This window comes from Varroa jacobsoni, unplaced genomic scaffold (genome assembly GCF_002532875.2).
Source record: "Varroa jacobsoni isolate VJ856 unplaced genomic scaffold, vjacob_1.0 scaffold_990, whole genome shotgun sequence".
Classification (NCBI taxonomy): domain Eukaryota; kingdom Metazoa; phylum Arthropoda; class Arachnida; order Mesostigmata; family Varroidae; genus Varroa; species Varroa jacobsoni.
Window position 1 is genome coordinate 57,274 of NW_019213892.1, and position 53,738 is coordinate 111,011.

At 39.8% G+C, this 53,738-nt stretch overlaps 1 protein-coding gene across 3 annotated transcripts; it reads right to left on the reverse strand.

Moving 5' to 3' along the window:
- Positions 1 to 18,475: 18,475 nt before the first annotated feature.
- LOC111265589 (inactive tyrosine-protein kinase RYK) lies at positions 18,476 to 47,786 on the reverse strand. Of its 3 annotated transcripts, XM_022842399.2 has the most exons (7): positions 47,065 to 47,786; positions 41,246 to 41,455; positions 40,083 to 40,271; positions 39,707 to 39,901; positions 37,849 to 39,217; positions 36,774 to 37,008; positions 18,476 to 18,795 (listed from the first exon to the last, which is right to left on the reverse strand). In XM_022842399.2, exons 1-7 carry the CDS (start codon positions 47,336 to 47,338, stop codon positions 18,772 to 18,774), a joined length of 2,496 nt encoding a protein of 831 aa, XP_022698134.1. In that variant the 5' UTR covers positions 47,339 to 47,786; the 3' UTR covers positions 18,476 to 18,771. The 3 variants fall into 3 exon arrangements, with proteins under 3 accessions (XP_022698134.1, XP_022698135.1, XP_022698131.1); XM_022842400.2 differs by lacking the exon at positions 36,774 to 37,008; XM_022842396.2 differs by lacking the exon at positions 18,476 to 18,795 and having other exon boundaries at positions 35,378 to 37,008.
- Between the last annotated feature and the right edge of the window lie 5,952 nt (positions 47,787 to 53,738).

Below are 53,738 nucleotides of genomic sequence, written 5' to 3' on the forward strand. Positions count from 1 at the left end.
GACAAGCGTGATTATATATATATATATATATGTAGAAAATTATTTCTTTATTTAATCACGCTTGTCCCTGTATATAAAAAAATAGGTAGACTGTGCTTTCTTTACCGCCTATGTGCTAGCAGCTAAACGTTCAATGTGGGTGGTTGAAAAGCTCCATGCAAACTAACATATTTCACCGAATCGTTATTATAGGCAACAATATTTCTGGACTAATTTCTGTCTATCTAAAATTAATCCGTCCTTTTGGTAGAACTATTAATCGTAATCAGTCGTATGGTTTTGGTGGATTTCTTTTTTCCATTCTGAATCTATATAACTATACCACAATGTATACCACAATGAGAATCAAGAAAGCCGTTCAACTGCGTAACTATGCCTCTCAAAGCCACTGAAAAATGAAATTCACTTACCCCAGGAGCACCTCGTCATTGCTTGTCTAAGACAGTTGCATCTTTCCACATACCAAGTTGAGTTTGTTAGCCACTACATAACAAGCCACTACATAAACATAAAATCAATATAGCTTAAACCGACATATACACAATCCTTTGAAGAGTTTTTAAAGATCGATTAACGTACAATGCATTGAAAGGCGGATTTGAAAACCCTTTTATTGATTGACTCATGGAGGTACAAAAGACGACCAATTGTGTTAGATGTTAATATATTATTTTGCAATGCTTGAATAATTGAAATCATCAGAGAATTTAGAATCAAATATCAACAAACGAGAACTTGATGATGACTCATGTTTTTTACTGAAATTTTACTAAACTACAAAACAGACAGTGAATTGGATGGGCAGCGTTGTGCTTGCGTTTTATTGTGATTAAATATATTCTATTGTATTTTAACCCCTCGGTCTGTTTCTATCGTGTACAGCCTATTTTAAATAAATAATCCAGCGTTCTCAAGGAACAAATCCCGGCGGATGAACACTCTTCCTACGTAATGTAATCAGTCAAGTTTTCGTAATTTTAGGAGATAATGTTAGAAAACAATCTTCGAATAAAAGTTAAACTTATTCCGTACCAAGTCCAACTCAACTTTACTTAAGACCGGTATCTTTATAAACAACAATTTTCTTTCACTGCCTATTGTTAGTGCTTTTGGATTATGGATTCATCCTGAACATTTGCAGATGAACGCTTTAATTATTTTTTAATTATTTTTAGAATATTAGATATATTTTCTTTTTTCACAAGCACTTTGTAATCGTCATGAGCAGGTAAAATTCGTTTGTCTCTCACAAGAATGAAACGCACAGTAATTTACAAAGACAGATGTTTTAATACATTTGTCAACATACTTCTGATCTGATGCTTAGGTAAATTTCTACACAACGTGTGTTTATCTTTTAGCATTATAATTTTATTATTGTCATTATTATTATTATAAAATTATTTACAGTAAAATTTAAGATTTCAAAAAATGTGTCACATTTTAGTAATATAATGACAACAAGTTTTTGCGTGCTGCTGCAGGCTCTCTGCTGTCTTGATGTTAAAAACGACACGAACGATAGTCGACATACCTGCCAGTATCTTTATTATGAAGGTAATTAATTTATCATACTTTTTGAACACACATATACACCAGGTAGAAACATTTTTTTACATCTAATTAAAGCTTTTTGTCACTTGCAATAAGTGGCCCATGGTGAATTTATGGGTCTTACTACTTGTATTTCACCAGTTGTTTAGTAGAAGACTATCAACCTGTCAATTACATTAATAGGAGCGTAGCCTATTTACCATCTAATAATAACTGTTTTAGGACTCATAATAGTCTTTAATAAAAAAATGAAAGGCTTTTCGCTGTGAACGCCATATTAAGAAGAAGTTTGCTGTCAGTGAGGGTAACCCGTTGGCACCCCGTTACTTACCCTGTGGGCCATCTCATATGTTCGCTATTTCAGTAGTTTCTTCGTTGAAAATTGAATAAAAAAGCTGGCATAACATACCTGAAGAACAACCAGTGAAAATAAATCCTCACGACTTGATAAGAATATTGTTTATGAAAATGTGATAAGTAGCGTAGACATTTCCTCATATTTAGAGAGACTTTCTGACCGTTTCTGTATATACTACGTTTTGAGAAAAGATTTTTTTTATTGTGCTTTGTCGCCTCTGTATTTTGACACGGACAGAAATTGGAACACAAATCTCACTTAGGTAATAACCACTATAGCATCGTTGTATGAATTATGAAGGTTATCTCGACGACTATGAAAGATGGAGGACAAGACAGCTATTGATGAAAAATTATTCCCTACTCCATAGGTCGACTAATAAGTTTAGTGTCTTATCATTAAAAACTATAGAAATAAATATTTAGGAAGCGAAAAGCATTAAAAGATATATGGAAAAGCTGTGAGGTTTTTTCAATTAAATTGATCCAAAAAAAATAGCATACACTTGACTCTGACACAAAAACCTATATTTTAAGTACCGCCGGTCGTTTCTGCCTAGATGCCTGTTACGATAATCTCATACTCGTTTTTTTATAATTTTATTAAATGTATGTATATGTATAAATACTGCACATAGATTTTAGCTTGGGCTTCGACTAAAACGTCTAAACTGTAGCCATCCTGCACGACGCTGTTGTATATGCTATGAGACTGATCTCCAAGTGTCGGTCGAGATGTCGCGAGTGGGTTGTGTCAACGGAGGCAATGTGTGAAAATGTTACCAAGAAAAGGAAGGCAAGCAGAAAAGGACCCTGGCTTTCCTGGGGTTCTGAACGGTGCAAGAACCTTGAAATAAAGAATCGCTATTTGGTTCTTGTACATCGCTTTCATCGACTGTAGTGCGCCGATCCGGCGCCGGCCGTGAACGCTGTTCGAATTCCAAACAACATGCAAGCGGGCTTCTCTCTCTGGACCGATAGCGAAAGCCACTGAAGTTGTACAGACTCATATTGCAATTGGTCCTCTTGAGACGAAGATTTGTACTTAATATCACTGACATTTCGCCGAAGTTGGTGTCACATCTTCCCACTCTGTTACCGACATCATTGCGTCGCAGCAATGTGGAACACTTTAGTCACGAATACTACCGATCTGTGGGCGCTGACCTTTCTCTAGTGGCCGAAACTGCGGCAGAAGCCTAAAAATTAGTCCATCTTAGTTTTTGGAGGTAGTATAGTCCGGGTGGTGCGTAAGCGTCCGACACTGGTCTGTATCCGGTAATGCACAAAATAAAAGAGAGATAAGAAACAAAATAACTTGACTTTTCTAAACAGCGAAATGCCTTGTTTAAGCAGCCTCATGTCAATACATGTGAAAATAGAAGAAAACGCTTATGCATTTATATGAGCTTTCCTAATATGTGTGAAGCACAGGTGAGATATACTATTTACCTGTTATCCATCATAGAAGAACCCTTGCATGGCGAAGGGTTCTACGAGAACAGCAGCTAATCGCGGGTCAGTCTTAAGCTTTAATGAAAAAGAAACAAATACACCTATTGGAACTCAATCTAGTTTATACTTTTTTGCCGAATTTGTATGAATAATATATACTTTTTTAATTCAGTTCTCCCATAATAAGTTGCCCATTAATAAATTTAAGTCCTATTAATACATCATTATTATAAGTCCTACTTATTCACACAGCAACACATAACAGTAACTTTACACACTGTTCGTTAAGGTTCTAAATTTTATAAGCGATGATAACATCTGAGTATTATCACACTTCACTTTCTTTAGAGACCCCTTATTGGAAGGAGAAAGAAAACAATTTAGTCCAGTTGTTCAGTCAATGGTACTCTTGAACACCCCCGTCACAACAAAACAACATAGAACAAAAGCCGTACGTACTATACTCCGGTGATCCTGAACCATTCAATGCATATAGTTAACTATTGACTCCGAAGTTCGATGCAGTTGTAAGGAAGCAACGCAATGGAAGTTTGGTGAGTCGTTTGAACGAAATCAGTCAGCCGACAATGCCCCGGGGCATTCTGCTGATACTCGTGAGATAGTTTGAGAGCGTGGAGGCGTGCATTTGAAGGATAATGCAAAATCAACTACGTCTCCATAAGCCTTATAGAACTTTGTGCCGTGTGCTGCTAACTAACTTCAGCACTTGCATAGATATGTTTAGTTTGTGTTCGCTAAATGACTGCCGGGCTCGCTTGTCGTACGATTGCTTCTAGTTAATACTGTTGATGGTGAAACGTTTGACTAAAATGCTTGAAAAGACTGTTGCTATACAATGTCGTAGCGCATTGAATCACCTAAATAGTTGAGCTACACATTTGGCAAAAGCAATTCAGCGCTCAAGCAAAATAGTATAACACAAATGTTATTTATATCCTAAAAGGAGTTTAACAGCTTTAATAGAATTCCAGCACTAGAAGACCAGATAGGTTAAGCGTCAGGCAAAAATATCATTAATTATGTTAGATTACTTCTGGAACTTCTATACATACAGTCTACCTTCGAAGGCAACTGGATAGTCACTGCTTCATTCGTCTGGATCGTTAAGATCAATCTTTTCGGTTGCGGTAGAATTTCGAATGCGTATAAATTCATTGTACCACATACCCATATAGCTAACGTTGTCAAGTTTACTGATCTTCATTACGATACGAGGAATCAGGGGTACATAGATCCGATTCTATTTGCAGAGCCTGTATCATACGGTCATCTGTCTTTCTAACCTACTATTAAAACATAAAAGCTCAAGCGATAATCTCCTGATAGTTCGAACACAAGTCACTTGACAGTTGAAAAATCTTCATCGAGTAAATTTGTTCTTGATAAGAATGCGTCTCTTTTGCTATATATAAGACGGAACTGTCTTATCCTGTGTAGTTGCATAGCAAGTTAGATGTAAGTGATGCTATATAATGATGATTCTCATTCATCACGTCATAGACTCGCGCTCCATAAGCCATGCATCATTGATCGAATAAAGAGAAACAAGATATAAGCAGTCCCCAGCAAGTACAACATCTCATGCGGTATGGGAACTGATTTTGGGAATTTGGCGCCAGATTACGTTACCAAATAAATAATGAAAGCGGTCGCCGTGGTGGTTTAACCAAGAAAAAATCTCCCCGTGACTTAAGGGCGTTCTATCACTTACTACTGAGTGGAGTGTTGCTATTGGTCGCAGGGCCCCGTGAGGCCTAGCCAGCATTCGGAACGAAGAGGCAGAAGTCGTTTTTAACAGATTTACATCTGCTTACTCCATTGGCTATAAGAGAATAGGTAGGCGTACACTATTATCGATCCTAATATCTTCGATTGTATTAGTTAGAGCACGTCTTGAAGTAAATAAAATACGTAATTTTTTTTTTTCTGATTTTTCAGTTTTACGATCATTTAGTTTGATTATTTTATTTCCGTTGCAATGTTCGGAGGTCGATATCGATTTAATACATGCAACACACGGATAGTAGTAACGTTAATTCATGCTAATAGTAAGGTGCCAGAGCGTCGGTTCTGCAAAGACGAGATTGACTTATAAATGCATTCAAGTGTCAGCACGACGTTATAAAATTACGATAACTTCAGAAATGCCCTTTGCCTCTACGAATGTACCTATAAGTACTATTCATCCGGCATGTAAACACAAGTTAGCATAGAAGTGTCAAAACGTATGTTTGTTCAGTGTGAGTAACATGGAATTGGTACGTGCCTTTATAATAGCTATTTCCGCACCTATTGTACGTATATATTTATAAATATACAATTTTCGATATGTGAGTAGTGAGACATTTACTAAATGCTATACATCTTCTTTTGTTTACCTAGATCCTTTGAAAAATTAATGATGTCCACTTAGGTGCACCGTAAACAGGTTCCAGCCTACTCGCTGCTATGGACACACAAGCGGTAATAATAGACACTTTCTAAATGTTTATTATATCCTTATTATGTGTTATACATGACGACTATTGTACGCCGAGTTATACGTATGAATAGGTTACAGTAAATATTCTATAACTATCGTCCCAAAAAGTATTTACCCAAAGAGTAAATGCTACTTTACTAGATCCTTCGCATGTCGGTACGCATTAAGGTTGACGCTGGCAGTATCCTTTATTCCTAGTGACAACAACTCCTCGGTCATAACTGTCTCTTGTTAGACGTACATATATCTACTTCTAATCCAGGCGTTGCGTAACAGCGGCAGAGAGCGTACCCCCCAAATGCCATGAAAGTTATGAGGACGGGTTGCGTCGGAACGATGAAGTAGACACCGCCTCGATACAGAGCTCTGTTCCGCCAAGCTTGATCATCCTGATTTCCTTAAATCTACACTGCTACCCAGGTGGTCGACAATCAGGCCGGTTGGTGTCCTTTCCGCTAAGAAACTCCTTCTTGATGAGCTTCTCGTCGCCGGGTTAACTCCAATAATAGTTATGACTAAGGCAATATTGCAACGGTGTGATCATCCGTGTCTAATGCTATAATTGCACGATTCTTAGGATTCCGGACAAAGTTGCCCAATCTCTCGCTTTGCCAGCATGGTTCTAGCCCTGCATCCTACACTGCTGCCTCTCAGCCTTCTGTGCAGTTCCTCTGCGCTGGTTCACGCATCGCTACAGCCATATAGCGTTCAGCCGTACCATCATCGCTAAGAGCCATCGAGGGAACAATTGCCACCTTTCGTAGTTAGTGTCGCCTCGGACTTTACATTGCGTAATGGATACTAGCTCATAAGCGAAGATAGTTTCAATGTTATAGAGATCACTCGTAGATGAAATTGAAAATAAAAAAATGCCACATGTTCATTAGCAAATAGTTAAGGTCACTAAAAACACTTCATTCGACTACAGATCTTGCTTTTATTATCCTTGGCGCTGCTTTAAACTGCTGAAAAAAGAAAGTCGAGACGCGTCACTGGGGCACTGTGGACTTACGAAATGACGTCCGTATGTACTTCATGCACTGGAAAAAATGATTTTATTTACAAAATAGTAACCATAGTTAGCGACTTATTTTTTACCCGTTTCTTACTATATACAATGATATATCAAAAAGACGCTTATTTAACAATGATCGCTATGCATGTATCACCAACACTGTAGCAGTAAGATAGACGTAAGATTCGATGCGGTGAGAGAAATTGTTACTAAGTAAAGAATAAATACGGATCTTATCGTCAGAAAATCTATGACTGACGAAAAATCTTGTGTCGTTTTTTGTATCTTAATAAAAAAGCTTTGATAACAAGACCTAGTTCGCATTAAACGATCTATCTATTAAATCGAAGCCTTCTACTACTTTTGTTATTTTACGTTGAGACCGTTGAACACACAAAATGATGATGGTTATACATTTAATTTCAACATATACGCAAGGTTGACAAAGAAGCATAATCAATGCACTTAAAACCGTGGACGATGATTTAATAAGTGAGGTTTCTACTTAGTATATGGCACTTTAAGGGGGACTTCACAGTATATTTTATAAATATTGCCGCTGCTTAGATACTTAAAAGGCAGATAAATAGATAGATATATAGATAAATGGCTTTCTTTTTTTGATTTTAATTTGTGAATTTGCTTTACCGTGAAGCAGCCTTCGTTCACTGAGCACCACACATCCCGTAGGAATACCTTTGTTTTATTATCTTAAGCTGTCAACGCGTTTTACTTATTTTTATCCGTCGTCGTTTTGGCTTTGTGCACTTTACCGAAGTAGCATCTCACGGGTCCGTTACAAGGTTTCGTTCGGGTCGTATGAACAGATATTCAATTCGAGCAGCTTCCGTTGCTTTCTCGTCGCGACACGCCTTTCCCCAAATTGAATTTTGCACATCTTCCTTGTTTTTTTTTTTATCTTTTTTTCGTTTTGTTTCTCACTTTAAGTCGGTTCTTTTGCCGTTTGCTCGCTTTCGATGTTGAAAATGAGAACGGAACAGACGACCCAAAAAGGGGCAAACGAGGTGGAAGCTCGGCTCTCGCGATAAGACGTACAGTTATTCAGAAACCAGCTGCTTTGTTGCATTGTGCTGGCACTACGCCAGTGGAGGGGCAAAAGACGGGGTGCTTCGCGCCTTTGACTACCTACATCCGTTCGACCGCCCCCACTCCCATCGCTTGGTTGGCTGGCGCGCGGTCTTTGCTTGCTCCAGTCATGCTTCGTACGTCGGGGGATATCGGCACAAGGAGGCGCTTTATTTCATTCGGAAGTTGCGCATACCGCGAAATTCTTCGACTACCCCATTCCATTTTCAGCCCGTTTTGCTGCTTCCCTCTCTCCAGAAATTCCTTCTTTTTCTGTTAGCTCCATCGTTCTAAACTTGATGTCACAAAGTAACGAAGTTGTTGGTGATTATAGTGTTACAAATGCAACTTCTTAGTCTCAAGATTAGCTGGACTGTGCATGTTATTTTCCTCTTCTTTATTACTTTAATAAAAACAACAACAACATTTCTCGGCAGCAGGAATTGTGTCATCTGGCACACCAGCCACCTCCTCATTAGCCGCAAAATAAAATATAGATCCATATCCTGATATCACTTTAAACTTGATAAACTACGTTCTACTCAATTCATGAGTAAAAAACCAAGCTACTAAAGGTACTTACGATTTTCATTCATTTTGGTCCGCTAATCAATATATACATTTTTCGTTTTCTTATTGATAGTTTCGAATCGTATGTGTGCCAAGGGAGACTTTACGTTCAGGTGTAATAGTCCCACTGGATTCTTAAGCCAACTTCGTCTCTAGTAAACCTCTCTTCTAATGATGCTGATACCATTCTTAAAAAATGCGTGCAAAGGACATCGTGCGTGGGTCGTCAGTGTAAAAGCAGACAAAAAGCAAATTTTAATCATCCTCCTATGCTAGTAGTAGTAAAAAAAAACTTTATAAATACTGGTCAACAACACAAGATCCCGGCATCAGACTAGATATATAAAACCATATAAAACACTTTGCGTCATATATTATACGATATAGATTATATGAACCTTGTTGAGTTTGTGAAACTACGTTTAGAAATTAGCCCATTGTTATTGTAATAACAAGAACGTATATGCTATTATGCTGTTATGTTGACCCGAGCGACCATAAGTAATCAGCTCTAGTTCGATGATTCGGCGGTTACGCCAAAAATTGTTGCGGAGCTTCACCTATCTGCCCGCCAAGTCACCTAGATAGGAGGATTGTGTAACATCTCTATAAGATTTAAAGGGTAAATTTGTCCCAAAGCCAAAAATAACTTCTGGAACGGAGTGCTTGTTTAAGATAAGCATATAACACATCCCTAAAACCTTTGAAATAAGCAGTGGTAAGTAACATGTTTAAGCAAGAAGAAGTCATTGCTTCATTAGGATACTGTACGACCTCACCAGTCGTACGTCTACGGTACCAAAAATCATTGGATTTTCCCACTCGCATCAAAAACTTAGCATCTGTTTATACATTTCTGAGTCTGAGAAACGAAAATTATTAGGAACCGTGAACATTTCATGAAGGCAGTAACTATTGTTGAATTTTTCACCTTAATAGAACATTCGAATGACCAAAACTTTAGCTGGTGACCATGTCGACGGCACATCTGTACAACAAATGATGTGGCATAAATTATTGTTAGGTTCGGACTTTTCGGAACATAGCTCGAGTAACATGCGGTGTGCTCTCAAATGCAATGAAAAGTGCATTCGAGCAACTTTCCCTTAAACAATCGTTAACGAAAGCAATATTTATTGACAGGCCAGGGCTCTAGACCTATTTCCCTTAACTAGCTGTGCCGAATTAAAAGCCGAAAAGGAAAACATTTGCCATCGCTCAGGCCTTTTTATGGCTTGAAAAACGGATATGAAGGGATTTGGTCTTGATGGAGCGACCAAATTAATCGTTCGATGCTTGAACAACAGTTATCACACACATCTAATAGTGTGCCATCCTTTCAACAATGAGGCTAAAGTTAACAGGTAATTAATTTCTACTGCGCTGCATCCCAATAACAAATTTATCTTTGAAAACGTGTCAGGAATCTGGCTTTCTCCTCTTCCCAGGAGAACAGTGCATCTACAAATGGATGTTCGCTTATTCATGTATCCTAGAGTTGTGAGCCGAAAATTCCGAGCAAGTAAATCGGTGTATACGTCAAATACTCCAAAAACCGTCTGATGCAGGATTGGACAAACACAGCAACTTTTCCTAACAACTTCTGTCTAGTGTAACTTTACGAGCCACAAACGACGGAGGGTTGTTTGTTTGTTACCTTCTGAACTATCTTCTTTTCGTTTTGGCCTTCCGCCTCGAACGCTCTCTATCCGACCTCTAGTTTCTCGCTCCTTTTGTCTCCTTCTCGCTGTCAGCTGAGACTCAACAATGCTCAATGCTTTCGCTAACTCTCATCCATGTCTTCGCAGGAATTGTCAGAAGAGTTTAATCTAATTTCAACTTTCAACTTGACTTCCTAGCATGCGTTCTACATTGTATCTACGTTTCGTTCCGCCCTCACTGGCGTCACTGTGCCTCGTTGAAGCCCCGAGAACAAGCTAAGAACCAGCCTCTTTTCACCGGCTCGCTACGGACCGCAGCCCCACGAGGGGCTGTTTTGTCCCATTCCCGCGTTGTGTGTAAGACCCTCTTCTGAACCCTATTTGTCGTCTTTCCTTGCTTCATCTCTTCGCCTCCGATCGTGGCATAGTAGCTCTTTCGCCACTGGTTCCGTCCTTCAGTTGCGTTCCGCTAGTTGCGCCATCGTCCGTTACAGTTCGTTTGCACTTACTGTCGTTGTTGTCATTGTTGTTGCTCAGCTATCACTAGCAAGTTGTTCGGTCATCTCTTCTTTCAACGCTAAGCCACGCTGCGGAAAGGATGCCGACGCCTCGTTTGTCTTCAAAGCCCCTTTGAACCCCTGGTGAACACACCCCTTAACTCATTCCCTTGCTGCTTCAAAGTCCGGTGCAGCAACAGCAACGGTCGCCCTCGTTGTTGTCGTTGTTGTTGTTCGCTGCTTCCTATACCCCTTTCAGAATAACCATACTGCTGCTGCTCTTCGACGTTCTACTATTTCATTATCCCCTGACTCCGCCATTTTAAATATTGCAATACTTTGATATACACGCCGAAAAAACTAGAAGTTATCAACTTTGTCCAAAAAAGGGTTGTGGTTCTCTTTGTTGGCATTAGTCAAAATGGTTAACAGACCGCAAATGTGGTATGTGTTATTTTTCGAGACGAACGTGGAAGGGAAATGGGGCTGAAGACGCAATCTCGTCAAATGAAAAGGATTTTTGTAACAAGCAAAATAGCTCAAATAATGAAGTCTAATAGAACAATGTACAGTGGACTTTATTGAAACTGATTTTTAGACAGATGATGTCGAATTCAAGGTGTTTAAAAATAATACTTTGAATTTTCTGCAGTACACTGGCTTGAATAACTGAAATGATACGTTGTCGTTAAGTGCTCCAATTGCATCGCCAATACTGCACAGACTCAGAGACAAATTAAAATTCCCCAAGTCTGAAATATCCGAGTTTCTTAAAATTACAAGACGCCAAACACAGAAATATTTAATTTTCACTTCGCTGCTTTAGACAACATGGTCTTACCTAAGCATATTACAAACTGAAGTTTACGTGACGATACGCGATTTTGCGTGAGACTTGCGAACACGGCAAAGCCCCCCTTATGCATTTTCTTTTCGTTGAAAGAACCGATAACGAGCGAATCTTATGAATAACGTCCTCTTTTCGTATGCTTGATCCGAGCAGTTTAGATACTTGAAGCAACACTGCTTTCATAGTCTTACGATATTGACAAGCTCCTTTCATTGAGAACCGCGAAGTGATTTATTTCGTATTGGTGATCGTCTGCGTGGCGACTGGTCGTTACGACAAGGACATACATGGATGACCTAAATTCTTACAGACGAGCCGCTAGTTGTCCTTGTCACGACGTCAGTAATGATCTGTCATACACAGATCGCCTCATTTGGTCCCTGGTCGTTTCTCTTCCGTCTCCCTTAAATAATTGTGGTTAAATAGATAACGTTTAAATATGACTGGTCCGTATGAAACCTAACCGACTCGATCGGATAATTTTACCCTCTTACTTAGTGACGCCGCCTAGAGTTGCAACTTGTGACAAGCATTTTTGGAAAATATAAAACCTAGGGCTTCTGTTTTATCAAAATTGAAGGAAATAAATGGTGATACGTGTTGCTGGAAACCTGTAACTGGCAGTTTAGCATTTCTATATAAGCCAAAGTATTTATTTCTTTTGCAAATATAGCGTTTATCCGAACTATTAACAGATTTCAGTGATGCTCAACACAGCATGCGATATTTGGATGGATCCGAATTCTTGAAAAGCTTGTTGCTTTTAAATTTGAAAGTGAACGGTTTCTAGAATTGGCGAAACAGCTGGAATCTACTAATATGAACGTATGATTTATTTCACCCCACGAGAGCTTCCACTTCTCTATTTCTGCCTACCACTATTTACATAGACAATGGTTGCATCTGCGAAATTAGCAAATGGCAAGATAAAGTCTGTAAGAACCCTATATAATCATTGTTTCTCAAGTAGTACGACATAATGGTAAGGTAAACATAAGAAAAATTCCTTATGAAGGTTCAAGGGGACTCCTTAAAACTCTTTTTTTTTTTTTTTTTTCGTATTCATCGCAAACTCGCTAGATGTATAAATTGAGCGCCCATACGATCCGAATACTATTCTGTAGTAAACACTTTAATTGCAAACTATATTTAGACAGATTGAAAGGTTCAACTAGAAGCGAGATTCTTAAGAGACGTGTTTAGGCTCTCTTATCTGCTATATATATATATATATATATATATAAGGTAATGGGCATTCATCCATTTTGAAAGAGTGATGATTTGTGAAATAGATTTTGAAAGGAGAATCAGAAAGAAGATGATATTAGAAAGAAGCGTAACGTCACCACCTTCAACAAAGAACTGTCACCGAGTAGCGGTGGCAATAGGGTCTCCTGCGGTAGGCCTTCAGGAGAGGGACAGGAATCGCTCCAACTGACTGATAAGCAAGGTTCACTACTAACAATAATTCTGCTCTCAGTATAATAATGTTCATAACAACGGTAGCGAAAACTTAATAAGCTATTAATTCAAATGCTAATGAATCTGCAATATTCCGATACTAGACAAATGCTCTAACTATTACTTCCGTACAGAGAATGTATAATTAGACTTGTTTAGGCCAAGACTTGTTTAGACAACATTAGCATAGTAGAGAGAGAGACACTTTCAGTTATTATCATACTTTGCCCATCCGACCTCTAGCGATGCTGATAGTATATCGTACTTTTAAAAGAGTAGTTTTTCTACACAATAATTGCTTGTAGGCTGTACCATATACGACACACATATAACTTCCATTATTCATATAAATGGTACAATAACAGAAAAAAGTGATACCCTTTTCCATCAATTTATGGACATATTTTCCAATAGATCAATAGTTTTTAGGTATTATTTTCCTTAAATTATTGCAACATATCATTTCAAAAAAATCATTTGTTTCACTTCATAGGCTTCTGGAAATTTGTACAAGAATGAACCGTGGAACGATGTTGTCAGTCCTGTGCTTTCTTGCTATTAAACCGACAAATACAATGACAGCATCAGTGTGCTTACTAAGTTCATTTCGAAAATCCAAATATTGGGAGATTCATACTTAGTAACAAGCAGAGCAGTTTTTTTTTTTCATTGCGTATGTATACATTATGTAGCACATACCTATCACATCCCAAAGCATTACAAATATATTATTTAACAAAATTAGCTAACCGATGAGATAGAACATGGCCTGTTCTAGCGCAAAAATATCACATCCTTCTTTGTCCGCCTAAACCTTATTCTCTTGGTATTAGAAGGCCGTTCAGTAATTTTATAGCTGCACTGCATGGGATTAAATCCTTGAAGTATATTCAGTTCGATGTGGCCTTGTACTGTCACAAGCAGCCATACCGATTGTTCCTCTAATTATTCATGAGCTTCTTCGAAAGGTGTGCGTATAACGAAACATCAGTATCAGTTAGTATTTTGTAGTTAGGATATCGTCCGATATGGGTGCCAGTTACTAAACTTCTTTTAAATCGTCCGCTACATGAATGTGGAAGGTTTGGCTTGTGAAAGCCCCAAGCGTAACTTTTCCGTGAAACGTATATATTGACTAACCGATGACTGATTTGAGAACAACGAAATACACTAGATCATTATCTCGTTGACCGTAATTTGGTAGACTCAATATCTAAATCACAGAGTTCATTGGCGTGTGGTTCAACCTTATTCAACTATAACAGTGCTACAGTGAAAGGGCCTAAACTAAAAATAGAGAATTCCCAACCATTATTATTATTGCGAAAACCGAATGGTAGCAAAAAATAGCTAGGAAAGACTGGGCTAGCGTTTAATTAAGTACGATTTATGTATATGTTACCTGTATTTTATTATAACCGTGGGTGGCGTACAACACTTTCTTTGTTAGAGAAATTACACGAATCTGAGCCACGTCGTAGTTTTTCCGCGCTTCGTCAGTTGACTTCCTTGGAGCAATCAGCCTGGACCTAGCGTAGAGAGTTTTCCTTCTAGGCAATTCCTGAACCCCTATGTCTGTGGAATATGCGTTCCCATATTCTGCTAAAAATCTAGGGTTCTCGGCAGGCGAGTATGTCGCCCAGTGATTTATTATTCAGCGCAGAGGTTATTGTGTCGACTGGTTCTGGCTTGCGGAATTATAGGTGAGTTGCGTGGAGAACCGTCAACTAAAAACTTCGTATGATTTCAAAAGATTTAGGATTAAATATACGTTCGTTACGTATTCCATATGGTTACATCGGAAAATTCTTAATGAAATTGGCATTTGCTAAGAAGATTGTATGACGATGCGTTTATTACTTGATTGACTTGGATTATGACGAAAATATGAATACATTCGGAGTTCCTGGTTTTCTTTTATTTAGGGTATAATAGAGGCTTCTTAAAATACTTGACTCGTATGTTTGGCTGAACCGACAAGTAGACCGCGTTCTGCATTGAAGCGAGCCTAGGCGCCCTTAATCTTTCGTTAAAAAAATTGTGCTTTCAGTCTACTGAAGGGTAATTACCTACACAGTGCGCAATAACTTGCGTAGTTCGTCCATGAGGTATTTCTCACCTTGACTTTATATACCGTTCTACCCATTTTCACGAAAAACATCGTGAGCATCCAAACAAGGGCTGCAGATTATTTTTTTTAGTTCTTGGCACAAACTCGACCCCGTGCTCCTTATGGAAATAGCTCTTGTATGTCCGAGAGTCTACGTAATTCTGTTCCTGTTGTGCCGGCCTTAGATTATGTCGGATATGCAGTCTGGCAGCATGAAAAGTTTGCTCGGAGTTGTTCTACTTTTCCTCGACATACTATAGCACCTTGATAACGGCGGGGGGGGGGGGGGGGTAACCAGTAGCGTCCATTGGAATTTTATATCACATTTTTTTAATCAGAGTTTGAAGAAGTCGATTAGGATACTGTGGAGCTCTGATGAGGTGTTGGCTTCTTTTCGACTTCATAAACAACATGAAGTCGTCTGTTTTAAATTAGCCTCTATTATTTGACTCGAAAGTGTTATAAAGTAAAGGTTATAGCCTATTTGCGGATTGTTGTGGTCATGCGTTCTAACACCCGAAATTTTCACCGAGGTTCCTCATACGTAGTTTTTAGTGATAATCGTAATCCCGCAATCCAGGGAATACAAATATATATCGTATATTTTTGATTTCATTAAAGGCTTTCTCAGACGTCGATTCTTCAGTTGCCGAACGTGACATGCCGTTTTCTCGATTCTTTTGCTATCGATATTTATCTGGTTACGTGTTTACCATGCGTCTATTTAAAGTTGATGGGCTTAATAGTTCTAGGAACTTTCAGCGACGTTCAACAATAGACTGCCTGAACGAAACAAAACTTGATGATTAGGTACGCATTTTGGGCACTTGATCCTACATACGGTTGATTCTACGTACCGATTAACCTAAATAAATGCTTGTGTTGTTTTAAACCGCTAGGCTATGTGCCTGTCACTGTGGTTGTCTACAACAGTAATCACGTCACCTCAGCGTTGTCGTGGACATGCGTTGAGGCTGCCGCTAGAAATTTCTTGTTGCACAACTTGCGTTAAAATAAAGACCGAAAAATACGTCGTTTCGGACATAAATTATGTTAGTCAAAGCTTTACAAAGTTATTACTCTCAAGGTAGAAGAAGAGACATTTTGAACTTTCTTTGTTCCAGGCTCGTTTGACTTGTTCTCAGCTTCATGGCCCATTTCAGGGCTGTAAGCCTATCTTCTCGGCCATGCAAGCACGACCAGCATCATTTTAAAAGTCCACATTAACCAGGTCATGAAACGGCAAGTACTCAAAGTTGCCATTTTTTCTAGAGAGGTGTGCCTCTGCCCATGTCCGGAAGTTATTTTTTTTTTGCAATGGCTACAAGTTAAGCGTCATCAAATCCAAACAGTTTCTCCTTTTGCCAAAATAGAATATTTAGCAGAAGTAAAAAGTGTTTCCAGCTCATTTAAATACATTGCTTATTCTGCATAAATAACTTTCGCTTAGAATGACGAAATCACACAGTTTGCGGAAACAAATTTTCTTAAGAAATATATCATTATAAAATGTGTCATAAATTAGGTCGACTTCTTCAAGCATTGAAGCAATCGGTACATATATATATATATATATATATATATATATATATATATATATATATCTTTTGTGTGTTAGCCTTTGTGCATTATAACATTGTAATAATGAGTGAACTGCAAATGTGAAATTAAGTGACTTAGGTGAGTTAAAGCTTCAGTAGTTTATGGTGTAAGAAGAATACAAAAATCATAATTAGAAATTAAGAGGCAAAAGATAAACCTTTACGACCAACACATCTACACCCGCAGCACCAAAATGCTACCGTCGCAAAAAAGCTGCACGGACCCTTTCCTGAATTTTAAAGTAGCTGTTAGATTTCATGCATCTGACGGAGTTCATTCAGTCTGTCAGCAGCTGTTTAGATCGTTTTCAAATTGGCTTACTAAAGATAAACGCAGCCACATTTGGTGGCGATGGTGCTGGTCGGTCGGTAATTAGCACCAAGTCCATTGTTGACCCTTTATAAATACCTAAACACCCGCACGTACCTACAAGCAGAACCGGATGTTTGCCAAAACCCCCAAAGAACTAAGCCTGGTACCTGAGTGAGGGCGGACTGGTATATCCAGCATCGAATACAACCATTTTTGTTTAGAGATCACAATATGTCACATGGAAGTTAAGGACAGTAACGATAAAGGTTAGATCACAGTGAATCGGCGAATTGTCGATTGGAGGTTTTTGAAAGACTTAACTCTATGAGTTGGAGTCACCATTTTACTCAAAAGGGCAAGGAAGCTTCGTTAAACAGGGAGCGTCATCAATGTGGTTTCATTGATATTAAACTACGTGGCCTAACGAACACTCCACTTTTAGCTGTTCCATTAGGTACTGGGTTAGCAGCTTGAAGCGGATGCAAGCGGTGAATCATTGTATGCGTTAACGAATTTCTTGTGGTGGTAGCCGTGTTCACTACTAATAGCAAATTTGTAACCGGAAACGATAACGGTAATGGTGAAAATGACGATTACGGTTGATGATAGGGTAGAACGATGTCGTGGTTAGAAAACGAGAAAGCGGTGACGCGCAGAGCAACAAAACTCATAGCATCCATTAGGCGTCAGTGACTTCTCCATGGCTGACGCAGTGACCACAGCGGCTCCAGCAGCCCTCAGAGTATCTTTTCGATCACAAGCGACTTCACTCGCAACCATAAGTAAGGACGAACTAGCGGGCCTTCTTAACAACGTTTCCATTAGATTCTTTCTGGCCAATCTACTCCGTAAAACTTCACTTTGCTTTGAAAAATCTGTTCAGATAAGTATAACGTCAGCGGCCAGTGGAAGACAGTGGAGATGTATCTGAAAGGAAAATGGAACTTAAATGATACATTCAACTCAAAATGCCAAGGTAGGATTTAATATCTCCATGAAAACCAATTGAAACTTTGAAATTATTTCTAGATACACTATTCTAACAGACTTATAAGTTGACAAACTTGCTTTTCCCTTCACATGAGACTGCACTGCTTTATTTTTTCAGGAAGAAGTTATCTAGAATTTATTTTGCCATTAAAAGTACCCTATGCTAAAATGATTGTCAATAATGTTCTAGTAAAATCCGAGCCGGCACCTCTATTTTCGGAGGAGCAAATATGAGTGAAGGCGTGTAATGACCGTACTGCAATAATAAACGTCCGAACACTAAAAGAAAGTTATGAAAATAAGCAAGTGGTCATTGTATTTCCATTAATGCGCCGTGAATTATTTCAAAATATATAATTCAAAGGACGAAAAAGAAACAACCCCTATAATACGCCGAGTAAAATTATTATACTCATATCACTATCCATTGAATTTGTGTGGGATCAGCATCATATTGCATTTGCTAATTCGTGTCTATCTCTAAACTGTGCGTTGGATAAGCTTACTAAAGGCCATTTATTTTCTAAGCCGCTTTTTCCTAATGTATTATGCATGCAGGATAGTCTAAGTATCTGACATATACAAAGAGAGGTTTGTGTTGACCCATGTTAAAAGGAGACTTTTATTGAGATACAATAGAGTCCCATCGGGTTCGAACGATCTACTTCTGCAGATGACAGTGGCTCATTGTTTCTTAGCGTGCTCAAAAACTTCCCATCTCCTTCGATTTGCAGTGTTTACCATAGCCTTAACGCGCCGTAGTCGACTGGTCCTGCAAAAGCGATTGACTTAGTCCAGCTTTTTACTCTCTGCTTATTTTCGACTATCAGAGTTTTTATTATATCATCCACTTAGATGCTATATTATGATTCTCTTGCATCTGCCCTTCGTGTACATCGTTATAGGTTCGTGTGTATCTATAAACAATAGGCTTATTGTTGTTTATATTCATTTCTCTTGATCTTTTTTTTATATTACAGTCTTGCATAGCAGTTGTATTAAGGTATCCTCATCGTTCTTAGATAGGATCCGATCGAAAACCTACATTCGTTCATTTTTTCACAAAATGGCTTTTCGAGATCGGCTTTACTCTTGGGTGCATACGATTAGTTCAGCCATGAGCTTTCTTTTATGAAGAAGCAGCAGAGAGGACGAAAATCCTCCACATTTCTTTTCTTCCTTCGACTTCTCCTTTAGCTCCGTGAAAAAAAACCGTTGAGAAGAATGAGGCGTGAACATTTGATTTATGCTGCAGCAAGTTCTTCATCATCGTACGCTGCTATAAGAGTGACTAAGCTCGCTTTAAATATTCGCCCGTCCCCTCCCGAAGACCCTGAAAATGCTATCTTTCATTCGAACGGAGATTTTGTATATAAGACAGCCACTCCCTGGCTTTTAGCAAAGCATTAGATTTTCTTTAACGTGATTCTCTTGAACCATTCACCAAGACGACAACGATTGAAACGTTCTAAACTAAATTATAATGGTCTGTATACAATGGTGGCAACAACCAGAGCAGAAAGCATGGTACGAAGCACATCTCCCATTACTAATACAAAATGTCTATCTGCACATCTTGGATTCAAACCAGTGGCTCCTTGATTTGGACATCTTTGTGTTAAGCCTACACTAACGGAATCACAGTTTCCCAAAAAGTTACATGGTGTCAGCACTAAGCAGGTTGCTACAATAATGAAGATATAAATTATTTTCACAAATATTCATTGGCACAATGGCACAGTCTAATAGACGCTGATTTGAATGTGGGTTCTACAGGATTCAACGTATTTCGTATTACGTAAAAGTCGAAATAATCTACAATGGCCATTGCAATTCGCCCTATTCTGTTGAATTGTTACCCTAGAAATTCTGGTTGGAATAATCGTGTGCACGGAAGCCGCATCTTTCCCTGTGTCATTTTCCTTGACAGCAGACGGAAAAAATTTATTTCTCGATTTTTAAGCTTTTATGTTACATCTTCGCGGTTTAGCATGTTGCCACAATATGCGAAGACACACTGCCAGATTGTAACTTTTGCTCGCTTATTCGTATTGACTCGCATTTCCTTTACTCATCGAGATATTTTTCTGCTTAATGAAAAGGCGGTACACGGTATACAGAGGTTAGCATCAAAGAGTTGAGTATAGCACTCATGCATCTTTACCGTACATCTTTGTATGCACTCCAGTATGTCTCTGCCCGTTCCCGCCTTTGTATATTCTGCTGTCGTTATCAGTGAATGCATGCATGAGTACGGCACGAAGCGTAAAAAGGTCGACAAGCAAAGAGCTCGTTGCCCATCAGTGGGCCAGGCATCATTTTCTTCTTCACGTACACTGGCCGTCGCCCTTTCACCGTCAGTTAGTAAAGGACGATCCGCATCTGGAATCAAGCTACCGGGAGCCTTGGGCAATGCTGCATCACAGACAACATCGAGAGCCGAGTCGGCCCGTCAAGACTCGGACAGAATGATCACTAACCTAACAAAATCACTGAACAGCAAAACTCGGTTTTCGACTAATAATCTAGTGCCGTTGGAAACGAATATTCACTGTATCTAGAGCAGCAGCAGCAAATAGCCAAATCGGTTCAGGCAGAGCCTATATCGGTTGTAATTCAATCAACACTTATTGACCACCATCAGTGAATGAAGGTCATATAGAAAAGGTTAATGTTAGAGTAAGTCAATGCTTTTTGCAAATAATTTCTTGTAATATGTCTTCTAGATCGAGTTCCTTTCCTATTATGAGTTATGTGTCCTGATTTTATCACTTAATTAATTGAGAATGTTATTAACTATATATAACCGCGCCGTAGGGTTGACTGATGTCGAAAAAATACGCAAACAATTAACGAGTATGATTTCTGTATCAGTAATAATAATGTTTAACAGATGGCTTCTATTCTAAACTAAAATTTTAGTCTGTTTTACACAGCCCTTCAAGTTTCCAGAACAAGTTCTCTGCGTCGCACTTTTTAAACTTTGGCTAAATAAACATTTGAAATCTCTCAGCTGTTGAGGACGACCGTTGCTAATTGCACTCACGCTCAATGATATAAATTAGAGTGCCTGTCCACTGAAGAGGCGTACATTTTTTGCTAAAATATAAGTAGAGAACAACGTACCAGTTCTTGGTTGGAAACATGGAGACAAATTACTCTCTGTTTCAACTTTTTTATCACTTACAGTTTGCATTTTTATATTATCAAGGATCAATTTAAGCTTCGTTCTGTTGTGATAAGAAATGATTTCGTAATTGTCCTCCGCTCTTCGACTAGCTAAAAACGCATTTATGTCCATCGCTTTATACATGTACACATCATTTTTTATGTGGCCCTCGTCTCTCTATCACAGCCTATTTCCTCTAGCAGATCACTATGGAATCCCTAGCCATCGCTATAACGTCTAGCGACTCTAGCGGCTGAAGCTGGACAAGCCTCTTACGATACTGGAACGTTGTCGCTGTCCCGCCGTCGATGTGGACGACGGATTATTCTGGTGTTGCTAAGAAATTGACAATTTTCAAGGAAAATCGTTGAACAAAGAAAACAGGAAGCCAGCTTGAACGTATTAGTGCTCGCAGCGAAGATGGGGCTCGTACTCTGATCTATCGAAGGACGCAATTGTAGAAATGACTAAGTCAGCAAAGCTCGTTCGATGGCCGAGCCTCCTTTTTCCAACTAGCCAGCTTTCTAAGCCGCTTTCCTTCGTTAGCATCGCGAACGACGCAGGTAACTGTGACAGCGGCAGCCCGCCAATATAAACTGTATCCAAACCAAAAAAGAGTGATACAGACAATTTTGGAAAATCCATCTTGCTGTCCAGTAAAACTAAGAACTGGTTGTTAGTGAAACTAGGGCAGTATTACACTGTAATGTGCCTTTAGACAATTAGAGTATTAAGTCAAATTCAAGTTAATTCCCATGAACCTGCTATTTGCTCATGCTGTAAAGTTAGCTTTAGAACGAGCACAATTAAGCGGGCCTTTATCCTAATGGATTTGAAACTTAGAGTAACTAAAATGGCCACTGTTTGCCATAGAAACAAATATGATATGGTATCCCTTATTTGACATCTGTAATATAAAATTAGGAGATTTACTGTAAAAAACACTGTGTTCTAGCCGATTTTCACAGTAGGAGAGTAATCCCTTCAAGTATACTTCAGTCGCATCCCGACGCATACGCTGCATGGACGTTTTTATTGAGACGCGCGCTGAGATAAGGAGATAAATGTACAAGGTACAGCATTTAAAGTAGGAAAGAATTTGGCTGTTTATCGTAACAAACATACGTTCAAAGCCAGTTCCTTCCACAACAAAACAACAGTTAAAAAAGTTAAAAGTTAAACAGAAAAGCCTTGTTTTCAGAAATTAAGCGAAGATCAGTTATTATTCAATTCAATTACACGCTAAACAACACCTTTTTCAAATTTGGAACCTTTCTCGCTCGAATTCGACGGCCTGTGTTATTGCCAATTTGGGCGCGGTCTATGAAACAGCCCTAGGAGGTTTTTCATGACAAAAAATAAAAAATCCTTTATAAGATTTAGATTTAAAGTGGTAAAAAACCATTTTTAATACACTTCGATTTTTTTTATAGGGAAATAAACGGCTGCTTTTGAGAGACAAACATTTTGTTAACCAAGTCGATGGTGCATTGAGATATAGACATCGGGCAGGCAAATGGTTAAAATATCTATAACGATTGCGACGGATATTTACCGAAAATCTATACATATATAAGAAAAGATTTACTATCCTAATCATCTTATATACCTCTACCTAAGATTTTTCAACTCATATAAAGCGTGGTTTTATGTACTTCATTGCGGACAGTGAACGACTAAATTCTGGCTTTGCCAAATCACAGCAACTTAATCGTCTGAGCCATTGCGTCAAACAATTACATATATCGTTTTCAACGATGTATTGAAGTTTCTGGGTAGGGTCACCTGTGAATTTATATCGAATTATGTGCTTTTCCTCAGGGTTTCATATGTAGCCTGTTGTATACTGTACATTCGATATTGCAGAGTTTGCGTTCTGCCGATATACTGCTATCCTGCGGTCAATAGCAAACAGGATAAATTCCCGTTTTTCATATTTGAGAATGTGTGAACGGTAACCCGTTTCATGCATCAGCTAATATTTCCATGCGGATATTTCAAACCCAGTCTAAATCTCTAACACTGTTATTTAGGCCCTCTTTATTTTACAAGTGTCCATTATACCGTAACAAGTATTTTGAGTAAGCTAATTCAGCTATTGCTAATGGACGTCTTATCATAAAATTAACAATATATGCTAAAACGTTTCCAAAGTCTTTTTTATTTTTCTCTACACACACACACACACACTCACAAAACATATATTAACCTCTCTCTTTTCCAGCGACATACTGCTCAATTCCCATCTACTCTTTGATAGAACGTTCAGCTTTCGAAATGGCCTCTGCGCACCAGATGGAGTTTGCAAGACTTCCCGCTGTTGCAGAGTTATTCAATCGGCGCTTCCCGATACCCCTTAAACTACCCAAGCAGTTTTCTCGATGCTTTTCACTGTGCAGCTACCACCCGCCAGCTTTAGCTTCAAGCAGGAAAGCAACTTCTGCTACCAGGCCGAGGGCAGGCTTCACCAGGGTTACCATCACCTCACTTCATAATTCAAAAATCCGAGTGCCTTTTGAAAATGGCCGATAAGTGAAATTCGATATCCACTCTTGATCTACTTCAACGGAGGTCGGCCGAGTAAAATTTGTGTCCTGATGCTCAGGCATCACAAGAAGAAAGCTGCTTTCTTTCATTGGCAATGGGCACGGTCAAGCCACCTTCTACCAGGTCACGCCTATCACGATATCAACGATGAATGAATCAACGAATGAAGCCAGCCGCAAATCCCGGTTCTGAATAGCTGTTAGTGAAGTTGCTTCGCATGGCCTTTCAAGCTGAGCTGAGGCTCGAATAGAGGTTATGAGGAGACAGAGAAACTTTAATTTGTATCATCGGCTGGTTCCAAAGAAGCGTATCGTCATATTAACTTTTCATATTCACGTGACACTCATGGTACTTCAATTTTAAAAGATCCGTATTTGCACTAACAAGCAGCAGTCGACTTTGGTTGCTTGCCTTATTTCCGTGCTATATGCATTGAGACTTGTCCTTTGTTGAATTCGCGTCTATTAATATCAATCTATACAACACGAATACAAAAGGTAGAAAACTAGCTAATTATAATAAATATTTCCGATACTGCCCTTAATTATTGCTTTGGATGGCTCCTTTCCAGTACAAAGTTGTGTGCGTGTGGTGTCGAACCTAAGTCACCGTACAAGTCTATAATCTCGGTAAGCGTTATAATGTTACCAGTTTGCCATCGCAGAAGGTAACGCTTGGTATTGCCAGCAAGCTTTGGTGGCACTTATACTCGTATCAGGATCATAACAGACTACTTCAATGTTAAGTTGTGTAACTGATCACTGAAGAGACTGCCATAGTTGAGTTTTGTGGGTATTCAATGGAGACTTTGGTGGAGGAAGCGGAAAGGAGCTGCAATAGAAATAGCAAAATGACCAGAAAAGGTACATATTTCCCATGAAAGTCACGCAAAAATATATTTCGATCATTGCTATCACTATAACGTCGGTACATAGATAATGGCAGTTTCACTCGAGGTTTCACTTGAAATTTAATAACGAGTGGATTTATTACGTATTGATCATTATTTTCCATAATCTTCCTTTATTTTTAAACAAATTTGTTTAATCCGTTCCACCAGAAAATTTGAAACCTTTGGTTGAAGAGCTCGTCAAGCCTGACCTTTAAGAGCCTTTCCATTTCGTTTGCCAGTGACTGCAAACGACATTAGTCTGTCGATGCAGAGTCTCGTAAATTTGATGGGAAACAATATCTGGCTTAAGTTTTTTTTCTGTGTTGCCTCGCCTTGTCGTAAAGAAGGATAGCTTTACCTTGCTTAGTCCGTTTTCTTCTCTGGTTGGTACAAAGCCCAGCGATATATTGAGAAAGCTGCTACTATGAGTTTTTCGTTCTTTTTTTCTTTTTGTGAGACGCACAAACATATTTCGAAGATTTAAGACGCCTGACAATAATTACGTGATCGCAGTTCATCTTCTCTGCCAATGTACGCATAGTTTTTGGACTGTCTCTTTTCGAAAAGGCCTTTAATTGATCTTCGTCGGCTCTAGATGGTCGACTAGGGCCAGGTACCACCATTGCACTTCGCGAAACACCTGTAAGCAACCCTATCAGAGATGTGGCCTAAATCATACACAGTGCAAGCGCCCCGGGCAGTTTTCTGACTCAGCCCAAAAGCTAAATCGAGTAGGTGTTTTTCACAACGGTGACTTATGAGGCAGAGAGATCCACGTTTGAACGACATATAGAAGAGAACAAACGAAAACAGGGAAAAGGAAATCATTCCTATAGTTGTCTTTTGCGACATAGTTGTATTCGCCTAAGATTTACTCATTAGAAGGATGGTTTCTTCCTTGTTGCTTCTAAGGACAATGCTTAGTGTTAGTGGGTTAATAATATGTCCGAGTAAGCCAAATCTGAAATATTTAAATGCACGCGCTTACTTATATCGCTTATATATATAGTCGCTTATATCGTACTGTACGGTATAAGTCAAATCGCCCGACTTACTTCTCAAACGCATAGAAGCGGTAAGCAGCAGCAGAACCTCGACGTAATTATTGGGAAGCAGAGATCTGCACTCTGCACATTAGGCTTTCGCAATGATTTTTAAAATATGAAACTTGAAAATGAATTTTTTTGTCATAAAATTTTCCCGTCAAAGACCCATTAAGGTCTTTACACCAGTTGTCGAGAGCTTTGATAAGTGCAAACGTACATATAAAAACTATTTCTGTAATTTTTAAATATGAAGATAAACATTTTTTTATCTGACCAGGAAGACCTCCTAAAAATAATAAAAATTGTTGTGGCTCTTTTCTAGATCTTTGATACTGATTTCAATATACACACACTTTTTACTTCCTTTAGAATATAGAATAGGACACAGTGCGAGCTATTTTTAGCCTTAGAGATAGACATAGTACGACGCATATTTTAGGTGACACAGGAAATAGGGCGAAACGCATGACAGCAACAGTTAAGTAATCCAGTAAATTATCGTAAATCTCTTCGAGAAACCTGCGCCTCATCAGGACGAGAGTGGATTTATTGTCCTAATTAAAAGCCTTTAGAACTGCTAAAACGCTTGGAGAGCTATTGTCCTCACTCACCTTGTAGCCAAATGTAATTACTGAATAATCAAAAATTGGCTGAAGGTATAACGATGTTCGATATGACTTCAACCGGTTTGGAAGAGTCTACGTGCGTAAATGTTGCTTTGCTGGACGTTGTCAGTTTCACTAAGTTTAACTTAGGGGCATGTTGCAAAATGTTTTGATACCCAATATGGGACGTCTACTTAGATCAGTCATTTTATCTTTGTGTTCACAGGGGACGAAAAAGGATTTCCCGGAATTCAATCTTATTCTATGTAGGCGAACCTGTGCATATTATAATTTGTTTTTACTAAAGGGTTTCCCTGTCATATTTGCAGTTCTAGTTTATGACATCGTTACAGCTTCAATGTTTAGACGGACAATCATGAAAATTGTTTAAATCAACGTTTACATAACTTAACTTCGGCGGCGTTTATCTTTGAAAGCGCAAGCATCTTGGCTGGAGGCCATTCTGTATATAGGAGACATACATACAATCCCCATAGAATTTCTGGATTATTTAAATGCGCTCCTATTTGAATGCACCACTGATCGTGCGACGCTGCATCGCTTGACAAAGCACGGGATCTATTCTGGTCTATGCTGTATTGGTTTTCACTGGTATAAGATCCCATTTGTAGAAGCAATGAAACATTGAATATTGTTACAACTGCTACTGTTTGAACACAAGCCTAATAAGGTTCAAATAGGATTACAAGCATAATTTTGGCTTATAATAATAACTATAATTATAATAAAGGGGCGCCTTCGTAAAGTAATAAGTCAAAGCTGTAAAACCTGGAATTAAAGCTTATGTTAGATAAACATGTTGCACGTATACGAGTCAATGAGTCGGTGTTAGTTCGATATTGACAACTTACAAGGTATCCATAACGAATGCGTGAGCGTAGAGCCCAACAACTATATGATTCGAAAAAAACAAATCCAGAAATATAATAAGAATGAAAAAGCTATGATCCGCACGAACACTGTGAAGTGATTTCTATTGGGCATAGCCGTTTGCTTCACAGCAAGCGGTAAGCGTAGCTCAGCGTATATGCTTCTATCATTCCTCACTCAACGCTAAGATTTTCCTCGACCATATCAGTTTGTAAAGGAGGCAAGTAATTTATGTTTCGCTTGTTAAACATGGATCGAGGCTGAAAAATGCCACTACAGTCAGCATTTCTACTAAAGGAAAAGCGAATTGTTTTTGAGGCGATATAGGCCTATGTAATATATTGGCCTAAAAGGTTGCAGTAATAACAAACCACAGTCTATTTGAATAGTATAGCATATGAGTACTGGATCTCTAATTGGACAACATATACATGACGAAAAATGTCATTTTTGTATTACGGTACCATTCTGCATGCGTTTAACATGGACCTTTTTAGTTGACAAATGTATGGCTAAAATTAGTTAGTATCGTTAATTATCGAAAGTTCTGCAACTAATATAATGCTTGAGAGTTTCATGTATCGCATCCTTCGGCAACAGGATCTTTGCACTCAGTGTACAGGTTTAAAAGGTGAACTCGTTGCAAATTTATCTGCAGTCAAAAAGGCGCAACAGGCTAGCCGTGTAACTTTCTACACTGAATAGGTCGCATGTGACCAGAAATGACTCGTTCCTTAGCACCTGATCGCGCGCTATACGGTTATGAATTTCGATCTATTTTTTTTAACGAGGAAAGTTGCCGTGTTCTTATATTTTGAGTGGCGGCTTGCGAATTTTTACGAAGCAGGGACTATTTGACCAGTGACGATAGTCGTTGACTAATTACTTGATTGGCGGAGGCACTTTGTTTCTGGCAAGGCTCGTATCTTTGCTCGAACAGAAATCGTCCACACTCGACCCACGTGACCATGGATCACACATGAAGTAATCGGAAAAAGGTTTTCTTTATTCTTTTTGTTACACTGCTAGATAGCACATAAACAAATAATACGGTGTCTGTGCTGTGAAAGATTTCAATGAACCCATTGATGTGCAGAATAAATGCGGTGCAATTTAATTCAGTTGGAGAGAGCTTCAAAGACTAAGTGAAGTAATTATGGCGTTTCAGATCGGCTTTAGCTTCTAGGTATATCGTAACTCGACAGTTCGCAATAACTTTCAGCCCGTACAGAACGGCGCTACTTAGGGCTTAGACTTCTGCAATGGTGTCGTTATATTACTGCTAAGTGGCGGCCTCGTGATGCTTGCCACTAGCCGGGCTAACTGCGAGACTCATCCGCGTCGACTGCAAGGGGCAAACTGGTGGCGCTTGTGTAACGGCAACAGGGGCCGAGTTTTTTGAGGGTGTGACACTCATACAGAGGGACAGACAGACAGACAGACAGACAGACAAAAGGAGATAGAACAACTTATAATACGCCTGCTTAATAATATACGTCTGCAATTCGAGTTCATAATTCATGAAGCTAATAAGAGGATTTGTATATGCGGAGAAAATTGCAAGCACCACTCTCCTGGATTTATATAATTCGCGTACTTCGATAACTAGCGCTAGCATAAAGCTGGAGGAAAATCAGACGAAAAGAACACGGCGCTGTAACTACCCCATTTGAGTGATACGATGCCATAATCAAAGTAAATAATCTAATTACGAAAACTTCCATTCATTCAAGATAAACTTCGCGACTCTCCAACGTATTAGCTTATCGTAACGTATAGGGTATTAAAGCTTCATTGTTCGTAGTTTTTGTATGTCAAAGACATGGTTCATGGAACAAGGCCGAATGACCTATTTGTACTTTATGTGCTTTCGGTCGGCAAATAGTTGGGAAGATGTGGAAAAGCAAGTAGATGTACATGCAACTTACATTGTTTTACGTCTGTCAATGCATAAATATCCATTTGGAGAAATTTCAACACACACATAGCTCCGCTGGGAAGCATTTTTCGTCCGAGTGAGGGGCTAAAGAAAGCTGCGCGCAGTGTCCGCTTATATCGATGATAAAATAATGGGATTAAGTTACACTTCGAGCAACCAACACTGCTTCCCGGGGCTACGCTAAGCTTCAACGAAATGTAGCCAGTAGAGATCGATTGGAAAAACACTTTTCAGTTCGGTTACGTGGCCAAGAGTTCCCTTAAATGTGTCCTCCCCAGTGTTTTTACTATAGCTAAGTCGAACGATACCTTCAAGCCCATTTGGAGCACGTGTATTAGTCGACCGGGGTAAGCGTTGACAGCTATACCACTTGGACATTGTGACCCTTCGTATTTTATGATTTACTTGAGCGTTAGATGTAACCATCTTAAAAAAGCTATTTCCTACTATTTTACTGCTATACTAAAAAAGGCTACTAAGTTTCGTTGTTTGCATAATATATACCTAATGTTAAGGCGCGATTTTTTTGTTTGCGAAAACTGGACTTCGAAGTAAATCAGTCTGAGAAGGAAAACGCATTTTTGTCTCCACGCTGAACATGCAAGGCGGTCAAATTCAAACTTGAGTACTGCGGTCGCATCGTGAAGCCATTCGTTCTCAGTTAATCGACTTTGCTCCTGACTCACAGACTTCACTACAGCATAGTCACAATAATTTTAATTTCGGGGCTACTGTAAACGTGTAAAAAATGCAACCGCGTTCGTTTTCAATACAATTATACATACTCCTTTGTAAATCGCAATATATAATTGTTACTCATATATCATATCATACTCCTAATCACTTTCCTCATTTTCCTAATATTTTTCTTCCGGCTGCGCACGCTTCCTGCGTGTGACGTAATGTTCACTCGATGACGCCATTAGGGGGTAGCAGGGACAGGCTGTACTCCGGAACCCCCGAAATGTCCGGAACAAGGGGTAGTACCATGAACTTCAGAGGAACAGCCAAAGAGTTGCTTACGTTCGTTATCGTTTCGATATTTCGTACCCCCCTGAGGGTTCTTCCTGCGGGACGGACGTCCTATTTGATTCGAATTGGGAAAAGAACGAAGATACTCAACCATCATCGTCGTGACGAAATCTGTGCCTTGTGTCAAATATTAATTTACTGAACCGGGACATCGACAGAAATTATTTACTCGCCATTATGTCTAACACATTTCATTTTGTGTTCATTTGATTTTTAGGAGGAAGAATGAATAAGGGACCTACTTCGAACAAAAAGTAAAACGCCATATTTGATCTCTGGACACTTCCTTTACTATCCGTTCAACTCTAACGGTTAATTAGATGGTCCTACTTTACGGACATGCTCGCCTCAGTAAAAAAAAATTCACACTGCACTCGTATAAGTATTTTACCAGGCTCGTGCATGACTTTGAGTGTAGCTATATGATACAGGACATAATTCACATAGCTCATGTAAAATACACAAACTCAATGTCGTTCGTTCCTGTAATGATATTCAGTACAATGGCTGTACGTTTGATTTGGTACTAAAGCTTTTTTGAATAATTTCAGTCCAAGTCACCCGAATCTCTACTAATTGTAATTAACACGACATTCTCCGTGGCGTCAGTATAACCGCAGTGTGGGTGTTTGGGGCGTATTTTATCGGTCAAATGTAATAGACAGCTCCAAGCTATTGCTAGACAATGTCGGAGCTCAGAACAGGAAAAGTTTGCAGGAAGCAACATGACGAAGCGGATAAACACGCATAACTCAACCACGTCCAGCCAAAGCAGACGATAGACTTCAGAAGAGAAAAGTAGTTAGTGATCTTTTGAGTGTGATCCCTGGGGGCACCCGTAACAACTCATCATCGAGTATGTAATATCTTTTTTTAACAATCCGCTGCTATCGCCAGACCTTCCGCACGGCTTTATGATATAATGCTACTTTCACCTAGCTTACGGCTAAAGCACGCCTATATTAGATTATTATATAGCTTAAAAGCAGTCATTTCTCTTCGTTGTCAAGGAAAGGGTTGGGCGCACATGCATAAAATTAGCACTCTTTTGACAATTGGTAAAAAACGCATCCGTTGGAAATAATAGCCGCATATTTTTGTGCTTTAGGTTAAATTTGGTATAAATATACTTGCAAACCTGTTAATAGGTTGTATGAGTCCATTTGCAGTCTGAGATAGGAACAACACTGATGCCGCCGGTACACTCTGACAGAATAAGACGTATGTTGCTAAGTTCATCTACATATACTACGTAGGATACCAAGAAAGACTGATTAAGACATAGAAAATTCACGCTGACTTACTCTTTTGCGCTCTGCTTCTACCAGTTCAAATGTAAATTAGAAACGATCATGAACTACACGTATGTAAGCCAACCACGATATGGTGAACTATTAGGACAGTATTTGTGTAAATCAAACAGCAGGTGACAACTGCCTATATGGGTCACCATCATTACCATTTCGTGCAGAACAGCCTCAGTATCGATTTTTTTATATCTTACTATATACGGGATATAGTATATTCGATTTGTCCAAAACACTTGAAAAAGCACATGAATCTTATATCTGTTCACATTTCGAAGTGTAATTTTCTATTTTTATTGGGTCTCAATAGGAAACCGATCGTTTTTTTTTCGCGTTCGACGTATTCATCGGAACGAACCCTGGGTGCCTGTGCCGTGCTAGGTCTAAGCCTCTAGCTAGCTCTCCCCTGCTCTATAAACTCGTAATTGAGTCCTTCTAAGTTGGTGTGCGGAGAACTTGAACAACGTTTCTATATATCCCCTGAATTCTCGTAGCTTTTCGACTACGACTAACTCGTTTAGGACTACTATTTCATTCACCGGCTTAGCAACAGGACGAAGCAGGGCGAGCTACTTGGACGTGGTTTGGCTTGATATACTCTGTCTGTCTACAACCCTCTTTCGTCTGACGTACTCGATGTCCCGTTTTGTGCTCCTTTGTTGCCAAGAGTCGCCATGAATACCCAACAACTTTGAAACGGAATAATCTGCAATGAACAGAACCTACGCACGTGTCATCTCAGTCCCTGATGCCCTGCTCTGAGACCTTATGTGAGAGGATCGAGAAGTGCCTGGCGGTGTCATTAGCTCAGGAAGCATGGCAAGAAAACTATGATGCAATTTATCACCATCGGAACTGCTGGCTTCTCTTCGTCGTTAAGTGTGTTGATGGGAACTTTCGGTTGTACCGCTTGCTGCCATACGACCATGACCAGTCAGGAAGATGCTTTAACCGCTTACAAGATGCAAACGTATGAACACTAAGCTGAACTGGTGAAAGGAGATGCTATCTGTTATCATACGCAGTCGGCATATTGATAAGCTGAATACGTATTTGCTAGTGAAACTCTGCATTATATTTAACCTACTAAGCACATAAAAATAAGCATAAACATAGGTACGCATACCGTACTATATACACACCTATGCGTGTTATGTCTGACTGTGCTGGGTGCATCTGGAGCCCTTGCCAACAGCGAAGTCCTTACTTTTTCGCCGTTATAGCTAACGGAACTTGGAGGCCAACGTGGAATCTTGGACCAGGAAGTGCAGAGAAGTCAAGCAAAAGGGACACTGAGACAACAAGGAGTCTATCTGCTGTCTACGTTCCAGACAACCTAACCTTGCCCGCTTCGTCGTTCTCATCATCTCGTAAAATAAAAACCTCTTGAACAACATCGTGCACATCGGCCGTTCGCCCAAGAAGTCGGGCAGGATGGCAGCCAGTCAGCCTCCAAATCAACAGTACCTGCGGCAGCCTCAGCTTGCCACTTGCCTAGCAGAACTCTTTATGAGGCTCCTGGATGCGATGGGCTCAGAGGCTCTTCGGTCGGACCGGGCTTCTTAGATTTGGCGGGCGTCTCACACAATATGCTGCAGTGTGAGCTAAGGGCTTGTCTTTATGCAGCCGAGTCAACGAATGCCGCCCGGAGATGAGGCAGGGTACGCTGTACCATATATATACATACACTGAAGCTTTGCTATGGCGAAAAGGATGTCAATCCTTTGTCGGCACCCGCAGCAATTTCATCGCAAGGTGCATGTAGCAAGATAAGAGGGGCTTTTCGGCTTGGGCAAGTAACTCGGCAAACGCTGTCGGAAAGAAGGGGGACAGCAGTCCACGGGGGAGCTGATTTTTCTACTGCCGTTGCTGCCATCGCTTTCGTTGCTGTTACTATGCGACGCGTAATATTTTTGCGTCGTTGTAGTAGCCGTTGTCGTTCGGCGTCTCGTTGGGCAGGCGTTCAAGTTGGACGGACAAAAAAATGCTGCTGAAAATGGTGAAATTGCTTTCGTCACCACAGGCCCAGCAACAAACGTACGGCGGACGTCCGCGCCGATAAGGAGGCCGAGTATGTTTTTGAGCGAATTTCGCGCTTCGTCGAACAGTTTCGTGTCTTGTTTTCTTTCTCTCACGCCGCTCACTTACGAAAAGTTGAAGACGAAAACTAAGGGGGAGGGCGAGAACGAGAGACACTTTGTTTTTAGCTCCCTTCTTTTTTTTAGGTCAACAGGAAGCTCGCTTATCGTCTTTTTTATGCTTCTCATTATAATTATTAAAGACATGATTGTTTCCTTCTGAATGTAGGACGCAGTAACCATTGCTTGCCATATCAAGCTAAGCACACCATATAATATGAATATTTGGTAATCAGGTATTTAACTTGACCCTTCAAAGTAAAACCTTCATTACGGAATTTCGAAACAAAATAAAAGAACGGTAATTAATTAAAATGCTAGAAGCAATCCATAACGAAGTATTGCCAAGACTACGCCTAATGCTTTCTTCTTTTTGTTCTTGTATCAGTGCAGGCTGCAAGAACAACGAGTCTTAACATCTCACGTATGAACATAGAGCGAATATCGTACGAAGATAATATGCTATATCGATGTTTCTCTTATTGTCCGTTACGCTTCCGACAACTTCCACGAACCCTTGACTTCTGGCTGTGTAAGCTTTTTTGGCGTAGTTGTTGTGCTCATTTAGGGCTCATCGTACTGAGGGCGCCTTCAGAGTGTGTCGAAGTGTTCCTCTAGCGTTATTTGCACGCGTCAAGTTGCATTTAAAGCATGCGCTTCAACAGTAAGTTTCACGCTTCGGTTCATTTACAGATGAGAACTGTTTTTTCGACGTGAGGTTCTTAGTACAGAGCTTTCTCTACACAGCAAAGCTACTTAGCAAAAACAATCAACGTAAACAAGTATTACTCGTACATGTGTACGGATGATATCATTAGGTTTCTACAAATTTATCAGTTAAAGGTTATCGATGTGCGTTTAAATGTTTTCATAGAAGAACAGGTTTTTTTTTTGCTTCATTTCAAGTTACGAACGAGTGCACCAAAAACTGTTTCCATTGAATAGCAGCGAGTGCAGATGCTTGCTCAGACGAGCATTCAGGGTCAAAACATAAAATATGTTTCTTTGGAAGCAGTCTCTGTTATTTTCGAACATTAAAAACTGTAGACTTCTAGCTCTCAGCAGTTGCAAACGTTTTGTAACTTCGCACTTCTAATTTCACGCTTCAAGTATTATGAACTGAATGTGGGAGACCTATTCTAGAAGGGTGCCAGATAGTAAGGTAGGTATATGATGAATAAATTGGTAACCTTCCTGTGATGCGATACGTATCGTTGTCTACTGTCTAATTAGAGTCGGCAACTTTTACAGCCGCCAAAGTGGCACTGGATAAGAATAAAATACATTCATTCAATTCAGGGTGTTACTTTAAGTTCAGCTTCAAAAACAATATAATAATAATAATAATTTTTATATCTAGAAACGGTCATTTAGAGTAAAGCTAAGGACTGTGACTGGCGCAAAAGAAAGTCGATTACTCCATGTACTAAGAAATGCAACATGAATTTATGAAGAAATCATGTAGGCTGCGGCCTCAGAAAGACGCTAAAATTCAATCAGTTGTATGATGGAGCAATAACAACTGCGACTGGAATCAGATACAGAGCACGAGTCCGCTGACATTAGTTTCCAAAAGACCCTAGAGCCGAAAAGCTACGCGATACTTCAGGTCGAAGATTGGCCAAGGGCACATTTCGATTTTACTTTATTAAATGCAGAATGCATTACGTATGTTTCGTCTGTGTTGGTCGTCTGACACTGACTTGTTTTTAACCTTTTCAAGTACTCACTGTTACCCAGTTCTAGTTACGTATACACACAGCTGGGAAAATGGAAAATACACCGATATCCGCTTAACACTGCTGCTGTTTATTTACATTGAAACAAACATATGTTTGCTGATAGTTCCTTTGAGTGGTGGCATATAAAACATGTATTTACAATTACTGCAATATTAACTTATGAAAATGCATTGTAAAATGTACAAATTGTCATTTCACCTATGTGATGTCCCTTTGATTATTGTTATGCACGTAAAAATAGGAGCGTAGACTACATCTTGGCAAAACTGGAGCAGCTAGATAGATACGTCGGACGAATCATACCGATCAAGCGATATTAAGTGAATTCGACCAGCAGTGAGAATCAATATACTTAGGCGGTTTTTTGTCAATTAAATTAGTTAACCAAATCGATCTTAACCATTTATAAAAACAGGTACAAAAACGTGGATACAAACAGCAACTCCAGCGCCAACTAATGTAACAATGATTGCTGACGAACTTTTGTGTTCATGGCTACCTTAATATTAAGTATTGGAAGCTGAGCTTTGTTCTAGACACGAGCATTGTTTGGCTCCTTGTTAACTCATTATAATAGCAGAATGTATTGTGTAATGGACATATTGAAACCAACGTACGTTTTGAAATTAGCACATCCAATACTACATTTATATATATATATATATATATATATATATCAACGAGTTGTGAAATAATGAGTTGGTTACGATCATAAACGTTTGCAAGATTGTTTGTCACACGACCACTACACAGAGAGCGTCGCTTTAGTTTTGGAGCATATTGCACAATTTTCTTTATTGAAGATGTTGTACGTTGATTTTTAATGAAAAACGATGGCTGGGTAAACTAATTTTTGACAAAGCCTCCTGAAGAGGCGCTTAAGGGCATCTCATCTTTAACGTGAGTTGGAGGGGGGGGGGGGGGGGCTATACGTTTGTTTTTAAATATAAACTCTTTGCACGTACATCAACATAGAGATATAAACATTCCATCGTGGGATTAGATTCTCGTTTGTATACTATACATTAGCCCACTTAGCTCGACTGAGTTATCAGTATATTCAGGGATCTGCTTATCCGCCTATTGTAGCCTACATAAGTAGCGTTTCATTTTCGTATTTCTTTCCATTGTTTCCAGTTTACCCATTCCACTAGCGTTCGTACTGCCTAGCTATGCCGTTCTGAAATAGATACACTGCCCGGTCTCTTTTAGTCAGGATGAAGTTTCATTGTTTAATATTGAAGTATTTCTATTAATCTGGTTGAACTGAGGAGGTCATGCGGAATACCATATCCACATGTTTGGATGAATTCAGAAAGGTGTTCACGTCTAGGCTTCGCACACTGCTTTGACTAGGGCAAAACATCGTTAGCATAGATGACTTCGTCATCTCTGTATACTGCAGGAGCAGCATTTGGTTTAAATGACGACGTACTACCCACAGTGCTCGTTGCTTGTCGAGCAGATAGGTTCTGCATGTGTGGCTGCAGGCTGTGTTGCTGATTGGGCCTTCGCGACGAGGTTAAAGCCTCCCTGGAACCCGTGACTTCATCTCTGGAGTCACCCGATGAGCTCGAATCAAAGCGTAAGTGAAAATCAGCGAGTGTGCGAGTCGCCTGCTGCAACGTAACTCTATCCCCAGGACAAAGGCACCAACAACGGCACATCAGAGAGTACCTATCGAGATAAAAATGAAGCGTGTAGTTTTTCAGAACTCCGGCGTAGGTTTCACGTAGCTACTAAGTTTATGATACAAATCGAACGTATTGCTTAATCGAAAAGCTACGAAGCAGAAAACTTTGCTCATTCAGTTACTCAAAATGCAAAAAATTCAAGACTATAGTTGACCCCTGCTTAACGAGCGTTTTCAAAGAATCCTGAATCATGAGTTCTCCATTAGGGAACAATGATGTATTAATGAACCTATTTAAGTCGTTAGTTTAGCAACGGGTCTTTGTTTAAATTTTTTGGCAATAAAAAATTGTGATCCACAGAGCAAAAGGATGTATTGTGTTCATCATATGTTCTTGTTAAATTGCTTCATTCTTTGCGTACGTTTAAAAGTACATTTAGAAATCATTCTACGTATTTGATATAACTACAGCAGCTTACTCACACTATAATTCTTGCTCCAATTTTGAATTTGAGACAAATTAAGTTAGACGATTTGAGTATATTTAAAAAAATAATTAAAAAAAATTAGACTCATTAATATTCTAGAAAAATTCAAAAAGTGACACTAATTAAGCACGCAGCTTACCCCATAAATCACCCACGGTCTAAAAAGGTGCCAAGAGAATACTATTAAAAATTTAAATTTTTTTAGTGGCAACAGCATGTTCCCTATCTCAAAAAGTTAACAAACATTTAGTTGATCTAATTTTGATGCGATCGCCATTAAGTTACAGTTGGGTTTCCTAAGGAGCTCAACCCATATACTCAGGCGTACATACATAATTTTACATAAATATCGAGTCAGCTGTAGGCATTAACACTAGATACAATTAGCTCACTTACATTTCGTCTGGAGCATTTGAAGGCTGCGGTAATCGGTGCCCGCTTCGAAGGTGTACACCCATATCAGCCGGATCAACATCTGGAAATGGTTGTTGGCCCAACGTAAGTAATTCCCAAATTGTAACTCCAAACATCCAGAGATCAGACGCTGGCGTGAACTCGCGGTTCTGCAGCGACTCAATGGCCAGCCAGGCAACAGGTCGATGTTCTCCATCGCCCAGACAGTGATAATCATCAGGAAAGAGGTCCCGAGATAGCGAATTATCTCCTAATTTCACATGTAGACGTTCGTCCAGCATACAGTTGCGTGTAGCTACGTCTTTGTGCAAGAAAAATCTTCGATGCAAATACATAAGTCCTTCAGCAACCTGCACACCCATATCAACTAAGTCTTGAGGCGAAATACGATTTTTCCCACAATCGGTTTGCAAAAGAGCATTTTGTCTTAAAAACTGCTTCAGATTTCCTTCGCCCATTGCTGGATAGATAAGTGCAGGTTGACTGGCTAGATCCAAGCAAGTTCCGACTACCTGCATTACGTTAGCATGATTCATGCCAAATAACATCATGCCCTCCTGCATGAACTGCTCCACCTGTTCGGATGTCGCCTGATTTGTGACGGTTTTGACTAGTACGGAATGCGCCTGACTTGGTGCCTCTTGTGGTGGACAAGATGGATCGTTGAGTACGGCGTGATAAACTCGCCCGAAACTGCCTTCACTGAGAAGCTTCACCAGCGACAAGTATCGCATGTCTATCGCTAATTCAGCTAGTTGCTCTGACAGAAGCGAACTTCTAGATCTAGAAAGATCTTGAATTGTACTGTACTGGCCAGCAGAACTGTTCAAAGTTCCCATGCACTTAAGTGTCAACTGATTCAGGCCACCCATCGTTGGTGGCGGGGCTGGACTGGGCGGCACTTCGAGATGACGCGCCTTTCTGAAGGAAGAGTAAGAAGCTATTGTTGAAGCCACGGGGCTGCCGAGCCGGATCAATCGATGGTTGAGTGTTCTGTCTATATGCATTGACGGGGTAGCTGTCGTTAACATGGACGTTACTTCAGTTCCTTGTCCGATACCGTGGCCATATATAGAGCCATTCAACGTTGAAGCTGCTACCCATTCGCGACAGTATTTTTCGGCGGCAGCCTGGATGACTTGTTGACCAGCGGGCTTACTCGACGATGTTAACGTTGTCGACGCGTTCTGACGTTTGTTTTTTTGATTTCGCATAAAACAGACGGCCGTAGCTAGCAGCGATGCCAGAGCTGCCCCAGTTGCGACCGCACCCGCACCGGCCACTAGGAGGACTGGCCAACCGTTCGCACCCCATGCGTTACCCCAGTCGTTACCTGGAGCCAAAGCTTCATCTAGAAGAAAACCAGAAAAAAAAATATACATATACATACATATAACGCAATTGTCCGCAATAGGTTCTGACTACTAGAATATCCTCGACCGTTCTATTTATATTTACGTTCGCCATGCCTAAACTTACGTGTTGCACATTATTGAAAAATATTAACAACGAACATGAACTGCTGTTTAGCACACTACCACTTCTTCCAAACAGGTGAGTTTGATGTGCTGACGTAACGGTTCAGGTTAAGGACGCGTGTAAACTATACGGCAAATGCACACTTTACCTAAAAACATATGTACATCTCTACCATCCTTATATGTGAACTGCTTCTACTATTTGTGGCGACCACTATGGTTCGAATGGTTATTAGCGATATTCATATAAAAAGAACGTACATAGAATCATCACCACCATTTTGTCATCTAAGCGTTGCAAAATGGACTGTACCGCTATTTAGTCGTGGAAGCCAATTCTGCTACTTTTTCGGATTACTTACCACTAATCATCGTGACGGAGTTGGCAGAATTTTTCTTTCGTCTGGAAGCTTCCTTGTCGCTGGCACTATCGCCAACAAGAATGACACTGTTCTCTTCAAGCTCTTCCTCATCCCCTTCATCTTCGTCACTTGCTTCCACTTCTCCGTCGATGCCATCGATGACAGCACGAGCCGTCGTTGTTACTGACTTTTCATCTAAAATGAGAGGAATTGCCTGAGTATTTGGGCAGCCTCACCTTCGCTTTTTATTACCTTCATCATTGATCCATTCATTACGTTCTCTCTGGCCAGACGATAAGGCCAGAGCGTGGTAACTTAAATTCAGTTTGTATTGTGTAATGGCTAAGAGTTCAACTAGAATCAGCGATGTATTTACCTTGAAGGCAAACCTTCTTGCGTTGAAGTTTTATTTGTTGACTAGCTTCCTTGACATCGTCTTTGTCACCTAGTTTGGCTTCGTTCGCTCGACTGATGTCCACAAGGATGGTGACGCGAACTTCGGCATTACTTCGACCGGTGCAATGCAAACGCACTACAAAGGACTCGGCGTGATCTGGAACTACACCTTATTGATTCACGAAAGAATTGGCAACCGTATTAAGTTGTAGTTGTGTTGTGAAGATTTCAAATATTTAATATTCCTTATGAACGAAAAGGCACTGCAACCGTAGAGTAACTCTTCCGCCAGGTATACATGTTCCTTTAATGATGCTTTTGATTAAACAGTTCTACTTCGATCTAGAGTAACACACATCGTTGTATATTGATACAAGTAACAAATCGAAGTTTAAACATTAATTGGAATAATTACCCTATTAACCCATTTCGGGAAGTTGTTTATTCTGCTCAAAGCCAAAGAATGCATACATTATTATATTTAAATCAACAACTTAGTCTCTAGTTAAAAAATAATGCTTCCAGTTCTTCGTTATCTTTCGCTAATACTGTGCAAGAGGGAAATGTACAGCTTGCCGTAGGGTTACATTCAATCATTTGCCCTTGGTCCATGTACCTACAGTGAGCACACGGGGTTCTAATCTCAAAGTATGAAGTGCTCGAATGTGTGTTTAAAAGAGAATTTGTTATCGTCGCGGGCTTATCTTTAGTATCAGTTCCTTCAGCAATAGCGTTTGGTCCAATCTGTTTGCCTATGTCTTCACAAACTATCAGTGGGACACGAACATTATTGATTTAGTTGAATTTGTTCTGTATCAAAAATGTATCGTTTATAAGCTAACTAAAAATAAAACCAAACGTCCTCTACTAGGCTTGCAGCTTGCAACGAATGCTTAAAGCGGTATGCTATAATATTGCGGTATTTCTTCGAAGTTTTAGCAAACAATGTGATATTTAATTACAGAAAAATTCAATCTAATAAATGTTATGGCTTGTTGGTATGCGCAGACGATTTCCGATATTTTGTAGCCATGAGGTGACAGATTGATTTAAAAGTGTCGTAGAAACCTATCGTTTTCACTAAAATCTGATTGAGGAGTGTTAACTAAAAGAGTATGGCCATTTTATTAATCATCTGCGAACCTTTACTCGGAATATTCAAGGTTGGCTGAAACATGGCGTGTGGATTATCCAACTGGATTTCAATTTTATAGTTTAATGTCTGATGTTGTGGTCGAAGGTTTTTCCAACTAAACTCCAATTCGGACATATTTCCTGGGACAGGAACAGGAAATCGCAAAGCATACTCGTTTGTGACGCCGTCTCGAACATAGAACAGGTTTACATCGATACCTGGAATAAATACAAAAAGTAGAACTTCATTTACAAAGCTTGCATCTTTATCTCGAGTTGATAAAGGGGGCTCGCACATGAATCACATTCGTTAATCTACGAAACAAAAACTTATTTAAATTGAAAAACCCCTCTCATACGACTTTGAATTATACATTGCATTTACGATAATCATCGAGATCTAGTTTTATCAATCCCACTCTCGGGACGGATTCTGAACGTAACTACAGAGTAACATCGTGTTTAGAGATCCGTAAGCGTATTGAGTGATAGAGATAGTAGTCGTCGATATCAACAAAAAAGGCTGATCTATAAAAAAATTATGAATGTAGACTCAAAGCATGCTATATACATGAATACGTTCGCGGACAAAGAGCTTCAATAACATGAGGGTGTACTGTTCAGCCACAATATTAGGCTGATGTGCAATTTGGTCTGACAGGAGAGGAACTGCAGATATCCAGCGCAAGATGAATGTCGTCGCAGAAATCCGGAACAAGTAGAAAAGCTGTCGTCCGCTACGTGTTTATAGTGAAGCAATCGAACAAGCCACAGCAAAAGAGACAGCAGTGAGCAGAATAATTGATTGACAGCAGCGGTAACAGCAGCATATGGACCACAAGTAACAGGCAGACAGACACAAGCACACAGAGGACCAGAAAAAGGGGTCCGCGATCGGACAGAGGAAGACGAACGACAGTCGAGTCGATGGAAAGGGAAACCAATCGGATGCGCTGAGAAAGCTGGTTTGTCTGAGCAAAAATATGGAAGAGTCAATGTTTGATGCGACCAAATGAGGAGTGCGCTCCCTTAGTGGAGTCGTTAGCGAACGAGGAGTTGCACGAAAAGATGGCTGGATCCAAGTAGCTTTCCACCTTATGAATATTTCTGAGTAGGAAAGCGTCGTCATTTGGCTGCCTTGAATTGTACTGAAAAACACTTCGATATTATTTGATATCTTTTGCTGTGAGTTTTGTTTTGTTGAGCTTTACAACATGCCTTACTCTGTCCTATATGTCCACGTAAGAAAAACTTTTGCGCAATGGTTTCTTTTTAAAAAATAATATCCATTTCTTGTGCTCGTGATCGCTAATGATAAAGAAATAGGTCTCTCTCCTAGAAAATTCTTAAAGTAAACTGCGATTTAAGAACTTAAGTTTTCAGGGTGTGCACAATACATTGTTTGTTCTTCAAACTGCCACCTTATTTGCCAACGCGCACATTCAGTTAAGTGGCTTACCAGTCGCTCAACGTGAGTTGTAGTTGTTCATCATTCATTATATAGCTTATGATGTGACTGCTTTCCTTATGTAAATCTGCTCAGTCGTTCGGATGGTTCTTTCTGACTTTTTTAGGGAGCAGCATTCTCCCACCAACTTAGCTTTCCGTCTTCAGGAGAAGGGATGAGCTCTATCGCTGGCTGATCATCAGCCGTAGCCTCGAGCTTCTTCCACTTCGTCATTACGATGGCTACTGCTCCCATTAAAAACTGCAATATACACACAACAGGTACACATACACAAATCTACGCTCTGTTTAGGCCGACTTCAGCCATCTATTACCTTCTGTACCATATCGCCCATCAGTGGCATACGATCTCTCACCCCTTCCACACAGGTCCCGTTTGAAAAAAAAACTCCTTTTCCTCCTTCAATTCGTGGATCAGTTAGCTTCGTCTTCTTTCGTCTCGGCAGGTTCAGTTTAACCTACTATTTTTGGATTTCGTATGTGCCTTTGACCTGCGGAAGTCACCAAGTGATATCGTTTCATACGAGAGCAGGCAAATGTGAGTGCGATCGAACTAATCTAAATGTAACAACAAACGATAAATGTATTGCTCCGCTTCCGTGTCACCTTGATCAGATTTGATACTGGCTATTTGCAGTTGTAGCGATCTTGTGCTAAGTGTAGTTATACTGTTTAAAAAATATTCTATCTAAATTTCGAATCAACCCTTCTATCTAGGATCCATCGGCTGCTAGTCATAGGTCACTTTTGTTAGATACGACTCCATGATTTGGACATAGTACTTGTCAAAATACGTAAACAAAATCTTTGATTTCTCTATAATACAAATACTTTTGATAATTACCGGGTAGCTGCTTCATGCTATTTTTCAGCAATAAAGTATAAGAATTTTCATTGTGACATGTTTAAATTAAGAAAAAAAAAAAACTTTTACAACACGTAAAGGAAAAAACATCCGAGTATAGTGGCAACGTCCATACGAAATGTCTAGATAAATACGAACAATAGCAGCATATCTTTCGTTTTTAGCGACGTTGTTGGGACGATGTCTTCCTATATCAACGTCTATGTGCCAGCCGCACTTTTGCTCCGTGCTCTTTGTCCATATATGTATTCGTTTCGTCAGACGGGACATTATTGACGACTGATAAGTAACACACCTTTGCTTATCCATCGGCTTTCCCTTACTTTCCTTTTTGCATTACGTCCCCGTTCGCCTTACATTCCTACGCTGGTTGTAGCCTTTTAGCTAGTTGTAACTTTGTGCCCGTCTCCCGTCTTCAGCTACTTTATCTGTCCTTTGTTGCTTCGGTATGATGATCCTCATACGACAATCTGCTCATGTATTATTATTGTTGTCACTGATGGCGCTAGTCGTCGAACGATCGGCTGAAGAGACACAAGGGGCTTGTAAGAAAAGAGGGGCGCTTCGTTCATCTGCCAGATCCGTCGTGTGTTCCGCCCGCTGCCACAGCAGACTTCGGAGCACGCCACTCACGTTCGGTGAACGGCGTCAATCGCATGCAGTACTCCGACTGCCTTCGGCACAAACACGACCACTAGCAGGCCATGTCATATATAAGACATGGTTACATGAGCTCAATAGTGAGCCGGTATGTATATACGTACATAAGCAGACATAAAGGATAAAAGAGTAAAGAAAAAATTTACACGCATATATTTGCCCGGACAGACCATCGACGTGTAAAAAAGAAAAGCAACACTGGTATTTATAGATTTTCCTAGCCATTTTCTATTCGCGTGTGCTTGACTGCCTGCGTGCAAATACACAGACGCAAGCTCGGGCTCGATGTTACTTCGTGTAATTGACTTATGTAAAGAGCTCTTTGCAGAAAATTTGCAACAAATTGATGGTTTCAAGCCTTACGTCCGGTAGTAAACAGAAATTACTTTGAATTTGACGTACTTTACAGTCGGTCCGAACTTTAAGTCTTCATGTAATAATGGAAGTAATTACTCGATACAGCTTATTCTAAGCCATCTAAGTATTATCTTAGTTCTGTCCCCTTGATTGACTAACGTGTTTTCCAACTAAATATAAAGATTAGTAGTACTCTAGGTTTGAATCCGGGCGTCTTGTAATGGGGGACCAGCCATCTAATGTAACGCCTAACGGCCTACGCGCTAGATCCAAAACGTTTTTGATTATTCTAACTCTTTTCCTGTAAATCGAGCCATGCATCTAGGTAAAAGCTGCAGCAACACGTGCACGAGAGCTAGTAACCTTGTTTGTCTGGCACAGGAAACATTTCGCTGTGAACGCGATAGTCCTAAGTGTTACAAACAATTGCGAAGGCTTTGCCGACCATCCGTCTTACTCCGTAGTTCGTCCGGAGGCACTACGGAAGTGTTTTTTTTTCCACTATTTAATCGTTTCACTGTTTCTAACTTCAAGTCTAAGACTTCTAAGTTGGTTTTTCGCTGGAAGTTATGTGTTTAACCTATACGTAAATGGGCAGCATCTCTAGCATATCATACTGTAGGAAAGACATTTACTGTACCTCTTAGAGTGCACCTGAATGAAAACATCAGTAAGAAAATCTTTAAATTTTATATCTTCATTAATCTTACGTCCATTTTATTTCATAGTCAGGCCAGAATTGGACCGGAAACTTCCCAATCTATGGTCCAAAAAAAGGTGTATGTAATTTATCACAAATGACATCTTCTGTCAAAAAACAATACTTGCTCTTTCTGTAATGCTTCCACTACTATCAGTAGTGAAGAGCCCGTCCAAACTATTTAGATAAAGTAAGTTAATTGAAGTTATTTTTAAGATAATTTTCAAGCTCTGGTCCAACTTCTTATTTTTTGTCTACTCAGACCCTTATTGGGGAAACACATTTACAATTCTATGCCCACATATTGATGTCATACCGCTATCTCTAAGTGGCCGAATTCACGTTCTGCCACTGAAAAAGCAAATAATAATTTACTCTCTGCTCGTTGGGCCATTAAGTTCGTATCCATTAGGTTGGAGTGCGACGGCGTCTGTTCGCCCGTCCGCCCCAGTGACATCGGTGTCGTTGAAGTGGTGGACGTTGTTGCAAAGCGCCTGACGACTGGAAACTGAAACATGAGTGGCTTCGACAACAGAGTAGAATGGCCCCGCCCTACCAATGGAAACCGACAGTCTTCTCTGCATCTCCTTCCTTGTTTCGTTCAAGTTACGAAGGATTGCGGAGAGGAACACTGTATCTGGCGGCTGGCGAATTGACAACAAGACGAGCTCTTTGTCCAAAAGCTGCTCGTGAAATGCTTGTGCTCAAAGAATGGGTGGCCACTGACGCGTGTTACATTAGCGTATCGTTCATCTAGTTGTTTCAATTGCTTTCGAGGATAAGAGGACTCCTGACCGCTGTCTGCCCATGAAACCCACTGTTAGTTCATTGAAACAGTTTCATAGTTAGAGAAAACAGGAACTGTTGTTGAATGGATTAAGCATACTTGGCTAGAGGGCGCTTGTACTAGCAACGACATACGTAATCGCAATGTGACGGTTTCTCCATCAGGTTACTTGTCGCGACGATGATAGGAAACTATCTTGTGAATAATTTCTTTCATGTATTGTTTTTTTTTTCCCTCACAGCTTAATGAGTAAATCTTGTTTACGAGCACCAGTCCTTGCTCCCCTCGTATTGGTCGGTCTTCTCTAATTATAGTACTCATTAAATCTCGCTCCCACGAGTTGCTACTTAAATTTAATACTGCATTTTGATAACAGTCGACCATAGAATTTGAACCATCTGTTTGGATTAGAATATTTTTCACGCAAACAAAAATTGTAGACGGCTGTTGTCTGAGTCTTGCCGCAAACATGATCATTGACTTGCTTGTAATAAGGCAATATTGGGCCGAAGCGTTATCTGTTTCTCATTTACCACGAGCAGGAATGTCACTATAAACATCGCTAAACATTACTTAGTACGTCAGCGTTCGTGGACCTTCAGTAATTGAGAAAAACGTCTACTTTATGAATTCATTGATCTTTTTATTATTGTGGGCTCTTTATTTCTTAACATCGAGCACATCTACTTTCTTTTTGTATAGTAATGGAATACAGCAGAGCATTCTGTGTCGTTTCTTACGTTACTCACTTCTGGCAACTTTCACCTAAGTACTACAAATCGTCAAGATAAAAATATACAGAGTTTACTTTATTTATACGTATAAAAGCTTATGTTGTAAATGAAGTGAGCTATCTATTCAATCATAATACATGCACAGGATCATTGTCGTATACTTATTCTTTACACAATTAAGTACATGTGCTTCGTACATTGCTGCTAACTGCAGTTAACTAAGGAATTTGACGGATTGCCTTTTCCACATCAACTTACCAAGCAGTCTTTTCGACTCCTCTTTTTCAAGGAACAAGTCAAAGGAGAAAGGTCTCTCGTTCCTGCTTTGTGACGATCGATGTAAACCGTGTATGATTTGGGTCTTTTTCGACCCATTTGGTGGTGGTTTTAATTCGAGTACGATAGGATTTTCGCTAGTTTTTGTTGGGTGCTTTTTGCTAACAGCCGTAATGGCATTTGAGTAGCACAGTTCGAACAGTAGCAAGTTGACCCATAGCATTTTTGCCAACGATTGAAGCCTCCACCTCACCATGGTGCAAGATCGTCGGTGTTCACTTAACAATGAGCTCAAATAGCTTCAGATGGGCGCCGTCTATCCACATCTTCGCTTCGCCATGAATTTTGCATAGTGCATTTGCCAATGAAGGCCGAGTCCACTTGAGGTGGCATGACGGCAGAGCTATCCGATCGCAATGATCCTCACCTAATCCATTGTAGCACTCGGTAGGTTTTCATATTCACCATAATCCACCAAGGGTTGCAATATAATAATTATGTTTAAGCCACGAGTCTCACGTAAAGATAGGTTTCCACAGTAACAAAGGTTTGCTCAAGTAAGCATAATTACACAAGCTTACTTTTTTCAAGTAGGAATAACTTTAACAATTGAGCGGTAACGGTCTTACACCACCAGACAGATCTTCCCCAGTACGCAGGGGTCTTACGACGGCTTAAGCAAAAGAGAAGCAGCTTCAACGATAGTCCGGTGTACACTGACAAACCTCACAAGTCCACTATACCTTCCCTCAAGATTTAGCGGCACTCTCTCAAAAGAATTCCCTTTCCCATTCCGAGGAGAAGAGTCGCGGGGGTACTCTAAGTCAACTGAGTCACACTCAGTACGCGTCTTCCCTCTTTAGTTACTCTCGAGATGTGAAGGCAAAAGGTAGAAGGTAGACCTTAACGCACTTCCTAGTTTCAACTTATCGATGAACATTCGTATGATTTATTCGGGTTAATTGTATGCAAGTAGTTCAAATAAATACAGGACAAATTAGAATACTAATGTTTATAGGTCGAATCAGTTTAGCTTACGTCTTCCTCTCTTAATGGTAGAGTTAAATAGTGCATTGAACATAATAGATAAAAGATGTATTGGCTTACATGTGATAGAAGGTCCAACTAAGTTCATCCTTGATACCAATGTACAGTAGAAAATCTTAGACTCGAAAAAGGATTTTTGGCGCGGTAACACTTTCAGGTATTTCGCGCGACAGTGATAACGAAAGCCGTAAAATGTATTGACTAACCTAAGAACCTAACAAACATTTAGAAACAAATATTCTCACCACACTTGGTATTTATCTGAGTCAGGGACTTAAAACAGCGTGTCCGTAAGAAACTTGTATAGGAACGCGTCTATGTCGAACCCCGTAGAAGTGTTACAAAATAAGGTGAATTTTAATTAACCCGTTGTTAGCAATTCACAAATCCAGTGTTCGAGCAAAAACCGTATGAAGCATTTTCGTACGAAGGACGTAGGTTTACTTTCGGCTTAAATAGAGGAAATCGGGTTTTTTCCTCTGAGGAAAGTTAGTCATTTTTTTTCTATAGTAGAGCAACTAGTAGACGCAAACTGGATTTTTAGTCTAGCTTTGGGAGACTTCGTGTGTATATTGTAAAGTCGTTTCTGGGGTAACATCGTACATTGAAACTGATTTTGGTTGTTTTACACAGAAAGCCCTGAATTAGACTACGTTTGTTGTTTGTTTGGCCAATATTTTAGACATGCTCTCAGATCATCGAGCGCACCAGAAAGACTCAGAAAATATGAAACACTCAGAATCAACTAAAATAGGCTTTTTTTTGTGAAAATTCCCCATATACTACCTGATACTTTGTTGTAAATATATTGCTTTTTTTTCTGATATTGCTGAAATTTCCTTGGCATAATTAGTGCAATGAGTAGTTTAACGAACGGTGGTTTCCAAAAGCATCTGATTGTCCCGTTCGTTTAGTCGAATTTCATCCAGTGATTAAGCACAAAGCAAATGAACAGTAAATTCTAGACAATTTCAAATAAGCTACCATTACAAACTACAAGTCCATAAAATTAACCGATAGAAATAATTATTTAAAACTAATGACGCAAATAAAATATAGTGCTTTTAAAATGTGCAATAATATTTATTAGTATTTTTTATATTTAACAGACTACCAGACTAAGTGTCATTTTTGACCCCCATTTTACGTGAGTCAATAACGTGAGACAATACGTACGCAGAAATGTTGCAGAATCATATAGATTGTACTTTATTTTTGATTAATTTCATTTAAGATTAAAGATAGCTATAATATTTGATAAACCAACGAAGAAATTGGCCGCTATGGGATTCGACGGCGCAAGGCGGAAAGGTTATTGTCAAAGCAGTCATCAGAAATCGATGGATAAGTGTTCTGAAGTACGCTGAAGCCTCTCACGAGTATAGCGCGAAGCATCGGCAGTAGAACATGCTGTAAAGGCTATGTGGTTTCTATCAATTTTTTGGATAAATCAAATCGTTGAGAGCAAAACGAAGTTATTGGAGTTCACAATTTAGCGCCAAGGAAGGCCTTCGCGCTCTTTTCCAAACCTATTTAACTTTTTTTTTTTTCGAGAAATCCTGCGATTCAGTTTTACTCTCTGTAATCGTTATAGGCATCCTCAAGTGACAATGCAACTTAACAATAAACGTTAAGGCTCTCGGCATGGCTCTAACTGATAACACGTCTACCCGAATCAATACCATTCGTGCTACGTAATGCACACTTCGAACGACTTTGAAAATAGGTCTCACCGCTAATTAGTACAGGAGGCCAATGATTAGTATGGTCAGAAAAACAGGAAGAGAACTAGAAAGCCATAGTGTCTAGTGCTAAGCATTTTTAGCTTACTATATGTACCCTTTTTTTTTTTTCTTAAAATGGGTGGCTGGGAGCAAGTAACAATAGGCAAAACCAGCAACTGTCACGATCCTGATTTTTAAAATGCTTTCGCGAAAAGCACTCCTTTTAAAATGAATTATAAATATCGATTAAATATGCTGCTGCTGCTGTTTTTTTGTTAAAAGACGATCGTTTCAGATCAGGCTGTATGCAGAAACTTGTATGATACCATACCGGAGCTCCACGATTCCTGATCATGCTGCCTTCGGTAAGGGAAAGCATCCTTCTGAGAGCGTGTTAGACCTGCCATTGAAGCCTCTTGTCTCTTGTCCAATTTGAAGCGGCTGTCTGCAGTAGAATCTCGGCCGTATTTTCTTCTACCTAGAAAGAACTTACTTTGAGACGCGACAAAGAAAAGCACGATGGACGCTTAGGATTCCTTAAATAGACCGAGCGCAGAACTAAAGGGAAGCAGTACGCTAAAGCAAGAAGCTTCTGCCGGTAATAAGAGCGCAGGAAAAAAACTGCTCAAGTAAAGCGATGTTTCGACTCCTCTCTGAAAGTGGTTGACTAAGCTGCCCTTCAAACATGATCGTTGTGTGCAGACTCAATTCGCTTAGTAGGGTTTTCAAATAGGATTTAGACAGTAGGCAGAGATTCACTGCACGCTGGTGTCTCCTCTTACCCTGAATCCGAGAAAACAAACCGACATATCCGAACTCATACTCAACGAAACACGTAGAGGAAAAGGCCGTGACCTGAACGACGTCCTCTCGTACGCGACATTCTATCGTGCAACCGAGACATACAGAAACGCAAGTTACATATGTATATATACAAGTAAGTCAAACTAACGTATAGTCAGAGACGGGAGTACCATTAAGCATGAGCATTCCCAATTGCGAAGGCGCGGTTCAGTGAGTTCAATACTCGAAAACCTACCCAAAAATACACTTTCCGGTGCTCTCTTCTAGGAATAGCCAGCCTAGAGGTCGCATTGGGACTATCTTAAAAGTTGCCGAGCTATGACACCCCATATCGAATTGTACCTGTTATAACTAAAGGCAGTCGGAGGACTTTCGATGGTTCAGCGATGTTCATCTAGTTCGTAAGTTCATTTTAATCACACATGTGTTTATATTATATACACATAATATAAACACATGTGTGTGTGTGTCTTTGTATATGTGATATGAAGTGATCATTGATGGCCGGTGACAGAGACGAACCACGTGGTTGCGGTGACGCGGACTTCTCTAGTAAAGCGGTGACTCTGGACACCTCTACTAAATCCAGGTGAATAGGCAGGGACTACTGAAATCGAGCGGAAGGCAGTCAGACACTCCTTGAACTATTTTAACGAAAGGGTCTTACCTTGCTCTGCACTGAAGATTTACTCGGGTAATGCGGAGTGTTCTCAAGCTACGGCTCAGTGTGTAAGATAGATCCTATCTAATATTATATGAGGCAATCGGCAGTTTCTAGGTTTTCGGGTACGTAAAGTATGTGGACGGTAGGGATTAACGAGGTCGGACAAGAGATCATTGGGCGATCGAGCGAAAGGATGCAGACGTCACCCAGCGGCTCAAATCTTGACCCTGATCCGATAGATAGCCTCATTGGGCGCGAGGGCCCTCCTAGATAGAAGAACAGGGGAACCGGATGACAGAACGCCCTGCCCTAACGCTAGATGTGGTCCGCGCTCGGCACTGAAGACTCAGGATTCAATGGAGTGGAATCGACGAGCGGACGACAAGCAGGCAGCAGTCCTCCTCTATGGGGCCTTTTGCTGACTCTCCCTTTTTTCTCGTCAAGGTGCTATACTGGCGCCAAATTTCCATGAAACACTCGACTTCACGACTGATGTAATAGTAAGCAATACAGGATGTCCGTTTCAATTCAAATGCTCCCCCGAAATATATAAAAAATGCAAAGAAATTTGAAATTATCTTATCAATCTTGAACTCAGCATCCTTTAGTACTGTACCCACTAATAGGCAATACGCATCCGGATTTATATCGTTCAGAGTCGTCAGCTATTTTTCCGGCAGTGAAATGGAAAATGGTCATTTATGCTCGTTTATTAGATACTCCTTCATGCTACGAAAATTTGAAAGGACTGAGAAAATAATACGAAGTTACATGCCAATGAATGTAGAAAGGTATGGATTAAGTTGGACGTTATCGGATACAGACAAAAACAGTAGAGGAGAACGAAGCGATCCCCACCTTAGTGTGACCAGACACCCTCAACGTCTTACCCCAGCAGTTACCGTGCTTATATACTCAACATGGCAGCGGCCTATGAAGCGTCACCTTCCTATGCAACCTGGTTCCTCTAAAACTATTTACACAATCATCGGCCTAATAATTAAATGTTATGTTTAGAAACCGCTGTCGTTCATTGTTGTATTAATAGTTATTTCAGGGACATACTGTCTTGAATGGAAGCTCAATAGACATGGGAGCGTCCACACTTGTCAAAATATTTACAATCCCAGTACTCTCTTGAGAGAAGAACATTCGGTTTCATTACAACATATTTAGCGCTCGTTCCAAGCTGTATAACATGGATATTTTATTCGTTATTAACTTTTTATCGGTGTATAATTTACTCTACACTGTATTTGTTGGTAAGGAGAATTCAGGAGTTCATGTATGCGTCTAATTCTCAAATCTTCCATGATACCACGACGTGGCAACGGCTATCACCATGACCATCTAACTAAACACTAACTCACGCTCCTTTTCCTTCCCTTCTTCTGCTCATGACGTTTTTCTCCTACTAATTTTTCGTAGTACCGCTGCGCGATTTTTTCTGTATTCATTTCGTACAGCCATGTCGCGCTCAACATCACATCAGACATCGCGCCACAGACAAATGTACAGTATGCTGATTCCGACAGCATGTTAGAGGGTATGGTGTATCGTATGGCATTCGTACTAAGTAGGCCACTAGGCTTCGGCTATAGGCTGAAACAGTGATCGGCAGGTCGATTAAAAACAAAAAGCACAACGCCAGCAGCAACAAAGTCAAAGCAAGTACTTAGCCCAAAAATAACTTGCTTTTTCGGGACTGTATGTAGATTTCATACCTTCAACCACCTATAAACAGTTGTTATCGTATTTATATTAGTAAGATGCCTACTCTGTACTGTATAGTTGGGTGCCTGCTAATGTCAACAATGGGACAATTGGAAGAGTGAGGGTTTGTATTTGTCGTTGGGTGCCCCTATGCCAGCCCGAATTAGAAGCTGTCTTACTTCTGCACACACGAAACGTGTGTGTATGCCTTTACCATTGTTACTATTATTAGTATCACCACCGTTATAAATGGATGTATATGGGCCAATCGAAATTAAAATGATATCTTTGTTAAAGAGCGGAGCAATTTAGAGTGCAGCGATCAATTATGATTTCCCAATTCATTGAAAATCATATTTTGAAATGGAGAGGTATTCACCTCTGAATTCTGTTATAACTACGGAGGTTTTTGTCCTTTGGTAATTACAACCTAAGCTATTATGGTAAAACAATTGTTCTGCCCGGCAAGACTAACTTAAAATATCGATGAAAATTTACAGTACCCCATTTTGACGTTATTACGATTTTCATAATTTTTATCAGGAACCTTCCTTTAATTCAATTGATGCCTTTCATCGTTTGTCCCTTTCATGTTCCATTCAAATTATGTTTATACTACCAGTACTAGAGAGACAACGTGTATATATATTTTCTCGTATGTATTATAAAGACTCCAAGAAGGGGCCTTTATATTAGGCTCCAGT

Bases quoted from the DNA above. Each gene is read 5' to 3' on its own strand.
- LOC111265589 (XM_022842396.2), bottom strand. From the start codon at position 47,338: ATGGTGAGGTGGAGGCTTCAATCGTTGGCAAAAATGCTATGGGTCAAC. The intron at 39,902-40,082 runs GTAAATACATCG...CTCTCATTTTAG, and splicing joins CAAGAAGGTTTGCCTTCAAG to ATGAAAAGTCAGTAACAACG. The intron at 37,009-37,848 runs GTAAGTGAGCTA...TTATCTCGATAG, and splicing joins TCAAATGCTCCAGACGAAAT to GTACTCTCTGATGTGCCGTT.